Source organism: Equus caballus, chromosome 1 (genome assembly GCF_041296265.1).
Source record: "Equus caballus isolate H_3958 breed thoroughbred chromosome 1, TB-T2T, whole genome shotgun sequence".
In the NCBI taxonomy this organism is placed as follows: domain Eukaryota; kingdom Metazoa; phylum Chordata; class Mammalia; order Perissodactyla; family Equidae; genus Equus; species Equus caballus.
Window position 1 is genome coordinate 82,415,247 of NC_091684.1, and position 70,578 is coordinate 82,485,824.

General features: G+C 46.2%; 2 protein-coding genes and 1 long non-coding RNA gene across 17 annotated transcripts; 2 read left to right on the forward strand and 1 right to left on the reverse strand.

Moving 5' to 3' along the window:
* The first annotated feature begins 7,869 nt into the window (after positions 1-7,869).
* Positions 7,870-28,305, forward strand: HNRNPF (heterogeneous nuclear ribonucleoprotein F). 14 transcript variants are annotated; one of them, XM_070228665.1, is made up of 6 exons: positions 8,050-8,102; positions 8,417-8,484; positions 19,916-20,051; positions 20,205-20,283; positions 21,842-21,901; positions 26,392-28,305. In XM_070228665.1, the coding sequence occupies exon 6, from the start codon at positions 26,443-26,445 to the stop codon at positions 27,685-27,687; it is 1,245 nt and encodes a 414-aa protein (XP_070084766.1). In that variant the 5' UTR covers positions 8,050-8,102; positions 8,417-8,484; positions 19,916-20,051; positions 20,205-20,283; positions 21,842-21,901; positions 26,392-26,442; the 3' UTR covers positions 27,688-28,305. The 14 variants fall into 14 exon arrangements, with proteins under 14 accessions (XP_005602699.1, XP_070084778.1, XP_070084791.1 ...); XM_070228655.1 differs by lacking the exon at positions 20,205-20,283 and adding an exon at positions 24,116-24,193; XM_023646669.2 differs by lacking the exon at positions 8,050-8,102 and adding an exon at positions 24,116-24,193 and having other exon boundaries at positions 8,347-8,484.
* Positions 28,306-35,956: 7,651 nt separating this feature from the next.
* Positions 35,957-40,232, forward strand: LOC138916426 (uncharacterized). The gene is made up of 2 exons (XR_011423678.1): positions 35,957-36,056; positions 39,119-40,232. It is a non-coding gene; the product is annotated as an uncharacterized lncRNA (long non-coding RNA).
* FXYD4 (FXYD domain containing ion transport regulator 4) lies at positions 38,790-44,514 on the reverse strand. Of its 2 annotated transcripts, none has more exons than XM_003363644.5 (8): positions 42,911-44,514; positions 41,212-41,268; positions 40,574-40,609; positions 40,442-40,465; positions 39,643-39,717; positions 39,515-39,551; positions 39,175-39,212; positions 38,790-38,979 (listed from the first exon to the last, which is right to left on the reverse strand). In XM_003363644.5, the coding sequence occupies exons 2-8, from the start codon at positions 41,246-41,248 to the stop codon at positions 38,960-38,962; spliced, it is 267 nt and encodes an 88-aa protein (XP_003363692.1). In that variant the 5' UTR covers positions 41,249-41,268; positions 42,911-44,514; the 3' UTR covers positions 38,790-38,959. The 2 variants fall into 2 exon arrangements, with proteins under 2 accessions (XP_003363692.1, XP_070084858.1); XM_070228757.1 differs by lacking the exon at positions 42,911-44,514 and adding an exon at positions 41,372-41,415.
* Positions 44,515-70,578: the final 26,064 nt, after the last annotated feature.

Genomic DNA, 70,578 nt, shown 5'->3' on the forward strand with positions numbered 1-70,578 from the left:
GCATTTCCCTAACTATTAGTGACATTAAACATCTTTTCATGTGCCTGTTGGCCATCTGTATGTCTTCTTTGGAAAAATGTCTTTTCATATCCTCTGCCCATTTTTTGATCGGGTTGTTTGTCTTTTTGTTGTTGAGTTGTGTGAGTTCTTTACATATTTTGGAAATTAACCCCTTGTCAGATATATGATTTGAAAATATCGGGACCGGCCCCATGGCCGAGTGGTTAAGTTCGCGTGCTCTGCTGCAGGCGGTCCAGTGTTTTGTTGGTTCGAATCCTGGGCGCGGACATGGCACTGCTCATCAAACCATGCTGAGGTGGCGTCCCACATGCCACAACTAGAAGGACCCACAACAAAGAATATACAACTATGTACTGGGGGGCTTTGGGGAGAAAAAGGAAAAAAATAAAATCTTTAAAAAAAAAAGAAAATATTTTCTCCCAGATGGTGGGTTGTCTTTACCTTTGGTTCATGGTTTTCTTGGCCTTGCAGAAGCTTTTTAGTCTGATGTAGTCCCATTTGTTTATTTTTTCTTTTGCTTCCCTTACCTGAGCAGACATGGTATTCGAAAAGATGCTTCTGAGACAATGTCAAAGAGTGTACTGCCTATATTTTCTTCTAGGAGTTTTATGGTTTCAGGTCTTACATTCAAGTCTTTAACCCATTTTGAGTTAATTTTTGTGTATGGTGTAAGATAATGATCTACTTTCATTCTTTGGCACATGGCTGTCCAGTTTTCCCAACACCATTGATTGAAGAGTACTTTCCTTCTATATTCATTTTTATAGTTTATTATTTTTAAAATTTTATTATTAATTTTTTTTTTTTTTGGTGAGGAAGATTGGCCCTGAGCTAACATCTTTTGCCAGTCTTCCTCTTTTTGCTGAGGAAGATTGTCCCTGAGCTAACACCTGTACCCATCTTCCTCTATTTTGTATGTGGGATGCCACCACAGCATGGCTTGATGAGTGGTGTGTAGGTCTACACCCAGGATCTGAACCTGCGAACCCCAGGACGCGAAAGAGGAGCATGCATTCCTAACCACTAAACCACCAGGCCAGCCCTCCTTCTATACTCATTTTGACAGTTTTTTATCAGAAATGGAAGTTAGATATTGCTTTCTCTAAATCTATTTAGATGATCATGTGATTTTTATTCCTCATTTTGTTAATGTGGTGTTTCACATTGATTGATTTATGGATGTTGAACCCTCCCTGTGTCCCTCATATAAATCCCACTTGATCATGGTATATGATCCTTATAATGTATTGCCCTATTCAGTTTGCCAGTATTTTGTTGGGTATTTTTGCATCTATGTTCTCCAGCAATATTTGGCCTGTAATTTTCCTTCTTTGTGTTGTCCTTGTTTGGCTTTGGGATCATGGTAATGTTGGCCTCATAGAATGAGTTAGGAAGCATTCTGTCTTCAAATTTTTGGAATAGTTTGTGAAGGATAGGTATTCAATCTTCTTTGAATGTTAGAATTCTCCAGAGAAGCCATATGGTCCTGGACTTTTGTTTTTGGGGAGGTTTTTTTATTACTCTTTCAATCTCTTTACCTGTGATTGGTCCATTCAGATTCTATATTTCTTCTTGATACCATTTTGGGAGGTTATATGAGTCTAAGAATTTATCCATTTCTTCTAGGTTATCCAATTTGTGGGCATATGGTTTTTCATGGTATTCTCTTATAATCCTCTGCATTTCTGTGGTATCCATTGTAATTTCTCCTCTTTCATTTCTAATTTTATTTATTTGAGCCTTCTGCCTTCTTTCCTTTGTGAGTCTGGCTAAGGGTTTGTCAGTTTTGTTTATCTTGTCAAAGAACCAGCTCTTAGCTTCAGTGATCTTTCCTACTGTTTTTTTGGTCTCTACTTCATTTATTTCTGCTCTAATTTTTATTATTTCCCTCCTTCTGCTGACTTTGGGCTGTGTTTGTTTTTCTTTTTCTAGTTCTGTTAGGTGTAGATTAAGATTACTTCTTTGAGATTTTTCTTCTCTGTTGAGGTAGCTCTGTATTGCTATAAATTTCTTTCTTAGCACCACTTTTGCTATATCCTATAAGAGTTGATATGTAGTGTTTTCATTTTCATTTGTCTCCAGGTATTTTTTGATTTCTCCTTTGATTTCTTCATTGATCCAATTGTTGTTCAGTAGCATGTTGTTTAGTTGCCACATATTTGTGACTTTCCCAGCCTTTTTATTATAGCTGACTTCTAGTTTCATAACATTGTGGTCAGAAAAGATGCTTGATATGATTTCAATCTTCTTAAACTTATTGAGGCTTGCTTTGTTTCCCAGCTTATGGCCTATCTTTGAGAATATCCCATGTGCACTTGAGACGAATGTGTATTCTGCTGTTTTTGGATGGAATGTTCTATATATATCTATTAAGTCCATCTGGTCAAGTATTTCATTTGATGCCATTGTTTCCTTATTAACTTTCTGTCTGGATAGCTATCCATTGAAGTAATGTTGAGGTCCTCTACTATTATTGCGTTGCTGTCAATTTCTCCCTTTAGGTCTATTAACAGTTGCTTTATATACTTTGGTGCTCCTGTGTTAGGTGCATATATATTCATAAGTGTTATGTCTTCTTGGTGATATGTCCCTTTTATCACTATATACTGCCCATCTATCTCTTATTGTCTTTTTTATCTTGAAGTCTGCTTTGTCGGATATAAGTATGGCAACACCTGCTTTCTTTTGCTTGCCATTTGCCTGGAGTATCATCTTGCATCCCCTCACTCTGAGCCTGTTTGTCTTTAGAGCTGAGATGTATCTAGTGGAGGCAGCATGTTGTTGGATCCTGTTTTTCAATCCATCCAGCCACTCTGTGTCTTTTGATTGGAGAATTCAATCCATTTACATTTAAAGTGATTATTGACATATGAGGGCTTAATACTGCCATTTTATCTCTTGTTTTCTGGTTGTTCTATATTTCCATTGTTTCTTTTCCCTTGTATTTCTGACTGCTGTTTCAGTTTGGTGTTTTTTTGTAATGGTTTTCTCAGTTTTCTCTTTATTTATGATTTGTAGCTCTGCTCTGATTTTTTGTTTAGTGGTTACCATGAGGTTTGCATAAAAGATCTCATAGATGAGATAGTCCATTTGCTGATAGCCTCTTATCTCCATTAGCCTAAGCAGGTTCCATCCTTTACTCTTCCCCTTCTGAGTTATTGTCACAAATTGTTCTTTTCTGTGTTGTGAGTTTGTGACTAAGTTGAAGTGTTTATAGTTGTTTTTGACGGTTTCTTTTGTCTTTTATAATTGTTTACTAACCTATTCTGATATAGAGCTGCAATTTTCAGATTCGATCTGTGTATTCATCTTCTTGCTCAAGGTTTTGTAAACCTTTGCTTTTTAGTCTCAAATGAGAGGGCTTCTTTCAACATTTCTTATGAGGCAGGCCTAGCAGTGGTGAACGCCCTCCATTTTTATTTATCTGGGAAAGCTTTTATTTCTCCATTGTATCTGAAGGATAGTTTTGCTGGAGAGTGTATTCTTGGCTGAAAGTTTTTGTCTTTCAGTATTTTGAATATATCATGAGGAGTTTCTTCTTTCTTTTTTCTCCTTTTTTTCTGTCTCTCTCATTGCTCCAAACACACCAAACCACTTAACTCAACTGATCTTCCTTAACTTATGAACCCTGCCCTTTTTTTCTGTTGTAGCTCAGAAACTTTCAAAGTCAACATTATTCAGAACTCCTATTAAGAAGATAAAGATCTCAAATTTGTTTCATTTTCCCAGGATAATACTTGGGGCTTATTCTTATTATTGGGGTTTATTTTTTCAGGAATAATGTGGTCAAAATGCAAAGGTTAGTGGGACACATTGCTGCTTAATAAATCCCAAGTAACAAAAAAGAGAACTTCTGACAAAAGGATAGGTAATGAAAATGCTTGGCATATAGTCAGGGAGGACTGCACCTGCATGGCCTGGACCCACACTTCTGTCCTATTACCTCTTTCCCACATGGAGTGAGGCTGATGAATCATTGGCCACCCCTGGCATCCTTGCTCATTTGCCCTTTGGGAGGACAAACACCGCCTTAAAGAACCAGAGGCAGGATAAGTTGCTCCCCCAAAGGGGCTGGTAATTGGGGGAAATGTGGGGCTGATGCAAGGACTCAGTGTTGGGCTCCCTCCCACCCATCCAACCATGGTGGTTTTGAAATAGAAGCTGCAGATGGAAGGAACCATATTACCTTGGGTGAGGTATGGTGAGGTCAGATGCAGATCAAGAGAGAGAAACTGGAAATAGTTTTATGGTTTTTTTATACTTACACAGCTCTGAGAGGAGGACTCAACATGCCACCCAGGGCCACTCAAGTGAAGCACCAGGTTGGTCACGAGGCAGAGTGAGGGGGAACTGTGGGCAAGCACCTTTACTGTGGTTTTCGCTGGGAGGAAAGTGTCAGGACAAACAGGTTTAGGATTGGCTAATTTGAATAATTTCAGTGGGCTCTAGATCAAGGGGCTGTCGCTGGTTATCTGATATCTGGCCCTGGGGCAATTGGGGGGTGTATAGTGGCCCAGATTGTGAAAGCCCAATAAGGGAGGTGTTTGGTAGTACAGACTTAATCAACTGTTCAAGGAGAGGAACTGACCAGCATCTAGACAGGGCTTCAAAACTGGATCAAGATAGCACACATCCACCCACACAATTATATTAAAAGAAGCAGAATATTTTTTTAAAAATTTATGTAAATGGACCACACATTTTGTTACTTCTCTGATCCCAAAATGTCAATGCTTCTCACTGACTCTACATTATCTTCAAAATTAAAATTTTGAAATATTTCATCATTGAAAAATTGTATTATAGTAATTGCTTTTTGAAGAGTTGAAAAGCACCTCAGAGCATTGGTTCAATCTGGGGGTTTTTTTGGTCCAAAAACAATGAAATAGTCAATATGTCAAAATGTCAATATCTCTTACGTTTGTACAATATCTGTAATTTTGTGTTCGTTTTAAATAGTCTATAGTTTTTTAAAATTGAAGTTACTACCAGAGAAAGGCAGAAAGAAGCTGAAAGCTGCCCTGCACCCAGCACATCTTTTCATTTCCTTTCCAGTTTTATTGAGATATAACTGATATATAACAGCACATTTTGATCCAAATGAAGTTTTCTCACTCTCCTAAGGCCCCATAGAAGTGAAGGCGTCTAACTGTAGACTTTTGGGTGGGAAGACTCATGATCAGGCTAAAAGCTGACAATTCAGAATGGAGATAGAGCTAGACCTTCAATCACTAATGTCCAAGCCAGGGTTTGTTGCTGGGCTAGCCTGCTGAGGAAATGGTCAAAATAAAGGCAGCCACACAACTCTGTTCAGAACCACCCAATGCCCCTGCAGTCTTTTGCCAGGCAAAGAAACCAATTCAAGCAAGTAACTGTCAAGCTCAGGGGGTGCCATAACCTCTCTTTCACTATTTAACACACAGTGATGTTTGAAAGAACTCTAAAGTACCTTAAAAGAACTGCAAATAACCCAGGGATCAAGCCTTCTGTAGTGGTAACTTTCTTCTTGAATAAGCATTGTGCTGCTTCAAAGGTGCATTTTTCTATATTAGTCAAGAAAATTAACCAGACAAGTCTGTGACTGCTGAACTTGCCTGTGCCCCACCTGGGTTATCTTTTTTTTTTTTTCAAAGATTGGCACCTGAGCTAACAACCGTTGCTAATCTTTTTTTTTTTTTTTTTTACCACTCAGCCACGGGGCCGGCCGAGATCTTATCCCTCATCTCTGCCTACTAGAGTACCTGGCCTTAAGGAGAAAATTTACATTTGGACAGTACCTATATTGTGGCTGCACAGTTGAATTTGCTTTCTCACTTCAGCCTTTCCTTCTTTCAAATGGGAAAGGGAGACAGAGGAGGGGCTTGTAAGTCAGCCTGAAAGCCCTGTCTTGACAGCAGAGCAGTTAAGAGGGCAGATCCTGAAACGAGAGTACCTCAGCCCAAAGCCCAGACCTGCCATCTACAAGCCAAGTAAGCTTAGGAAAGTTCCCTTAACAACTTTGTACCTCAGTATCTTTCCACTCAGTCGTGGTGATAATAATAACGTCTACTGTCGGGTTGCTATGATGTTTAAATGAGATTAAGTATCTAGAATAGTGCAATACATGTTAGGTATGATTACAGTCATTGCTAGTTGACAGATACTGTGATTTTGAGTAAGAGCCTTCTCTGGTGATCCTGGCATTGGGGAAGTGGGTCAAAGCTTAACAGGTTAAGTGTTCTTTCAAGGGGTATCAACTGGGAAATTTTAACAGACTTTAGACAATACAAACCTCTGTACCATTTGTTATGGACAAGTAGTTTCCAGAGAGAAGTTTATTTTTAAAACTTAAAATACTTATTTAAAGGTATTAAATTTGATAATCTATTTACATAAACAACAGGAAATAAACAGGTCAATCTGTAAAGGATACATCTTGCGGTGATCTTCATTTGTGGTGAATTCCATTGTTTTTAGACCACAGACTTTAAAGGCTCATCTCTGTGCAGGTACTCTCAAGAATCAAAAAACATGTCTCTTTTCAGATTTCAGAGCTTAGCTGAGACTTCTGTGTACAGAGGTGAAAAGAAAGGGTGGAGGCCCCCAAGGCCCCACAGCTGAGATGGTTCAAGTAAACCAGGTGTGGGCAAGCATTCTCTGGTTGGTGAGATGAGCCAGACACTTATGGAAAAGACCTGGGATCTGTGGCACCAGTCTGATTCCAGGCCTCACTATGGAAGGGAGTCTACATATGACTGTGCTGGCACTCACCTCTGAAAAAGATAAAATAGTGGACACGTGGGATGACTCCCTCAGACAAGGGGAGGCTCATAATCAGGCCAAGGCCCTAGTGTTTCATTCAAAGACCTCAAAGGTTACTGCATCACTGATGAATGATGAACTGTCAAACTCGATGAGGGGATCAAAAAGCTGGCTTGCCTGAGTCCTCTTAATGGACTGCATGAACATATCTCCTTGGACCTGGCTTTACAGTCCCAAATTACGAAGCATTATTATTTTATGGTATAATTTTAATATTTGCCTCAGATTGGCACTTGCATTTACTCTCTGGAAACAGATTTTTCTACAGCATGAGCTTTTGATAAAGTCATTGTGGGGTTCCTTAAGAATACCTATCTGATTTTTGTCAGATCCGTTTTCTGTAATTTTGCCTCTGATTAATTTTCTTGTACATTTCCACCTCCTTTGACAGCTTCTGCTTTCACTCTTTCAATTTTTTCTTTCCTGGTATCAGCTTCTTTTGACAAACTATGCTCCTCTCTCTATCGTCCACTCATCTGACACTATGTCAAGGACTCCTTTCATTTAACTGGTAATTTTTAAGTAATCTTCTCCTTAATCTGAGTCCCATCTTTGTAAAGAGTGTCTCCAAAAATAAAATGTTAATAATTATTAGCCCTAGGACACGTCAAGAAAAATCTGCTCCACTGCCTCAGGCCATTTCCATCCAGCCTGTCTGCTCAGGTGCGCTGTGACTGACAACCCTGCGTTCTCCTGGGCTCTTCTAGATCACCTTAAGAGACTTGGGGCTTCCCAGCCCAAGTGATTATCACGTAAGCAACCTCAGTCAACCAGCTAAACTCTAAACCCTGCCCTCGGAGCTGCCTTTTTAGTCTCTGGTTTCTCGGTTCCCTCTTTCTTCCTCGGCAGGAAACGACTCATTTTCTTCTCAAACGCTGGTCTTCAACCCAGGCGTCCTTTGGGCTAGCTGTTTGACGGCCACTCCCAGTCAGTATTTTCATAAGCTGAGGGGGACTCAACACACCCTCCCCTTCCCTAAGGAGGGATCGCCCCTGTCCCGCCGCGCCCCTCCCGGCACCACCCAACTCCGCATACCCGGCCGCCCCTGCGCCCGCCGGCCAACCCCCTGCTCCGTTCCCGGCGCGTCACAATAGCGCCCTCGTGGCCCCGCCCCGCACCCAGCCAGCCAATCCCCGGCTCCGCTCCCGGTGCGTCACAATGGCGCCTTCGAGGCTCCGCCCCCCGACTGCCGCCGCGGAGGCCCCGCCCTGCCGTGGTCTTTGCGTCCTTCCGGCTCCGTCGTGGAAGTAGGACTGTCCCTCGTCTTCCAGAAGAAGAAGGTGGGGTTCGGTAGGGAAACCGGCCTGCGCTCACGTGGGCAGGCGGAAGCAGGGCGGGGGCGCGGGGACCTGGGGCTGCTGCTCCCGAGTGCTGGGGCGGAGGGCCGAGCAGGTCCCGGGCACGCAAGGGCTTCCGGAAGCGCCGCGTGCACACGACGAGCAGGAGTTGTGGACTCGGGCCTGCCGCGCGCCTGACTCCGCCCCTCGGAAGCCCCGCCCAGGGCGCGCCGCCAGGGGTTTCCATGGTGATGGTAAACAAGCCTCAACTGCCTCAGCTACAACTGCCAAGTCCCCCGCGTTCCACCCTCCTCTAGGTGCTCAGGGGGACGACCGAGGCGCCGGGTGTGAGGAAGAGCGGGAGCGCAGAGACTCGGAGCCCGAGGTGAGGGGCTGGACGGACGGCGAGTCCGAAGCCGAGGGCCGCACACCCGGAACCGACCGGCGACTAGGTCCCGTAGGGGTGGCGACAGTGGGGCTGAGATTTGGGGTCCAGGGAGGCGGGGTCTGAGGTCAGGGGCCGCAAACCACCGAGGGACTGACCGTGGCCTCTGCTCACTGGAGGTGGAGACGGCGGTGCTGAGATTTGGGATCTGGGGAGGCGGGGTCTGAGGTCAAAGGCTTTACACTCGGGCATTCGACGGGGGGCTGACATTTGGGGTCTGGGGAGGAAGGGCAGGAGGGCCTCGGGCGGACTCCAGGGAGAGCAGGGCCCGAGAGCCTCTGCCAGGAGCAGGGTGAGGGCCCTCGGCGGCCGTCGGAGGGGGAGTTCATTTAGAAACGAGAGCAGTTCCCTCACGTGGCCGGGCGCGCCTGGGAGTCGCCCGAGACTGGCTGGGCCTGGCTCCTCCCCCCTCCCACGTTCCCGCTCGCCGCGCCTCCACTCTGTGCTCGTGGCCTTTTCTTCCTCTCCGAGCCGCGTGTGTGCCCTGCGCGCCTGTCCGCCTTCGTCTCCTGCCATCGAGGTACCGTGTTCGCATTTTGGGTGAAACTCTGGTTCTCGTTGTCTTTGCTTGGTGCCTCCACTTGTGCTGAGCGAGCTTAATCGGCCGTTTGGTTTTCCCTCGTGCTTTCCTTCTTTGTATCTTTGAGTGTCTTGCTGATTCTTGACTGCGCCTAAGAAACTTCCGGACGCTGCCGGCTCTCGCGCGGCGGTCGCGCGGCGCTCTCTGCCTCCCGTGCGCCCCCGCGCTTCCCTGAGGTGGCGCCGGGCGGCCTGCGTGACCCGACCGGCCGTGAGCCCCTCCCGTTAAGGGCCTCAGAGGACCCCACAGGTTCCCGCAGACACCCTCCAGGCCCGGGAAAGTCCCCCCCCTCCCCCGCCACCTGCAGCCCCCCGACCGGCATCCCGTCGGTCCCAGCCCGCCGCCCGCGGGTCGCCCGTGGCCTCAGTTCTCTTCCTCTGGAGGCCCTAGGACGAACGGTCAGGCCGCCTGCTCTGGTTCACAATTGTCTGCGGGCGCCGGGGGCTCGGCCTGTCCTGCGGGCCGGGGGCGCGGCCGGAGAGGAGCCCGTGGCAGCTGCGCGCCGAGGGGCCACCGTGCGACCGCGGCAGCTTCCCGGAAGGGCCGCGGGGGAGGGCGCCCGGGGTTCGCTTAGTTGTCCGCAGCCTGGTGGAGCAGGAGGGTTTTGAAGGCTGCAAATAGTCTTCTATTTCAAATATCGTCGAAAGTACCGATTTTAATATAATTCTGTTACTTTTAGTCACGGTCTTAAAAGTTAACTATTTACTTCTGAGTTTCTAGTAAGGATGAAAATACCTCGGGTTCTCAGGGTAGACAGGAAATATATTAGAATCTAACCTATCAGTGAAAAGTGATGTTTTCAGTATGTACTAATTTCTACGTAAAATTTTTTCATTTTACAATAAGCGATTAAGGGGCCTGCGCGGTGGTGCCCCGGTTAAGTTCGCACTTTCCGCTTTCACGGCGCGGGGTTTGCCAGTTCCGATCCCAGGTGCGGAGCTACGCACTCCTTGGCAAGGAATGCTGTTGCAGGCGTCCCACGTATAGAGTAGAGGAAGATGGGCACGGGTGCACGGGTGTTAGCTCAGGGCCAGTCTCCCTCAAAAAAAAAAAATAAAGGTATTAATTCCTACACTTACTGAGTTTTGGGAGAGAAGCAATTCCTTACTTTGCCTTGGGGAATCTCATGTTCCTGTATGCACTTGTGTAAATTGATTAGGTTTATTATTTCTATGTTATGATCTCCTTTTTTAGTTTTTTCTATTTTTGTAATGTTCTTGTAGTTTTTACTTTTTTTTAGGTGACAAGTGACTGGGTTTCGCTTGAGTATTGTTACAAAGCTCCCTTTGTAAACAAAATATTCAAGGGAAAATGTGAATTGATTTAAGGGAAAAGATTGATTAGGAGCGTTAGTCCTCGGAGATAGGCAAAACTGTGGAGATGAGTGTGGAGACATACGGTGCCCATCAGAGTAGGTGCCTGGAGTGGCTGCAGAAATGGAAGCGGGCTGCCTTCAACGGAGGTGACTTCCCGCCAACCTCCCCTCCCCGATCTGACCTCTGGCTTTTGGACTCTTTGTAGAACCACGTTAATTGATCCTTAGTGGGTCCAGGCGCATAGCTAGGGTTTACCACGTTTTCTAATCACATGCTCATGAGCAGTCTACAAGGGGGTATTGCTATTATTCCCATTGTACAAATGAGAAAATGGAGGCCGTGAGAAAAGAAGTCCCTTGCCCAGGGACAGCTGGGACTAGGACTCAGCTCTGACAGGGATACCCCTTTGCCAGGGTGCCCTCCTCCCCACCTAGTTGCTTTGAACCAGGGTTCTTGTGGAAGACAAAAAGCTGGGCAGAGGGATAACCAGGCTTAGCTAAGACCAGCTTGGCTTATTTTACAGCAAATCCCAGACATAAGATTTTTATCGGTAAATATTTCAGCTTGTATGTCTAAGGACTTTTAAAATATAACCACAATACCATTATCACACCTAAAGAAATAATAATTCCTTGATATCAAAATCCCCAGTGATCAAATGTGCCCGACTGTGTAATAAATATTTTTATACAGGTGGTTGTTTTGAATTGGGATCCAAACAACATCACACTTTATATTTGGTAGATATATATCTTTTAAATTGTTTTAATCCAGAGCAGCGTTGTCCAAGAGAAATATAATGCAAGCCACATAGCTAATTTTACATTTTCTATTAGTAAAAAGAAACACATGTAGTTCACTTTAATAATTAGTTTAACTTGATATATATCCAAAATATATAACATTAAATTATATTTTTCATGTTTTTTATTCAAACTAAGCTTTCAAAAATCCAGTGTGTACTTTATATTTACCGGCCACGTTTCAAGTGTGGCAATTGGCTACTTTATTAGTGACAATCTAGAGGTTCCCCATTCTTAAAAGATTTTTCTTTGTTGAACAAATTAGGTGTGTGTCATGCAGAATTTCATCCCCACACGCTCTGGGTTTTTCTCATGGCATTCCTGTGGTGGTGTTTGATTCTCTGTCCCCTGCGTTTCCTGTAAAATGGTAGTTACCTCTAAAGGCTGTTCTTATTCTGTTGAGGTTTTTTTTTTTTTTTTGAAAGAATGCTTCATTCAAGATGCCCTCTATTCCTGCCAGAGGCATATTTTGGTTAGTGTTCCTCCTTTGTAATGTTAGCAGCCATTGATGATCCTTCCCTCAATCCATTGTTTTGTTAATGGTTTTCAAATTAGTGATAATTTTAATTAAATATTCTTTCTCATTTATTAGCAAAAATACTCTACAGAGAGGAAGTTTTCTTTAAAGGCAGGTTAAGTTTTTGACTCCTTCGTTATGTTTATCAATATCCAGCGTAATGAATTGAATCCTAACCATGTGCCAGACAGTAGTTTTTCCAGTGTCATTCTGAAGGCCTGGATTTTAAATATATAGGATGTGTTTTAGTCCACTGTAGCTTTTATTCTCTTTGATGCTCAAATTCTCCAATTTTTGGCCTTCAAATTAGTTCCTGACTTTTTTGATACAAACTCAGTGGTCTTTGATGGCTTCTTTGGTTTAAGGTGTAGTACTTTCAGTGGATCCACCAAAGTTTATTCAGTTGGACCTCTAGTGATGGGCAGTTGGGTTGTTTCTAGTCTTTTCCTATTAGAAATAGTGCTGAAATGACTATCTTTTGCAGTTGTCTTTTCCCCTTTTTGACCAAAGGGATTGAACCGCTCAATATTTCCACTAACAGTATTTAGAGTGCCTGCTTATCTACAGCCTTGCCAAGGAAGTATCTTATCAAACTTAGGTATTTTTGCCAATGTGATAGGTATTTTAAATATTATTTCAAGTTTTGATTTATTGTGTATGGCTGAGGTTGAGCATCTTTTCACGTTTAAGGATATTTCTTTTTCTGTCAGCTCTCCATGCCTCTAGCCTATTTTGCTTTTTGGATCGTTGGACTTTTTGTCTCTTTAGAAGCTGTCTAAATATTAAGGATATTGACATTTTTGGGAAGTAAATTGCAAGTATCTTTCCCATTTTATCATTTGTATTTTTGCTTAGGTTATAGTGTTCAGCCATGCATAAGAGGTTTATTTTGTTGTTTTGTTTATAATCAAGTTTTTAGGTATTTTCCCATATTCTGGGTTTTGAGCCACAGTCAGGAGACTTTTCCCTATTCCCAGTTTTTAGAGGAATTCATCAATTTTCTATTCTATTATTTAGGATGTTTCTTAGCATGTCTCATAAAACATGGACAATTTTTAGTTAACTCATATTTTGCCTTCATTAATATGTCAGTGTGACAGATTGCAGTGATCAACTTTGAAATGATGGACTACAGTTGCATGCCTGCAATAAACCCAAGTTGGTCATGATGCATTTTGTTTTGCATATTGCTGGATTTGGTTAGCTGATGTTTATTTAGGGTTTTTGCATCTGAGTTCATGAGTGAAATTAGCCTGTAAAACTTGATAAACTAATTCTAAAACTCTTGAAAATTAAAATTCAATTCCAGGTTGATTGTAGATCAAAATGTAAAGATGCAGATGAAAACAACAGCTTTATAAGTTAAAAAGATATCCATATAGCCTTGGGCTAGGAAAAAGATCTCTTAGGATACAAAAAGTGATATAATTATTAAGGGAAAAAACCCAAAACAATTCCTATTAGGTTTTCCTGACAGTATGCATCTTCTTTTACAAAAATCCTCACCAAATACAAATATTACAAATTCCTATCACATTATTTCCTTATAAATCTATTTACGTTGTAAAGACCCGTCATTGATGTCTTCATTCTTCATCTTCCCCTAATTGGGGTCTCTGTTCTGCTTTATACAATACTTGGTTAGAATAGTACTGTCCAGGGGCTTGGCCCAGTGCTTAAGTTCACGCCCTCCACTTCACCGGCAAGGCTCAGGTTTTTGCCGGTTCAGATCCTGGGCGCGGACATGGCACTGCTCATCAGGCCATTGTGAGGTGGCATCCCACATGGCACAGCTAGAAGGACCTACAACTAGAATATACAACTATGTGCTGGGGGGCTTTGGGGAGAAGAAGAAAAGAAAAAGGAAGATGGGCAACAGATGTTAGTTCAGGTGCCAATCTTTAAAAAAAAAAAGTACTGTCTAATAGAATTATGATATGAATGGCATATAATTTTTTCATTTTTTTAATTGAGATATATAATTCACATACCATACAGTTCACCTTTTTAAAGGGTACAATTCAGAGGTTTTTAATATATTCACATGTTGCAAAAACCACCACTATCTAATTCCAGAACATTTTCTTATGTTGAAACCCCCTAAGCATTCCTGGGATAAATCTCACTTGGTCGTGGTGTATAATCCTTTCTATGTGTGCTGGATTTGGTTTGTTAGTATTTTGTTGAGGAATTTTGCATCTGTATTTATAAGGAATATTAGTATGTAGTTATCTTTTCTTGTGATGTCTGCCTGGTTTTGGTATCAGAGTATATTTGTTTGCTAGGGCTGCTGTAACAAAGTACTGCAGACTCGGTGGCTTAAACAACAGAAATTTATTGTTTCTCAGTTCTGGAGGCCAGATGTCGTAGATAAGGTGTCAGCAGGGTTGGTTCCCTCTTAGGGCCATGAGGAAAGGATATGTTCCAAACCTTTCGCCCTGGTTTGTAGATGGCCGTCTTCTCCCTGTGTCGTCATGTCGCCTTCCCTCTGCTTCTCTGTGTCCACATTTCCCCCTCTTATAAGGACACCAGTCATATTGGAATACAGCCCACCCTAAATTAAATGACCTTGTTTTCACTTAATTACTTCTGTAAAGACTTTATCTCCAAATCTGGTCACATTCTTGGATACTGGGGGTTAGGATTTCAACATACGATTTTTTGTGACACAGTTCAGACCATAACACAGGATAATACTGGCCTTGTAGAATGAGTTGGGAAATATTTTAATTTAGTGTATTTTAATATATTTTGATTAACTCCATACATCAAAAATATCACTTCAACATGTAATCAATATTTTAAAATTGAGATATTTTACATTCTTGTTTTAATCTTTAATTCCGCATGTGTTTTATACTTAACAGCACATATTAATTTGTACTTGCCACATTTCAAGCGCTTAGTAGCACTTCTGGCTAGTGGCTACCATATTTTTTATCTTTTGTACCTAACTTGTTCTTTTTCCAAAGCAGTTTTTCCTCTATGCTTTGAGAGTTTTTACCAATACATGCCTGGGTTGGGTCTTTTTAAAGTATCTGTTGGGAACTACACAACGGAGTTTATTTTAAGCCAGGAAAATTTCCTTCCATTCTTTATCTGTTCTCTTGCCTCTATTTGTGTCTTTTTCTCCTTCTGGGATTCCTGTTATTCACATGTTATATCTCCTGTCTCGTGTTATATCTTGTGTCCTCCAAATTTCATATCTTTTTCCTCTTAGTGTTTCTATTTTTTCTGTTTTGAGATATTTCTTCCACTTGGTTTTCCAGGCCCCTATCCTTTCTTTCAATTTATTACTAACTTTAAATTCAAAACTCAATTTTTGGCACCAGAAAGTTTTTTATTCTGTGGTTGAGTATCTGAAACTGCCTATTTTTTTCTGTTATAATATTTACAGTTTTGTCCAGCACTCCTTGTTCTCTGAAAACAGCCTGCTGTTCTAAGCTTTTGCCTGATGTGTGGTATCCTCTCTGGGTGCTGGAGCCCCTCTTAAGTACATTGTTATGTTCCTCTCTTCCTCTTGGCTCTGTTCTCCACTCATGCAGGGCAGTGTGCTGTTGTCCCCTGAGCAGCAAACATTGAGCACAAGCAACTGCAAGTCTCCACTCATGGCAGCTGCAATGGGACCTGACAAGGTATCAGCTCTCACAGACCACCAGGAGGTGGCTCCAGACCCCCTTCCCGTGGGGTCTGTGGTCTTGTACCAAAAAGGTCCCCTGGAGACCATGAGTGTAACCCACTGGCTCCCTGAGGCCTTCTGCCCAGCTCCAGGATCTGAGTGCTCATCCACCCAGGGGCTGCAGGAAACTTGCTAGGGGAGGTGGTTGGGAGACTATCTTCATAGCAGTTGTTTCCTTCATCAGAATTCTCCTTTCCTCCCCACCCCTCATTTCTTAGCTAGGTTAGAATTATTTCCTGCTATGGGGAGAGCACTACCAATTAATACAGATAATGAGATTTTCCCCTTAATTGAAAACAGATTTTTATTTTTAGCAATGGAAGTCTGATAGGGTTTCTTTTTATGAAAACCTCATCTGATACATTTTTTTTTCTGTTGTAACTTTAGATCTTGATTCTTGGGTCACCTGCAGAATGCAATCGGTAATATAGAGCAAGGGTTGCTTGTTCTGTGCTGGGTAAAAATTTGTTCCTTATATTAATTTCAATATGAGCATTATATAGATAGGATAGTAGTTTTGCTTTTTAGTTAACACAGCTCTTGAGAAGTGAACACTGAGGAAAACAATATTACTCTCGACTTAGGCCCTTTACTTACCGTAGGTAATAGTTAAAAGATAATGGAAAACAGCTTTCCTGTTGCTTATAGATTGTGTCACATCCCCTTTGATGGATAAAAATGTAGTAATAGCAAGAGACATTTAAAATGTTAAAATATATTTAATGATCCATCTACATCTCCTCTCTCCTTAATAGCTCTTAGGTAGCTTTGTGTATTGAATTTGGCATGCTGGCAAATTAGGTCAGAGTTCTCACACTTCAGCTGCATGAGGCTTTTCAAAATTTAGGTACAACTGTGTGGGAGGGTACATTTTTTGAAGAAGTTGGTCCAGACATGCATCGTATTCATATGAGTCCCTGACACCAGAAATGTTTAAGAGCCACTGGGTTGGTACTTTATGAAATTGCTAGTTTGGAAGAGACTTTTGAGGTTTCCAGTAGAACAGAAAACATCCGTAACAAATAGAGGTCTGGGCTCTGCTCACATACTGTCCCATGAGCAGAGAATTGCTTCTTCCCCAGACCTCTCTGTGCACCTTGAGTGGAAAACAGACATGAGCAGCAGAAACAATATCTAAAATTCTCTTGGGAATTTAATAAGAACTGAATATAAAGACTAAAAAGATTCATCACAAAAAAAATATTTATACAAAGCAACCAACACCAAAACATATCCTGGTAAAGGGCTGCATTTTAAAAATACAAAGAATTTGAACAAGCTTCCAGGGGGAATAAGTAAGGTAATGTACAAGGGAAAAAGAGGCTATGTAGTCTTCTAACTCTTAGTTTTAAACTTTAGCTATTTACCAGGGAAAAAAGGTTTCACAGTCCCACCCCGCCTCATGCTTCTGGTCTGTTTAAACATCACTTCCTGAGAACCCCAATGTAAGTTAATCCCTATTTTCTAGTGTTGGTCATTTCAAAATTTATCATTATACATTTATGTATTCATTTCTTTATTGATTTCCTGTGCCACTGTTCTGTGGACCTAGAACAGTGCCTGCCTCTGCTAAGTGCACACTATTTCTGGCTAATGAATGACTCTTCAAGTCTGATCAATTTTATTTATTGCACATCACTGAAATCCTTTCACATGCTTCAATTTCCCCCGCAGTGTTTCTGTTGCAGGGTACCATCAATTCTTCCTAAACTCGTCATTCCTTCTCATCTCATCTCCATACATCTGTTCCTACCATTCATTTTCCATATAGCACCTTGACTGTTCTGTTGAAAAGCAAAACTCAAATTACACTACATTCCATTTTGAAACAATTAAGTGACTTCCCATTGGCCTTACAATAAAGTCCAAAATACCTTCCCAGGCCTTTTATAGAGGATCTTCCTCTACATCCCTCTTTTGTTGATGTCAGCCCTGGCTGCAAAGTGTTTTCAGGTGCTTTCTATCTCAGGACAACACGCTCCTGTGTGTCTTCTGTACATGTTGTTCCTTCACCAGGCAAGAACCACATCATGACTGATCAATTATTAACACTCGCCCTGCCGGTGTCACCAACCAGATAAGGAAGGCATATGTAAAACTACTTACCTGCAACAAAGACATTCCAATAAATTGAGAAAATGCACACCAGTCATATAAACTACCAAGAATATAGAAGAGGACTCAAATTTTGTGGGATGGTTTTTTTCTGTCACCCAGCTTCAGTAATGACCAATGATGGACAGTTCTCTGCCTCCCCCACCTTCTTCCCTCATGGATAATTTTGAAGCAAATCCCAGCCATCACAGTTTCATCCACAAGAACTTCAAAATGTATCACTAAAAATTAAGTCCTTTATTTTTAAACATAACTACAATTCTCTCATACCTAAAATAAGTATAAATATAATACTTGAAGATTAAATTTCTAGTCAGTGTTAAAATTCTCCTAAATTGTCCCGTAAATATTTACCAATTTGTTTAAATCAAGACAAATATGTCTCATGCACTGTGAATCCTTGATAAATGTCTTAAATTTCTTTTATTCAATAAGTGGTCTTTTCCCTTAGAGCTATTTTATTGAAGGACTGGCTCATTTGTCTTTGCAGTGTTTCCCAGAGTCTGGCTTTGCAGACTGGATCACCATACTCTCACCTAGTACCTGCCTTTATTAAAAATCCTATAATTTGGTAGTTATTTCTAATTTCTAGTAAGTAGAGTCTTAAGACTTTTTTTTCTTTTAAAAATAATTTTATTACTAAAAGTGTTAAACATACACAAAAACAGAGACGAAAGTATAATGAAACTCCTTCAGGTACCCATCACCCAGCTTCAATTAGTAAATCATGGCCCATGTTGTTTCATCTGTACTCCTGCTCCCTCCACTCATATTATTTAGAAACAGATTCTAGACATCAGATGTATCTCTAAATAATGTCTCTTAAATAAAACCACAGCAGCATAATTGCAACTTTTATAATTCCTTAATATAAAATAATTCAGTCACTGCTCACATTATTGCAATTGCCTTTTAATTGTTTTCCAGTCTGTTCATTTGAATTAGGATTCAAAGGTTCATAAAACGTAATTTGCTTGATAGGTATAAAGTTTAAGAATTGCATGTTTTAAAATTAATCTTTTAAAAATTATGCAAAGTATTTACATGAGTCTATAGTCAAATACACAAAATAAGGTACTGTATATACAAGGAGGTTCTACCTTTTGTCCGTTAGTTTCGGTTCTAAATTCTTGCCTCCAGAGATGATTTTTTTTTTTTTTTTTTTTACGGTTTGTCCTTCCACCTAAGCCGTACCCGTCCACCCCCCCCCCCACCCCCCCGCTGGAACTCTGGACTTTTCCCCACCCTGGCATCTTTCCTGAGAACTCACTCAGAACGGTCTTCCTCGTTGCTTTTCTTTCCTCCTCCTCCCACTTCCTGCCTTGGCCGGTCGCGCGGGCGCGGGCCGCACCTGCAGGACGCATTTCCATTGGTGACATCTTGGCGGGCCTGTCGGTGGCACTTCCTCCTTTACACCCCGTGACCCACGTCCGGCTTGCCGCCCTCCCAGTCACGCGGCCTCTGCCTCTGGGACGCAGCCCCGCGCGCCGGCCTTCCGGACCCGTCGTGGTGAGCCGCCGCGAGCGGACGACCCCCGCCCGCCCATCCGCCACCCCCACTGCTCGCGGGTCCCGCGACCTCCTCCCTCCGAACCACCCCCCACGCTTCGGGAACTCTTCCCCCCTCCCCGCCTTGCTGCCCCGCGAACTCTTTCTCTCCCCCCGCCCCCCGCCCCCAAGCTCCCCAGGATGTTCCCCCGACCCGACCCGGGAGTTCCACCGCCAGCCCGGAGACCGCCCGCCCCCCGCGGGCCCAGGGAACTTTTCCCCGGCCGCCCCAGGAGCCCCCTGACTGAGGAGCTCCGCCCCCGCCCCCCGCGGCTCCGGGAAGCCCGGCCCGCGAACTCTTCCCCCGCCTCACCCCCCTCCCGGCCCGAGAACTCTTTTCCCGGTCCCCCAGGAACACCCCCGCTTCCCCCCTCCCCCCCCCCCGGGAGCTCCCCTCCCACCGTCGGGCCCTGGGAAGCCTTCACCCTGTGACCTCTTCCTCCTCCCCCCTCCCCCGGGCCCGGGAAGCCTCTTTCCTCCCCCCCGCGTAGCTCGCCCTGCCCCCGCCCCGGAAGCTCCCGCTGACCCCGCCCAGGACCTGGGCTGGGGCGCTCTGGGGACCCGCCTTCCTGCAGGGCTGGGCCGGCCCGAGGCTATCGGATCGCCAGGCGCCTGGTGGAGGCCGGACGAACTCCTTCACCTTGTCCCGGTACCCCCGGCCCGGGAGCTCGGCGTCCGGGACCGGTGCTGTGCTTCCCGCCGAAACCGCTCAGGCGCGCCCCTGGCGGCCTGTGGCGGCGGCTGCGAGCTTGAGACCGCAGTTTCAACCTTCGTATGAAGCGTTTGCCCACAGCCAGTTGAGTTTCAATTTCAGGTTAATAACAAGAGGATGCACCTGGACTTTCCCCGGAGCCCTCTGCGTGTTTAAGCGTCCGGTGGAATTGGGGGTCCTTTGGCTGTAAACTGCGCTTGCTTGCTGAAAATAGGACTCAGCCCTGCTCCCTTCAGCGGTAAGTCCAAAAAGTGAGCCGCGTAGTCCTGAGGACTAGGATTTAAGAGTAGAACTTTCTGAGTAGTTAAGATACCCAGGACGACCTGGTTCGTGCGTACTGCCAGCTGTAGGTTAAAGTTCGTTTACAAATAAGGGCGAAATTGCTCCTCAGGTGTCCCTGAAACGCAAACGTAAAGGAGGGTGAAGCCGGGGCTCCGCCGCGTTCCCGTCCCTAACCGGGAAGATGGGAGGTGAGCTTTAAACCGCCCTGCGTACTCCGTAGATAAACCAATTAGTCACGGCGCTGGCAGGCGCACCCTGTTTATCTTGATTGGATCGACCTGAATCTGAACTAAATTCTGTCTCACTCGTAGAGTGGTGAAGAGCACATTCTGGAGAGCCTCGCAGGAGTCCAGGGAGCCTGTTAGAAATACAGAATCTCGGCCCCAGCCCACATCTGTGGTTTTAGAATCTGCATTAGAATCCCTTAGGTGGTCCGTGTTCACACTTAGCTCACAGTCCAGTCGCCTGCGGGAGTCGTGCAGAATCCTTGGCTGCACCCCGTATAGCACAATTAAAGCAGAATCTCCAGGTGCGGGGCCCAAGAGCAATATATTTTAACACTCCCCCAGCGATTGCATGGTGCTGCTGGGGTGAGACCATTGCTCTCCATCAGCGCTTCAACGTGCGTTGCGGCCCCAGCTGTTGGTCTGCGGACCACACTAGAAGGAGCCAGGAACTGGGAAAAACCAAGGCAGAAAGGGATCAGATCACTAAGATGACTGGGTTTTACCCTTCACATTCTACTCTTTTCTAGAGGCAGAGGGGAAGAACCATTGAAGCCTCTTGAAAACTTTCTTCCAGAGAATTTGAAACCATTTTTTCTTAAACTTTAATACTTATGCGGGATTTTTTCCTCCAAATAATATCTCATGTAATAATCACAGGATGCTAGTAAGACAGGGCAGATACTGTCTTTAAGACAGCGGGCTCAGAGAAATTAACTTCGCTTTCCCAATTCTCTGTTTCCAAAACTAAAATGTAGCTTAGTTCCTCAGACTGATCCCTGTGCTTCAGCACGTATCCTAGTCCTTTGAGGACAGCTTTATCACGTGGCTGTGGGTGATGGTGATGATGTTTTTCCTATTGAAAAGCATATTTCAACATTTTCTCCCCTCATTCTTCCTCGGTTAATTAAAGTATCAGTGTCAGATCAAATACGGGTCACAAGAAATGAAGTTACCAATTAAAACTGGGAGAGAATGTCTTGAGTATCTCCACCCTGCCCCTCAGGGATTCTTGTAAATTGTAAATCCTGTTGAACAATTTCTAGCAAACAGCCTTTTGTTGAAGCCCATCCCAGTGACGATTGGGCTGTGTCTCCAGTCCTGTACGGGTCTGCATAGCTGCCCCTTGCCTTTCGCCCCTGCCAGGGTTGGCCCTTTTCCCCCCACCCCAACTGAGCCCAGCCTGCCCTAGATATTTAAATTTCCTTACTGCTCCTAGAGTTTTCTGTATAGAAACTCAGGAATTGGGTAAGTCTCATCTCAGCAAGTGGGATGCTTCCCTGCTGTTATCCCCTATATTATCCTATGAAAAGGTAAATCTTTTAAATTAAATGTTGTAGGGGCGGGCCGGGTGTGTACTTCAATTATGGCACCCGGTGGCTATAAAGGGCCTCACACAGCCTGGCCATGCTTTTCCCAGAGGAAGGGAGCTCCCATTCCATCCCAGCCCCGGGGACCACAGCCTCCCATCACTCTGGTGTGTGCTGGGGCACCAGGCAAGACTGCCATCTCTCTTTTTTAGGACAGTTCCTTGCCTGCCAGGAGCATCTCCGACTGTGGGCATCCCCCGTTGTTCTTTAAGGTGAGCTATTTTAAGAAATGTAATTTCTAAGTTTATAAATTCTAAGTTTAAATTTCTAAATTATATTCAAGCAGAAGATTTTCTTAGGAATGTGAAGTACAGTTTGTCACTAGCTTTAAGTCTAATGTTGAGCAGAACTCCACAGTGTTCTTCTTTTCTAAGTTTTAGTTAATGTCCTAAGTACTGTAAGTCTGCAAAGGATCCAAATGTAGAGGAGTCTGAGGACAAAAATGAAGATCTTATAGTATATTGTGTTAGCACCAAAGATTAGGTTTGAGTTCCATTGAAAGTTTAGAAGAATAAGAAATTGAAAGTCATAGGACTTCTCATGAGAAATGGAAGAGAAAGATAATTCTGGAGTAAAAAGCATGTTTAAACGTAGACATGTATTTTGGAAAAGAATGCTCCTTTACCTTGCTTTCCCAGAAGAAATCACTTTGTTTTTGAAACATTTTCTGAAACAAAACATTTGTAATCTGTTCTGTATTATTAGATGTTTTAAGTAATTAGATGAAATGTCAGTTCTTATATGCTTTCTACATGTCTTTTTCAGCCTAACTAGGCTGCCATATTCTAGAGGGAGGTGTTGACCCTGCATGGCCGTCAGTTAATCTCTTGCTAATCTTGGCCCTGCTGTGCTTGGGCGGGCCACAGTGACCAACAGAACAGTCTGTCTGTCACAGACTCTCAGTGCAGTTTTGAAGACACCTTTTAAACAAATCACAGCAAGAATGCTATGGGAGCATAGAACCATAAGACTTAATTTGTAGAAGGGGAAGATCTTTTGGAAAGTGGTATATTTGAGCTGAGACCTTAAGGATTAGTAGGATTTAGCTAGACAGAGATTGAGTGGAGTGTATTTGGAGAGAGAATTACCACGTATTAAATCCAAGGGATCAGAGAGCCTGGCAGCACATTCCAGGCACAGGGGAATAAAGGGATAGAGGAGATTAAAACGGGTGGGGGGAATGATGTGAGCTAGATAATTGTTGCAGGCCAACAGAAAGTTGCAAGACCTGAGCACCCCCTTAGCCCTGTGGTTTGTGTTCCAATGCCAGTGGGAAGCCACTGAGGACTTGGAACAGGAGAGTGACAAAGTCAGTTTAAAAGAATGCTTGAGAAGTTTAAGATCACATAGAGTTATCTTGGAATGTGCTGTTGGTACTAGAATTAGAAAGAAATGTGAGGAAGTCAAAAGGGACATGAGGGCGATTCAGAAAGAAAATTTTAAAATTTGATAATTAACATCACAAAGGAAGGAATTATTGAGCTCAGACTCTGCCATGCAGTGTGCTAGGACTGAGTTTAGAGCTATGAGAAACCTTTATTATTTGTTCAAATCAAGAGTTAGTAGGATTTAGGGGTGTGGGTTAGGGTAGAGAATGGTAACACCCCGGAGAGATGATGAATTCATTGGCTTTGAGGGCTTGGGTGCAGTTCAAGGATTACTTCGGTTTCCTTCTGGAGCCTCTGGATGACAGGTAAGGCCATTTATGCTGCAACCAGGGTGCTATAGAAGAAGAGTTTCCGGAGAAAAATGCTGGTTCATTGTACATAGGAGCTGTAGAGTAGAGTGTGTATACCAGTCTCGGCCTTAAGGAGCTTAAGGCTGGGAACTTCTGTGTCCTGAGCCCAGAGCTGGTCATGGAGATCCAGGGGTCAGGTGAGGCTGCCTAGAAAAGAAGGACTGGGTCCAAGCCCAATGAGTCCCTCCAGTTGAATGTTGAGGAAGGATTCACACAGGAAGAGGCTGAGAGATAGTGTCTAAGGAATTAATAAGAAAACCAGGAGACAGTTGCATCATAGGAGCCAAAAGGAGAGAGGATTTCTGGAGGGAATGGTTGAATCCTGCCCTGGGAACAAGTAAGGTGAAGATAAAATACTTGTTCTCTTTCTTTCCGTGGAAGTTCCTTGGTAGAGATCATGTCCTTTTAATGTTGGGGGGTGGAGGTGACGGTAGAGGCCTATTAAGGAGATTTTATTGAAAGGGAAAGCAAATCAGCAAGTAGCTGGAGGCAAAGTTGGCATCAGGAAAGGTATATATTACGGGATTGGTAAGAAAGGAGCATACTTAATTGCTAAGGATATAGTCTTCAGCGAGAGAGATTGAAAATAAAGAATCTCTTGAAGGTGGGTGGAGTTGGGACCAGAGCAGAGCTGTAGGTAATGATGTCAGCTGTAAGGAGAAGCAACTCCTTGTTTCTAAATTCCTAGACTTGGTGGCAGTTCCCTTTACATGGTCCCTAATCCTCTGAAGTAGAAGATGATCAGCTGAAGTGAAGAAAGATTAAAGTATGTGAGGTTATCACAGACATTTAAGGGCTTTGGGAGAGTGGGGAGTTGTGGTGGAACTATAGGCAGTATGGAGGGCCCACTTTAAGGTTGGGGACCCTGATTTTCTACAGTAGTCATTCCCAACTTTGGGCAGTTTTATCCCCTAGGGAACATTTGGGAATGTCTGGAGACATTTTTGGTTGTCACAACAGGGGAGGGGAGTGCTAATAGCATCTAGTAGGTAGAGAGGCCTGGGATGCTCCCTGACATCCTACAATGCAGAGGTCTGTCTGCCACAACAAAGAACTGTCTGGTCCAAGGTATGATCCATTGTGCTCAGCTCTGTGCCCCTGAGCCACTCAGTACAGCCATGGAACGTTCAGATCCTTGGAATCTTCCAGGGCTCTCTTTTACTGGGCACAGTAAAGGAGGAACTGCATATGAATTCCATTTATTGTTGGGGGAAGGGCTGAAATTATCACTAAGAATTATCCTTTCATACATTGGCAATTTAAGATGACTAGGCCCTGCATACAATGGCTGTATCAAATATTTAAATTATAAAAATTGTGATGGGTCAAATGGCAACTCGCCAATAATTTTGTTTTCCCTGATATTAGTGCAGTTGAGCATTTCATACATTTATTACCAATTTGCTTTTCCTTTTCTTAAATTACCTACTGGTGCTTTCTACATTTTAAATTGTGGGATTTTTATAAAAATTATTTTAGGAGCTCTTTATATATTTGTCCATATTTTGCTATAGTAGTGTAAATGCCCTATTTTATCTGGAATATTTTGGTGATTCATTTGAGGTAAGGTTGTATTTTCTCTTTCTACGTGATGATCAGTGTGCCCACATTTCTTAAAAAGGCATCTCTCTTACCACTGATTTTAATAGCTGCATCTATTACACTTTTAAAATGACACTTTCATGAAACATTTAACTTCCATATACTTACATGTGCCCATTTTGAGCATCGATCACTAAAAATATTTTTGGCCCTATCAATATTTTTACTGTCTCTATGTTATGTGTATATTGCTATCAGATGGCTCAAGTCATTCTCCTCTTCTTAAACTGCCCTTCCACATGGATTTCACCTTTACTCTCTTTCAGTTTGGGCTCTGGGTGCCAGATGCCACATGCACTTCATAACACTGTGTCAGGAAGGGCACCTCTTGTACATGGAGGTGAGGTGTTCATGCTCTTTCTTCAAGTCCCTCAATGAAATGCACAATACATACGTTACGTTGATCAACATAAGGTGGTTTATGTTGATCCTTTTGTTTATATGAGAACCTGAGAAGCGTATAATTTGATTTCTATGTTTATTGCAGTGCACATAACTAATATTCTGCTGATGGACTTGTTTCTTTGTCTGGATATGTCTTCAGTTTGGCCTCACACTTAACATATTTTCTTTGATTTGACAATTTATGAACAAAATGCTCCTTCCTTAGATTCCTTGTTGCCGTTGCTGTCTTGTATCCTTGCAGCATTGCCAATGAGAACGCTGATTCTGGTTCGCCCTAGTGTCAAATAAAATGTTATTCTGTAGTGTGGTTTAAAATAGTCTTTATCACTTATTTTTACTTACATTTTTAGAGTATCTTGCCATAAACAAGTAAATTGGTTAAATGTAAGGGTTGCACTTTAAGGAGAATCTCACAGAGGAGCACTTGTAAATGAACTACCAAACTTCTTCCTGAGAAATATCTGGAATAAATATGAATATAAATATAACAGGAAAATGCCCTTGCTCTTGGCTAATATTTAGATTCCTCTGTATTCAAGGCACCAAGTTACACCTATGCTCCTGCCTTTTACTTCAGTGGTTTAGCAGTTCACTAATACATCTCATCTGCTTTCCTCTAGTTCTGAGAAATCCTCTTATAATTTCTGAATGTTGCCTCAATTCATTCTCTTTCTTCTCTTCTAGAACTTAGAATTGACCATTAGAATTTATAGATTTTGGCTTGCTATTTTCTCAAGACCTCTCATTTGTTCTGTTTCTATCCATCTGTGAGTAATATATACATTTTTGGAGAGATCTGGGATTGAATCTCAGCTCAACTGTATTTGGTATATTTCTTCACATCTTTAATTTCACTCATCGTTCTTCATCTGTAAAATGGGGAAAACAATATTTGCTGCATATTCTTGTACATATTAAATGAAAAATTATGTAAAGTAGTTTTTGCTTTCTTTTCAGCTACAGAAAGCAACACCCAAGCTTGTTTAACATCTGTCCTGTCAAGTGTCCATGATGCTGGGCCCTGAGGGAGGTGAAGGCTTTGTGGTCAAGCTCCGTGGCCTGCCCTGGTCCTGCTCTATTGAGGATGTGCAGAATTTCCTCTCCGACTGCACAATTCATGATGGGGCTGCAGGTGTTCATTTCATCTACACTAGAGAAGGCAGGCAGAGTGGTGAGGCTTTTATTGAACTTGAATCAGAAGATGATGTAAAAATGGCCCTTAAAAAAGACAGGGAAAGCATGGGACACCGGTACATTGAGGTGTTCAAGTCTCACAGAACCGAGATGGATTGGGTGTTGAAGCACAGCGGCCCAAACAGTGCCGACACCGCAAATGATGGCTTCGTGCGGCTTCGAGGACTCCCATTTGGATGCACCAAGGAAGAAATTGTTCAGTTCTTCTCAGGGTTGGAAATCGTGCCAAACGGGATCACATTGCCTGTGGACCCTGAGGGCAAGATTACAGGGGAAGCCTTTGTGCAGTTTGCCTCGCAGGAGTTAGCTGAGAAGGCTCTAGGGAAGCACAAGGAGAGAATAGGGCACAGGTATATTGAAGTGTTCAAGAGCAGTCAGGAAGAAGTTAGGTCATATTCAGATCCCCCTCTGAAGTTCATGTCTGTGCAACGGCCAGGGCCTTATGACCGCCCAGGTACAGCCAGGAGGTATATTGGCATTGTCAAGCAAGCAGGCCTGGAGAGGATGAGGTCTGGTGCTTACAGTGCAGGCTATGGGGGCTATGAGGAGTACAGTGGCCTCAGTGATGGTTATGGCTTCACCACTGACCTGTTTGGAAGAGACCTCAGTTACTGTCTCTCGGGCATGTATGACCACAGATATGGAGATGGTGAGTTCACTGTCCAGAGCACCACTGGACACTGTGTCCACATGAGGGGGCTGCCGTACAAAGCCACAGAGAACGACATTTACAACTTCTTCTCTCCACTCAACCCCGTGAGAGTCCATATTGAGATTGGCCCTGATGGAAGAGTGACAGGCGAAGCTGATGTTGAGTTTGCCACTCACGAAGAAGCCGTGGCAGCTATGTCCAAAGACAGGGCCAACATGCAACACAGATACATAGAACTTTTCTTGAATTCCACAACAGGGGCCAGCAATGGGGCATATAGCAGCCAGATGATGCAAGGCATGGGGGTGTCAGCCCAGTCCACTTACAGTGGCCTCGAGAGCCAGTCAGTGAGTGGCTGTTATGGGGCTGGCTACAGCGGCCAGAACAGCATGGGTGGATATGACTAGTTTTGTAGGAGCATTTGAGTTGTTTCAATCAAATTTTCACAGGCAGCCAACAAGCAGTGAAAAGCAGTTAACTCTAGAGGGAGCTGTGGGACCCATTTTGCACCATGAGTTTGTGAAATCTGGATTAAAAGAATTACCTCTTCAGTGTTTTCTCATGCAAACTTTCTTCTAGCATGTGATATTGAGTAAACTAAAACTATTTTCAGCTTTTCTCAATTAACATTTTGGTAGTGTACTTCAGAGTGATGTTATCTGAGTTAAAGTAGTTTTAAGTACATTAAATGTGGATCTTTTACACCACATCACCGTGAACACATTGGGGAGACGTGCTTTTTTGGAAAACTCAAGGTGCTAGATCCCTAATTCGAAGAGGAACATTTCTCATGTTTGTTCATTCTAGTTTATTTTCATTTAAAATCTTTTAGGTTAAGTTTAAGCTTTTTAAAAGTTAGTTTTGAAAATTGAGACACATTACTAATACTGTAGGAATTGGTGAGGCCTTGACTTAAAACTTTCTTTGTACTGTGATTTCTTTTTGGGTGTATTTTGCTAAGTGAAACTTGTTAAAATTTTTGTTAACTAAATTTTTTTCTTAAAATAAAGACTTTTTCACAATGACTGGCACAGACTATCTACTCACCAGAAAGCAGCAAAATGACTGGGTGATTGAAGAGAATTCATTTTAATACTACTGTATTTCAGTGTGAATTTCAAAATAATTTAGCATGTGAAATCCATGATTTCCCTTATGTTCTTCCAATGAGGCTAAATTAAAAGTCAGGTTAAAAAAATGTTAAATATGTGAGTGGTGGAAATAGTGGTAGAAACACATCCCGGAAAGAGAAAATAGAAGCACACAGTCCCAGCCTCCTGTGACTTGTGCTCTGTTCTTCAGCCATTTGTAATGTCCTACTTTATTCTGGAGTTGCATCCATTGTCGTAGCTAGGAATCCTTAGTTTTTGGTGCCAAATAGATTGTGAGTCATTAGCCATAATTTGTGTTTCAGGTTTTCTTTATAGAGAATGTGCTGATTTGAACATTCTTTTTTTTCATACTTAGGAATATTTCTATAGGGTACACTCCTGGGTTAGCAATTACAAGTTATTGCAGGATACACGTTCTCAAGCTTGAGGCCTGTTTCCAAGTTGTTATTAGAAAATTGTCATCCACTTAGCAGTGGAAAGCAGTGTACAAATTACAGGCAGCTGTGCACACAGCATGTTACCATCACTTTATGACATACACTAAATAAAACCGTCAATACTTTAAAATGTGAATGTAGTTTATTAAACAAGCTTGCTTTAATAGCTCTTATTGGTAATGCTCCCTAATTTATTTTCCCCACTTGTCTTTAATAACCATAAAGCTGTAGCCCATATAACCTAATTTCACCAGTTTAAGCATCTTCGTTTCAAGGGACCCACCTCCTCGGTCACAGAGAAAATGCTCTTGGTTAAGCCCCTGAGGGTTTTAAAAATAAGTCTATTTGTAGACTAGAGCCTTACTTTGGCCCTATTTGGCTTCTCAGGCCCACCTTAACTCCCATCCTTCCCACCAGTTTTCCAGAGACTCTGAGGGCCTGAGATAGGGCAGCATCACCAGCCAGGAATGCCAGATGTGCCAGGACACAGGCAGAACTAGGGATATCCACTGAGAAGACAGCATGAGAATTATAAGGAGGCAGAGACCATGCACACCTGTTCTAGGCCATGTTTACAGGGTCTCTGCCTATCCCTTGGGCCCACCTTGCTCCAAGTTTCAGGCAGCAGTCCACAAAAGGCTGAGTTGTAAGGAAGACCCTGAAAAACCCAGGTGAAGCACGTGGGAACTTATGAAACCTGTAATGGGAGGGACTAGGATGCCATAAAAGACCTAGATTTGATAGGGCAGTGAAGTTGCAAGGAGTATATTCATCGCCTCTAAATCTTATACTAAGTTTAGGGTCCAAATATGGAAGGAGTAGGATCCAAGAGCCTGGGATGGGAAGTTTGGGGGAATGTGCAAGGTGACCTTAAATTCCAAGGTGATGCTGAAATCTTTGGGCCAGCAGCAGTGGCCCTTTCCCTCTTAACTAGAAGAAATGATCCGGAGGCCTCACCTCAGGTAGGTGCTTATAAGATGAATTCTGTCCCGTCAAAGTCTGCTCCAAGTCACTTTCCAGAATGGGTTGGGTAAGCCAAATCCACCTTGCTGCCTGTTTTTGTATGGTATATGGGCTAAGAATGGTTTTTACAGATGCATCAATTTGATGGCAAGGAGCCCTGATTAAGAAAAGTCTGATCTCCCCAAGAATTCATTAGTAGATCTGTAGTACAAAATACTGTACTTAATTATTTTGAGTTCCGTCAATAAGAGATTATGTGGGGGCCAGCTCAGTGGTGTAGTTTGTGCCTTTGGCAGCACAGGACTCATAGGTTTGGATCCTTGGTGTGGACCTACACACCACTCATGGAGCCATGCTGTGGTGGCTTCCCACATACGAAATAGAGGAACATTGGGAACATGTTAGCTCAGAACCCATCTTCATCACCCCCCACCCACCCAGAAAAAAATTTTGTGAAACTTTAAAATTTGCCTTGGCCTGTGAAACCTACATGTCTAGCCCCTTAAAAGTTTGACTTTTCTGTTCCAGAAAACTAGTATCAGGACCAAGCATGAGATGACAAGAGAGTCCCCACTGTAGGAGGAAACTGACATTTTGCCAAAAAAGCTGAAGGTCCTGGTTGGTATGTATGAACCAGAGTCAGCACATGAGAGGACCTTGAGGATGCTGAAACAGAGGGTTGAGTATAAAACAGTTGGTGTGGGGTATCTCTCTTGACTCAGGATTTAAATTATGAGCAAAATGCTTGCAGTCTATCATAGTAATATGCTGGAGTTAATCCTTGAAGTCTGGAAACGGTGACCTACAGGAGGGAGAGATGCTTGATATTGAGAAAGGGGTTGGAGGACTCGGAGATGGGCCTGCTAGGAAAGATTTAGTATATAAGGCCAGAAAAAACTGGAAAAGTTTCCCTGGAAGGGCCCAAGAACGCTTGCTAAATTGATAAGGAATGAGCTAGTAGGGTGCACCAGAATTTTGAGAAGCTTAATGGAAGCTCTCATCTCAGTCAGAGTTGGCAATAGGAGAAAATAGGGATAAAAGGATTCCAGAAGAACAGAGGCCAGGTAGTGGCAATCATCAGATGTGAGGTAAGCATGATTGCCATAATAGGCTGCAAAGTCCAAAAGTCAGTAAGGGGCCTTGACCTAGCCAGGTCTGTGGTGAAGGCTAATGGAACTCTGTGTCCAGGGGCCACACATGGCACAGCTATGACGTCCATTAGCCTTCTGCTCTCAGGTCTTAACTCCTTTTTGGCTATATGGACAGAAAGCTGATTAAAAATCAGGATCTTGTTCTTTTTCCAGAACTGAGCCAGGTCTCACCCAGAGACCATCAATTGAAGAGGAGGAACGGCCTGGCAACATTGCAACAATTGTATATAATCTATAAATCTTCCCCTTTGAGGCCAGGAGAATGAAATGACCCGGGTCTCTTGAGTGCTGTTGGATATGAGGTCTGAGTCGACATTGATACCAGGGGAGGTGATACAAATGGATTCCCAGACCCAGTTTGTCTGACTGTGGGTCAAACAGGTTTGCAGACCCCTCCGGTTATCTCCCCATGTGAATTAGTAGGAAGGGGTACCTTAGGCAGTTGACAGAGCCCTCACACTGGGTCCCTGGCTTGTGAAGTAAGAGCCATAAAGGTAGGAAAGCCAAGAGGAACCTCTCAAATTGCATTCCCCATCCAAGACAGTGAATAAGGAGAGGTGGTGAGATGTGTGCGCAAAGTCTGAGGTTAGGGCCAGGCTTGAAGACTCAAAAAGGCAAGTATATGTCCTTTTCATTTGTCTGGTCCCAGCAAACAGCAGATGGATTCTGGCAGATGATAGCAGACAACCAGGAACTTAAGCAAGTAGTTTCCCCAATCACAACTCAGTGCTTAATGTAGTATCAAATACGTCCTCTTCGATCAGCATCAAGCAGGAGATCAAAAACCATTTTACCATCTCATAACACGAGCATCAGAATACATTCCCTGTTTTTTTTCAGGGCTGTGTAACTCTTCCGTTCTCTTTTACAGTAGGGTCTAGAAAGATAATGATCATCTTGCCATGATCCACTATATTGATGACGTGCTCATTGGACTTGGGTGGGGTGGGGGGGAAGCAGCAAGTACTCTGGATGCCCTAGGAAGACACACGTGTGCTAGAGGGAGGAAGAATTCAGGGCTTTGCCATGTAAGGGAACTTTTTAGTGTCTAATAGTCATGGGCAGGGATCCTAAAACTAGGGTCCATGGGCCAAATGTGGCCTGTTGCCTGTTTTTGTAAATAATGTTTTATTGGTACACAGCCATGCCCATTCATTTATATTTTGTCTATGGCTACTCTTGTGCTACTTTGGCCAAGAGATAGGTAGTTTCATCAGAGACCACGTGTCCCACAGAGCCTAATGTATCCTATCCTGTTTACTATCTGAGCTTTCACAGGAAATGTTTGCTGACCTCTGACCTTGGGCAGAACTGGGACATTTTCTCCAAAGTAAAGGTCAAGATTTTCCATCATTAAGAAAGGGCATAAATTTTGGTAAAACATTTAGGATTTTGGAGAAAGCTTATTTTACACTTGAAAATACTACCCAATTATTAGGTGACCAGAAGGCTGCAGCAATTCTGCAAGCTGCTGTGCCATCTGCTGCAAAGGACATAGCACGTCCCGGCATGGAGGTGTCTGTGTTCATAAATGGTTTTGTGTGGTATCTCTGACAATTCTCCTTAAACAGTCATAGCTCAGACCGTGAGTGTTGGGAATCAAGGCCATGTCTTCTGCAGCAGAGAGCTATTTACTATTCAAAAAGCAGCTCCTGGGGAGGACTGGCCTGATGACTAGCGGTTAAGTCACGCACTCTGCTTTGGTGGCCCCAGGTTCACTGGTTCAGATCCCAGGCACAGACCTACACACCACTTATCAAGCCATCAAGCCATGCTGTGGCGGGTGTCCCACATATAAAGTAGAGGAAGATGGGCACAGAAGTTAGCTCAGGGCCAGTCTTCCTCAGCAAAAAGAGGAGGATTAGCAGCTGATGTTAGCCCAGGACTAATCTTCCTCAAAAAAGCTCCTGTGGGCTACTAAGCTCACTGTGCTAAGACCATCTTCATGCTCTGGGTGTTGGCAGATGCATCAAATTGTAAGACTCTTAAGGCATCTGTTTTGTTTTTAGTTTATGTGTAAAAATTCTTGCACATATTTCATTAGATTTGTTTCTAAGTATTATATTTTACATGCTGTCTTTTATTTCATTTGCTGAGAGTCTGTTGCTGGAACTAGAACTACTAGGATTAAAAAACTGGATTTTTGTGGCCTTGCTAAATTCACTTATCTATTTTAATTTAAATGTAGCTTGTTTGGATTTTTTTTACATACCAAAAAAATGCCATTTGCAAATAATGACAGTTTCATTAATTTCTTCCTAATCCTTATGTACACTGTTCTTTTCTTGCCTTGTTGTCTGCTCTTGGATAAGTTTATTTATTTATTTTTTTATTTATTTTGGTGAGGGAGATTTGCCCTGAGCTAACAGGTGTGCCAATCCTCCTCTATGTTTTGTATGTGGGATGCCACCACAGCATGGCTTGATGAGCAATGTATAGATCTGTGCCCAGGATCTGAACCCATGAACCCAGGCCACCAAAGTGGAGTGCACTGAACTTAACTACTACACCACCAGGCTGGCCCTGGTAAATTTTTTATCATTAGAAAGATGATGCTGAACAAAGTTGGGGTCAGAGGGCATCCTCATCTTATTCCCAATTTCAGAGAGAAAGCTTCCTTATTCCTCCATTAAAATACCGATTGTTTTTGGGTGCATACCCTTGATTAAATTAGGAGAATTACCATTTACTGCAGGTTTAGTATAAGTTTATTTTTTTAGTCATTATTAAATGTTGATTTTTATTTAATGCATTTTTCCTTCTTATATTGTCTTGATATTCCTTATTATCTATCTCCCAATTCACTCATTCCCTTCAGCTAAGTCTAATTTGTTGTCAAACATCACTTAAGTTCTTAACTTCAGGTAGAAATTTTGGTTCTAAAATTTCCACTTAATTTTTTTTACATAATGTAAAAAAGTTAATGTTCTCACAGTTCTGAAGGCGAGAAGTCAAAATCAGGGTGTTGGCCGTGGCTCCCCTAAGTCTCCGAGGAAGAATCCTTCCTTGCCTCTTCCCAGCTTCAGTGGCTGCCGGCAATCTTAGTGTTGCTTCGCTTGCAGCTGCATCACTCCCATCACTGCCTCTATCATCACAGGGCCTTCTCCTTGTGTCCACATTTTCCTCCTCTTAGAAGGACACCAGTTGCTGGAATAGGGCCCACCCTAAGCAAGTATGACCTCATCTTAAAATGATCAATGATATCTGCAAAGACCCTATTGCAAAATAAGGTCAGTCTCGGGTACTGGAGGTGAGGACTTGAACATACCTTTTTGGAGGACAATTTAACCCGCCACACATAGGTTCAGTTTTCTTCTGAAAATCTCCATATATCATCTCATTCCTTGAACATATTAATCACAGTTATTTTAAAGTCTTGGTCTGGTCATTCCAATATCTGCATCTTCTCTGTGTTTATGTTGTCTTTCTGGTCTAAGTTTGTCTTTTATGCCTGGATAGTTTTGATAGAGTACCAGATATTGTGTACATACATCGTAGCATGGGGTAACTACAAGACCCATGTGCTGTTATCATCTGTGAGGGGATTGGTGGAAGGAATGCAACCAGATTTCTAAAAACTACCCTGAGAACACGAGAGGCTCAAAATGGCCAATATATACTCAGTGGAAATCATAAAATGGCAATTTGAGAACAGCCAAATCTGTGAGCGAAAGTCAGAAAATTCTGCAGGCGCCAGTTTGAATTTACATTCTGGTGGGGGTGGGAGACCATAACAAATAAATCACTATAAATAGTATGTGAGTTAGGGCTGAGTACAAGGAGAAGCAGCAGCCAATAGTGATGAGAAGAACAAGTGTTGGTGGTGCAGTCGTAGAGTGGCCCCAGAGGCCACCTGAAAGGGCCTAGAGAAAGGGAACTGGGGAATTTGGACAATGTCGAGCAGAGGGAGGGATGTGAGTGCCCTGAGGTGAAGGCTGCAGCCTGCACTGTGTTCAGATAACAGCTAGGAGGCGGCAGGGTGAGTGCGGGAGAGCAAAAGGGTGAAGTTAGAGAGTTGACAGTTGTGGGACCTGGGGTCAGGCATAGGGCCTACAGGCTATGTTAAGGGGATCTTCTGTAAGATAAATAGGGCATCTTTGGTGCATTTTGAGCAGAGTTGATCTGACCTTGCCTTAAGAATATTCCTCTGATGGGTAGGTTGAGACTTGAGTAATAAATCCGTTTAAAGAGCCAGGCACAGGACCTAACCAGTGATCAACCAGGAGAGCCCCAGTCATGCTCCCTGGTGTTAGCGGTTAGCCCTCACTTCTTACCCTGGGTTTTATAGTATTTTACACAAAAACTGAGGGTAAGATGCTGCTATCTTCTGGGAAACAAATATTACAGTATTTTCAAGCCACTAGTCTTAGAATAAACCTTATAACTTTCTTAAGTTAATAGGCCCTTATTTTAAAAGCACTCTCTGAATACTACTCAGCAATACAAAGTAATGAACTATTGATTCATGTAACAATCTGGCTGGATCTCCAGAGAACTAGAAAATACTATATATATGTCATATATATATAAATATGTATAATAGAATTATAGAATATTATGTGAAACTTTTAACCTTGATTATTTCTGGGTGCTGGATTAGAAATTGGTTTACCAATTTAAGTGAGATATTTCTGTAATGTTCATGTTTTCTGTAATAAGATGAAAGATGTTTACAATGAGAAAAAAAATAAGATTGTTTAAATTAAAAAGGCAGGAGGGATATATAGTCCCCAAGCAAGCACAGTCACTGAGTTCTCTCTCAGATAGTGATAAATACCAGAAAGGGAGTGTAGCCCAGTCCTTCAGAAACAGGCTCAGGAGTGAGACGGCCTGTAAGAACCCCTAGATCCTCGGTCTGCTCTTGGCACAAAGGGGACAATACAAGTCCCCATTTCAATAGATTGCTGAGAAAATGGAGTTCACGTGTGAAGTGTTTATAACAGTGCCTGGTCACACACTAAGTGTTCAGTGAAGTGGAAATTACCCTTTGCTTCCTCTGGTTCTTTCCTGGGCAGCCCCTCATCTGAGAGAAGATGACAAGAGGAAGGAATTGTGACTGAAGCCATCCCCACTCCAGGGTAGATAGGCCCAGTGAAGGGGTCTCTGAGGCACAGTGAGTAATTCCACACAAGGAAGCCTGGGCAGACTGCTCTCATCCTACCGCTACCATTCCGCTCCTGCGTTCTTTCCTGGGAGGGAAAGAGGAGAGCTTATTTCCCTTGGGAATCAGTACCCCGACCCCAGGACCCAGCTGCCAACCTCACAGGCTAACACAGACTCCATCCCTCATGGTCGTCCACACCCGCCACCCCCCTTCACAGTCCCTGACTTCTGCCACCCATGATTAACCCAGGCCTTCCAGACGTCTCCATGGGCCCTCTGCCCCAGCCTTGGACAGGCAGAATCAGCCTAAACCACCAGGCACGAGCCAGTGATTGGACGGAGTCAGCCTCATTGACGCTGGGCAATGGGGGAGACGCACACGTTGTGGGTGTGTGGTGGTCGTGGGGCCCCTCACTCCAGAGTGGTTGTTCATAGGACTTGAGGGAACTGTGGAATTTGCTCAGGCTAAATTTGAATGAAGCTGTGTTTGGCATGCTGAAAGCAGAGCAGGGCTCTATATACCTGGTCTCCACCGCGAAGTGGGGCCGGGGACTAAAACGTTAAGATGGATGTGGAATGTTGTGTCCAGAAACCTCCCTTCCCGAGCTGGGCGCCCGAGATGGAAGCGAGGCTGAATCTCGGGTCAAAGTGACTTAGGTCCCCAGGCAAGGATCGGGTTTCCTTCTTAGTGATAGGATTTCAAACAGCTTGTGACGGGAGTGACCCGTTTCTCACTAAGAAAGCAGTTGTCAGTCACTCAGAAGGGGGCGTTCCGACAAGATCGCTTCCGTGTCGCACACTCCAGCCCCACGAATGGCCAGAGGCTTTGCTTTCTTAGACGGAGCTTATTTTTACATTCTCAAATGCAATCCACTCACGCCGGCATCTTCCCTTGTCCAAGGAGGAGAGGGACTTGCACCCCACTCCTCGCGGCGGAAAAGCGAGCTCAGAAGGCGCCTCTGGGCGGCTCTGACGCGGGGGCGCGTCCCCGAGGCTCCCCCTGCGCCCGGCGCCCTGCGCGCTCCCGCCTTCCTCCCTCCCGCCTCCCGCGCGGCTCCCGGGTTACCCGACTGGTTCCCAACGCGGAAGTGGGCAGTGTTTCTCCCTGTAGTGGCCGCTCCTGCCTCCTCTTTGGTCTCATAGCCTACGTTCTAGGCACTCTGACTTTCCGTTGGCCCTCAAAAAGCATCAAGGCCAGTGTCCCCGCGAGTTGTTTGCCCGAGCTGTTCCCTATGCCAGGAAAGATGTTTGCGTGGCTGGCGCCTCTCATCGTTCACTTTAGAGGATTCAGCTCAAATGCCACGTCCTGAGCTGACCACGTTACCCACTGCTGCCCAGGCACCCTAGCCGCTGCAGCACACGTTTTATTTTCTTCACAGCATGCATCCGGCTCGGAATGCTGGGCCTCAAAGGCCTTACAGGATTGGTCCTGGTGGGTGATGAGCTGGGCACAGTGAGCCACCCCCGTGGCTCCCTGCCACACTCGTCCCCCACCTTAGACAGTGGCTGCACTTTCAGCCAGGTGTCCTGGAGTCCCACTCTTGGAGTTCCTGCTGCAGCCTGTGGCCAGCCTTGGAGCCCTCCACTCCCCGGCTTACGTGTCCTGCTTCAAGGGCCCTAAGAAGATCAACGAACCTCATTTTTAGACCTCAGGGCCTAGGATGAGCTACGGAGGACCGAGAGGCAGGGTCCTCAGCTTCCTGACCCCAGCCCAGTCAGGGGACTGGAAGTCTGGGGGACCCGGAATCTAGGACACATCATACTTCCTCAGGATCTGGCACCACCCTGAGAAGTGGTTTGTAGCAATGCACCATTAGAGAGCTGGCTTGAAGTAACGCCATGACAGGTGGCTGCCCCATCAACCCAGACCCAGACTCAGATTGTGAGCCACTGCCTGGCAGGAACAGGGCAGACCTCTGCTGTGCCAGCCTGCTCCCATCCAGGGTCTCTGCGCAGAGCAGTGGCTGGGCTGAGTGTGCCTCAGCTCCTTCCCTGGGCTGTGGAGGTTGGCAAGAGGGGTGTGGCTGCAGGATGGACAGGCTGCCACGGTGGGACAGGCACTTCCCTAGCCCCACCCCAGGCACGCTGGGACCTTTCAAGTGAGGTGTTCCAGGAGTGGACTTTGGATATACTGAGGGCTCTAGATTTGCATGGATGGTTTTTGGTTATAAAATGCAATATGCAGGGCTTCTTGGGATGTAGCTCACAGGGGCTCTCATGGGGAAATTACCTAGGGTTGGGGCAGGGTCCATGGGTTAGTCTGGGGGTTATATAGGGTTTATGAGGGGGTGTCAGTGAAGGAATTGCTGCAGTTCCTGGGTTGGGTTGAGCGACGGAGAGCGCTCACTGAGTGAGGTAGGGTCTTAGTGGAGGGTGAGCCATTGGGGACCATTCTAGGTTACAAGATATCACGAGTACCTAGGTCATTGGGACTTCAGGGTCTCTAGGCAAGCTATAGAAATTGTAAGGTCCTTTGATAGAATATTTTCGTGTCTCACACAGTGCATGGATGAGGCAGGGGTCAGGAGACCAATTATCAGGAAGTTCTCAAAGTGGGGGGTATGCTAGGAGTGGGTCTCAGGACAGACACCAGACACGTGGCTACAGGAAGCATTAGCAATCTAGAAAGATCATCCCTCCTCCCAGCTGAGGGCCTGGGCTTTCCTGAGCAAGATGTCAGTGTCCCAGCACAGCCTGGTCATCCTCAAGCAGATCCACAGAGGGTCACAGCACCACAGGCAGGAAGAGTGAGACCGGTTTAATTTACAAATAAGCGTTGGACAGCCTCCTGATCAGAAGGGAGCCTAAAGGCTCACCTTTGGAGAGAAAGGCCATCATGGAGGGTCAGGCCCCCAAGTGGGGAGCCAGCAGCGTGGGAACTGGCGCCAGAGTGCTACAAAGTTGCTCCTGTGCTCAGCAGGTACTGGCAGAGCCTGCAGAGACAGTGGGGTCAGGTCCTCACAGACACGGTCATTACATAGATACCCCCCGCTCAGCATCAGTTGACCCCATGGCTGGGCTGGCTCAGGACAGTCCCACCTTACAAATGGCATAACATTTCTTAAATCTCAGATTATATGGCCACCCTGCCCAAGTGTCTGAAAGCCTCCCAAAGAAGCCCATCTCACCTGGAGTGATGAGTGGAGTGGCTTTCTCAGGTAAGGGGCTGAGAAAGGAACACATGAGATTAATATCCTTCAACCTCTGCCCTCCTCCACCAAGACTCCTAGTGCCCCCTCCCCGGGGGGCGTAACTCCTTGCTATTCTTCCATTGTCACTTTAAACAATACCAACGGTCAGAGCTTTCCCTGATTTGGAGCCTTTCAGGGTTGATTATCTGTGAATAACAAACCTCACTGTAGGCCCAGGGAGCAGCCAGGAGGCTGTCCTCTTTCCCTCTGTTGTAGTACTTTATCCCAAAATACTTCTGCTCAGCTGGAGGTGCACACAACAGGGGCCCTGACTCACCTTTGCTTCTGATTGTGCTTGCATTTACACTTGCCACCTGTGAGAGGAAGAGCTGGCCTGTGCAAAGAGCCCAAGGAACCTGGACCATCCCTCTTCCCACCCCACGCCCTGCCAATTCCACCACTCACTCAGGGCGAAGGCAAATCCAGCGACGCACAGGATCCCAGCAAAGATCATCCCGACCAGCTGCAGGCCTGCCCAGTCTAGGGGAGCACAGAGAGGGAGCTGGCGCCAGCCTGGCTCCACCTCACTCATTCAAAAGATATTTACAAGCACCGGCTTGTGCAGATGAACTTACATTCCAGGCAATGAGAAAGACAAGCCAGTAAATAAACACATCATATAATATCTGGTGGGAACAAGCCCCAGGAAGAAAAAACAAGCAGAAGAGCACAGAGAAAGAAGAGGGTGTGAAGGATCATCAAGGAAGCCCTTTCTGAAAAGTGGCATTTGAGCTGAGGCCTGGGGAAGATGAGGGGTATGTGGGGACATTGGAGGACAGTGCCAGGAGGAGGAAGAGGAAACCTTCGTAGGGGGCTGTGGGGCAGCAGGGAGCTGGTGTTGGGGAAGGGAAATAAGAGTCAGTGGAAGGAAGGAGATTAGGTGTGAGGTATCTGGGGGCCCAACAGCCCAGCACCTCTACCCGCTTCCCCAGAAGTCTTCCTAACTATCCTGTGGGCGCCTTCTCTCCCTGCTGGAATGAAGTTCTCCCAAAGACCATGTTGCATGCTGGCCTTTCATTCTTTCCATCAACCAAGCTGACTCCTTAATCCCCAGTCCCAGCCCCATCCTGCCCCTTCTTCCCCACCCCTTCAAGCCCTACTTTGTTTACACGGGGGCTCCACATCACCCCTCACCAACCTCTAGTAAAGAGGTCCAAGATAGGCAAGGGTAGGGGTTGGGGGCGTGAGGGATATCAGCTCTTACCATAGTAGAAGGGATCGTTTTTATCTGCAGGAAAGAAAACAAAAAAGAATAAGGGCCAGAACCAAGAGGCTGGATGTGAGGTCTTGGAGGGAAAATGTGGGGCAGTAGGGGCAGGGTAGTTTGAGGCCTCACCAGCAAACAGGTCACTGGCTTTCAAGACGGGCAGGCCTGGGTGGAAAAAGCAGAGGGATTGGGTGTTAATTCATGACACTGGTCTCAAAATGAGTCAGCAGGCAAGACCCCATCCCAGAGGGGCAAGGATGACTAGCCTTGTCATGAATGAGGGGGGCACCCTGGGGTCACTGGTTCCCTTCCTCATACCATCCCCAGGCCCAAAGAACCCTGAGATTTTGTCTCCCACCCCAAGGCCTGTGGTCCCCCACTCACAGCCCTTTCTGCTATTTCTCAGGCTTCCTGCTACTCTGTCTTGCACTGGAAATGGGATGGCATATTGGTATCTTTGTACCCTCTCCTGAGAAGCTTCCTACACAGACCCTGGCTAATGCTCTGCTTCCTGAAGAAATAGGGAATGCTTTTCTCTTCATGCCAACAGATGGTTACAGTTTTCCAAAGTTCAATTACTCAGGATAATTTTTGCAACATCCGCTTCCTACCTGTACTATTATTTCCTCAATCTTTCTTTTTAAATTCACAGTTTAAATGAAAACACATTTATTCAACATTAGGACCCCTTGGGGAGATGCTGCCCTGGTCTTCACTGCCTTGGTGGGCAGGTGAATGGCAGCAGGGTCACCTCTGGGATGACTCACCTGCCAGCGTCAAAAGGCCCCAGATCACTCTCTCCATGTCACAGCTTCAGGGCAGGGCTGCAGGGGAGGAGGTGCAGGCTGGGGTCAGGCAGCCCGACCTGCCCCAGGCTCACAGAGCCTAGTGGCGAGAGCAAGCCACCAATCCCAAGGGTGCACTTGCCTATGGGGCGGTCTTGGGAAAGTTACTAATTTTTGTTTCCGCATCTAGAGATGATAATAGAAATGCCTTGTGGAGTTATACCAGTTACGTGCGTAGAACAGTGGTTGCACATAGTTAAGTGAGGCTTGGTCAGACTCACCTGACCAGGTGAGCAGGGCTGCTGTTCTAACTCAGGCTTTGGTGCCTGCGTTCCTAACCCCTACACAAAGGGCCACAGTTGTCAGCCCCCAGGCTATCACTCCCAAAGGTCTGGGCCTGGGGCACTATCAGGCCGAATTCCAAGACAGGCTCCACAAAGTGTGCACCCAGGGCTGAGCAGCGCTGAGCATCAGAAGGCAGGGAGTGAGGGCGCTGCCTGCCACAGAAGGAGAGAGCCTCCCACCCCAGCCCCAGCCGAGGACCCTGCTCCAGGCAGCCCCAAATTCCACTCTCAGAGTACAGATTGCTATTGGCAGGAAACTGCCTGGTGGGACATTGTTCCCTTCTCCTTAAGATGGGAACTATCCATGTTCCAGTTTACTGGTCCCTGGGGTGGCTGTGTGGTTGAGCTTTCTGCATATTGTTAGCTGCAGGCAGGCATGGGGACTGTCAGTGTTTCATACTGATCCCATTGTTAATATCTACTAGACCCAACTGCCCCAAACTCTAATCCCTTCTCAAGCACTTAACAGCTGTGTGACTCAGTGGGTTATTTAACCTCTCTGTGCTTCAGCATCCTATAAAATGAGGATAATTATAATAATAGCAACCTCATAAAGTTATGATTGAATTAAATGATTTACTATATGTCAAACCTAAGAATAGTGCCTAACATATATTAAGCATTAAAATGTGTTATGGGGGCCGGCCGGTGGCACAGCGGTTAAGTGCGCACATTCACTTCTAGGCGGCCTGGGGTTTGCTGGTTCAGATCCCGGGTGCAGACATGGCACCACTTGGCAAAAGCCATGCTGTAGTAGGCGTCTCATGTATAAAGTAGAGGAAGATGGGCATGGATGTTAGCTCAGGGCCAGGCTTCCTCAGCAAAAAGAGGAGGATTGGCAGTAGTTAGCTCAGGGCTAATCTTCCTCAAAAAAAAAAGTGTTACAATAAATAAATACATAAATACATGGGTCTCATTGCCATAGAAAGGAGGGACTATTAACGTGCTGCTTCTGAAGGTGGGGGTTTGTCGTCTTTGAGCAGCCTCTGAAGTTGGCCCTCCGCTGGACTGGTCTGTCTCTCTCTACTCCTCCACCACCCTGGAACTCCTGGATCATGAGGGTCACAACTCCATTTTACATATTCTTTAGCCAAAGGCTGGCTTCTGTTTCCTCCAGCCCCCAACCCACCATCCATATGACAGTGGTTACAGGGCAGGCAGCCTCCAATCCTCAAAATCCCCAAACATGCACCCTGTTACTGAGAATACCCAGGCACCCACCTCCCCTTCTTCAGACTGGCACTCTGGGCCACCCTTCCGCCCCCATCCCCCCACCTAGGAGCCCTGAAGTCCTAGCAGACACTTGCTCACCTGAGAGCCAGTTCTCCTGAGCTTACCTGAGAGCCGGGTGCAGAGTGCAGGTCAGAGGAGGCTGCTGGGGCTGTGGTCAGCTTAGGTGGGTTCCGGCTTTTTAAACCCAGCAGCCCCGCCCAGAACAATACCATCAGGCTGGAGGGAACTGGTCAGACTCCTTGAGACTCCTGCAGCTCCCTCTCTCTCCCTGGTGTGCTCTTAAGGAGACAGCTCGCCCTGCCACACCCAGTGCAGAGTAGTGCTCCTGGTGACCTCAGGCCAGCTCAGAGGCTTAGGTGGTGGCAAGGAGAGGGATGGGCCAGGCCTCAGACCCTTCTCTCGAGGAGAAGGTGGACTTTCAGCTTCTTCAGCTCACCTAGATCCTAACAGAGGGGCCCTGAAGGGTGCTCAAGGGGGACGGGGTGTTTCTGGGTTCTTGTGCCAACAGTGGGGGTTCTAGCATTTCCGTGGCCGGGGTGGGGGGATCCTGGCAACAGGTGAGTCGAAGAGGAGTCAGGGACTGGCCTTGAGGCTCCATTTGCTCATTGGTCCCAGTGCTTTTCCTCAGACTGGGTGTTCATCGAAGGGGAGGGCTGGGGTCATTGGGCATCCCTCAGGATCACCCACTTAGCCCAGGGAGACTGACAGCAGGAATCACAAAGCACCCAGGCCCAGCCCGGGTCTTCCCCCTACTTCACACAGGTAGGGGGTGTGTCAGGAGGATGAGGAGCAGGTGGCCTCCCTCTGTGGACCCCCATGCCTATCTCATGCAGTGCTGGCCAAATTCTCTTCTTGCCCCTTCCCCTCCACATACCTTAGGCCTCTGCCCTTGGCCCCGGATGACCCCATCATCTCCATTCTGCTATCCCCTCTCCCCAGTCCCTCTCTTCACTGCTTCTCCCACTGGATGGCAACCAGCTGAAGGCAGGGATGATGCCTCCCTTATTCCCAATGCTCAGCCGTGGACACTAATAAATAGATTTTGATTGAATTATTGTTGGAGGAGGTAATCAAGAGGACACGACCGCTGATTGAACTTCAAGCTGTACCCAGGCAATTGGAGGCTGGCTCCTCGCCCCCTCCCCTGTCCTTACAATGTACTTTCTGCCTACCATTCTCACAGTGGGAACTGTTCCAAGGACATAGCCTTGAGAGAGTAAGGTGTTGTTGAGAACATCTGGACTGTGTACAGAGACCAAACCTAGTTAAGGCCTCTATATAAACTTTTAAGATTCTGGCAGGCAAATGCGGAAAACTACTCGTCTTGTGGCTGCCCAAGATATGCCTCATAAATAAGTTCCTTTGCTTATTAAATCTGCCACCTACCAATCTGGAGTGCTCTGCCTCTCTCTTCAGTCTCTCCTTGCCCTCTGTGTACAAGGGTCAGTTTGCAAACTAACCATTGTTGAGTCAGTGAGGACAAGAAGCCATCAGAGTCTCCCAGACAGACCAAGGAGTCAGGCGGCAGACCAAGACCGTGAAAGGCAGGGTGGGGAGATTCAGGTGAGTAGGAAGGGGAAGGGCATTCCTAGTGCCAACATGTTGCATCTCTGCATGAAAACCTTCTCCGGTGCTCCCTGCTTTCAAGATGCAGTTTCTGCACAGAGTTTAAGACCAGGGGCTCTGGGGCCAGAAGGAGCTGGATTTCAAGTCCAGCTCTGCTACTGGCTGATCTTAAATAGCTTTTTCATCATCCTGAGCTTCAGTTCCCTGTCCTGTAAAAGGGAATAAGGACAGGATTTACCCTTGAGGTTTGGAATGGAGGTGCTACTGGGCCACAGGGCTGCTTCATGGTCAGCCCTCAATATGTATTTGTGGAATGAATGCCTCCCAGACCCAATTTGAGGAAAGTTTGTTAACCTCAAGATTCAGGAGAAACATTACTAGCACATACTTTGGAGTCAAATCCAGGCTCTATTAGTTACTTGCTATGTGCACTTGAGCAATGGGACTTACCTTCTTCCTGCCTGTTTGCTCATCCATAAATGGGAACCATGACCGAGTCTAACTTTGAATGTTTGTGGTGATGATGACATCTGATTATGCTACTCAGTTCACTTGTGTTGTAGCTGGGAATGGCCCTGATATACACACAGTGAGATCTGCAGCATTCGAGAAAGGGGGTTACCATTAGAGAGACCCCCCCCATGGGGTAACTGCATTCCGGAGAGGAGAAAGGTCTTGCTCAAGGTCACACTGTGCCTGGATAGCAGAGTGGGGACTCAGCCCAAGTTTTCAGACTCCTCACCTGAGTTCTTCTGCCCTGTCAGGCTATAGTGGGGAATAAGCAGCAAGTAAGCAGGCACTTGTAGCAAGGGGACCTTTTAGGTCCCAAGTGCCATCTTTGCTTTGGAAAGTCTCCAGGAAGTATGGAAAGGACCTCAGATCCACCTCTCTAGAAGGCGCTAGTGCTTTTGCCCCGCCTTGCAGCTTCTGCCCTCTTCAGAGATCCACCATTCCCATCCCTATCAGCCTTAGGTAATATCACCTTTAACAGGTAGAAAGAACTTCATCTGAGCCAGGTGGTATTGATATTGGTCCAAGGTAGGGGATAGGTTGAGCCTGGGGCAGAACCAGGGACAGGGAGCCCAGCTTCCTGTGTGTAACTTCTGCAAGCACAACGGTAAGTCACCACCTCATCTCCTCTTTTTGCCAAAGTTGGCTGTATGTGTATGGGCACCATGCTTGAGTACTGTGTCTGTCCTCTCTGAGAGGCCCCAAAGGCTGGCCACACACTCAGTGGCTAGCAGCAATGCCTTCTACACTGGAAGTGATGCAGTGTCAGTTCCCAGGTTAATGAATTTATCTTCTTAGGTATTAAACTGAATACTTATAAATGGTCATGGGTGTAGAAAACTTTAGGACCTTTGTATATTAAGAAGTATTTAATAAACTGTCCTTTTATTCCTTATGAGTTTTTAGGAGGAACAATTGCTCTCTCAAGGTGTGATTCCTGAGGAGCTGGACTGGCAGTGAAGGCCGTTTGCAGGAAGTCACTTTCAAGGAGGGCTGGCCACTTACCCTGCTTCTTGGACATAATTTCTCAACAGAACCCCTAAAGCCACCTATTTGGGTCTGATTTCTTACCTACCAAATGAGAGAGCTGGGTAAGAGGCACTGAGACCTACAGGGAAATCAAACCCCAGGTGATGAAAGCCTGGGAGGAGTGGGTGACAACAGAGCCAGGCTGTTGGGTGGGTGCAGATGGGAGCCTGGAGGTATCAAAAGAAGAGAGAGAGAAAACTGCAAGATCCAGCTCTGAACTCTTTCTTCCCTTTCTGGACTCAGTACTGCAAAGGGTACAAAGGACCTTGTGTGGAAGGAGGGAAGTCTGTTGCCAAGAGTGGCTGCCTGAAAACCAGCACCCACACCCAAGACTCCCTCTTCTGCTCACATCAGTCACTGCCACAGCTCCTTGCACTCTCAAACTGTGCTTTCCCCTTTCTCCAAGCATTACCTATTGCTCTGTGATGAACATAGATGCATCCTCAAAACCATTAATTTCCCTGAGGAAAGGTGATAATACAGGAGTTATCTAAGACTGACTGGAGGTAAACTAAGAGGGAGGTGGCTAGTATCTTGCCCGGCCTATAGCGGGAGCATACATGGTTTTTTCCTATCTTGTAAGATGGGCTGAATGTCACAGACATCAGTAGAAGGCTGAGATTGCCTATTTTGAGGGCTCTAGTAGAGGAAGGGAAATACTTCGTGAGAGAACCAGAGGAAGAGCAGAGAGAACATGTCTTTTGAGGCCTCTCCCAGGTTTCTAGGGTGTCTTATCCGATGAGAAACACTGAACCCCCACCTGAACCCACTTCCTGTGCTGCCCCCTCAGGAGTCCCCTGCTGTCGTCCTCTCTCTGCATATTCCTCAAGTCCCCCTACGTGTGCTCAGGGTCTTGAGGCCATAGAGCTGGGGCTCACTCCCCTTGAGGACCGGGGAAGGACGGCAGCCTGACCCTGCTCGCCTGCCTGTCTGTGAGAGCAGGAGGTGAGCTTGTGCACGACAGGGGCAAGGACGACCATCTGAAGGTTGGTAGCAGTCTGAGGACGAAGGGCTCACTTTCCCGGAACTCGGCCTCGGCTGACTTCCGCGCGTTGCGCGTTGGGGAGATGCAGGGAGAAGCCTTTCGCGCTGCGGGATCTAAGATCCTTCTGGACCAGGGGATACGGAAACGAGGTGGGGGACTCAAGAAGGGGAAGTGAGACTCTGGAGCAGCCACTCCCCTCGGGAGTCTGGAGTGAAGGCCTGCTCCCTTTTGCCAATTCCATCCGCCTCTAGGAAGCCCCTTACAAGAGGCCATTCATGACCTTACCTAACCTCCACACCTGATGCAAGGGGCCAAGAAACAGCCAATCGGAGCAGGACTGTGGTGGCTTCCAGCCAATCAGTGCCAAGAGACCGCCGTAGAGGCGGGACCGTGGGTGAACCGCCGTCGAAGCGAGGCCTAGGCAGTGTGGGCAGGGCTTTCCCGTCGCGAAGCAGTCCCGCCCCTCTTCGCGCGGATTGGCTGTGCCGGTTCACCCGAGTGCCGGTCAAGCAGCCGCTCCTCGCGCTCCTCTGCGGCTTCCTGTAACAATCGGGTCTCCGGTTAACTTGTTGCCGGAGTCTTTGTCCATCCGTTCGTCCGATCGGGCCGCCGTGATGATCAGGGTCTTCTGGAGGTCGTGGTCCTCAGTAACTGGGACCTGAGAGGCTGTGAGGGATAGCTGAGGTGAAGGGACAGCACAGCGGTGAGCTCAGAGCAGGCCAAAGCGGAGGGGGCGAGCGAGCCGGCGGAGGGGCGGCCCCAGAACGGGCAGGTGGAGGCGGGCCGCGTAGGGTGAGGCCAGAAAGCCGGCAGGGGACCTTGGACCCTGGGAGGGCTTCCAGCAGGGGAGAGACATTGTTAGAGGTGCATCTGAGAACGTCCTTCGAAGGGTCAGACCCTGTGCAAGAGGAGAGAAGCCAAAAGGGTTTACAGAACTGAGATGCCGGGTGACGTCCCTTCTCACCCACCCTTCTTCATTCCGCTCTATTACAGCCCAGTAATGCTTTCCGCCCACCCCACAGCTCCCTTAGCACCCTTGACCCGCTACTGCTCACCTCCCTCATCATCCAGACTTTTCAGCCCTCAACTCGACCCTATCCTTGAAGTCTCTCTTGGGCACATCTCCCTTAATTTCCTACAGGCACTTCACAGTAAACAACTTCTAAGATAAACCTTCCCGTTGTCTCACCCCATCCCCTCACCTGTCTCTGTTGCAGAGTTCCCCATCTTAGGCCACTCCTTTATCCACCTGGTCACACAGGCCCCCACTAAGCACATCATATTGAGGTTATCTGTTGATGTGTGTCTCACCCTCAGGCTATGACCCCCTCAAGGGCACTAGCACTCCTCTCTCTGGGTGACAGCAGCTTCATCCACAGTGGCAGCAGCCTTAGTGCTGGACATCTGGAGGCCTGTCTTCCAGCATACTCCACGTGTTCACTCATGTCATCCTCATAACAACCTCTCCAGGGAGGACTCTGATCGCCCAATTTCAGGAAAATGAGGGGAAAAGAGATTAAGGGGCACCTGGCCACACAGCCGGAAGGGGCTGCCTGGCCCCAGAGCCGACTCTTCACCACCTGTGCATGTGATTTATTTTTAATGTGATTTTAAAACAGATTTATTGAGATATGATTCATGTACCATACAATTCTCCCATTTAAAGTGTACAATTCAATAGTTTTTAGTATGTTCACAGTTTGTACACATTTTAAAAATATGTATTTCTCTTTGGTGTGCATGCTTGTGTGTGTAATTTTTGTGTAAATGATAATATTTATTTTGTGTCAATAAAAGTGTATATTTTATTTTCACTAGGGTGCCAATTGTTGAAATGTACTATGTGTACCATGCTTTTTTAATTTAATAAGTTAAATCTGATTTTACAACTTTCAAAGTATTTTCATTTTAATATAATTACTTGATCTTTATTTACTAATTCAACACATATTTTGAATCTCACTACGATTCCAGCACTTTTCCAGGAACTGGGGGTTCTGAACCCGGCAATGCAAAGCTCCTGCCTTGAATGCTTAACATCACGATGGGGACAATGAGTAGGAACAAGAAATAAATGATGTAATATTTCAAGTATTGACTGACTGACACATGAAGTGGCCTAGATGTAGAGAGTCATGGGGTAGTGAGATAGCTTTCTTAGATTGGGGGGGTCAGAGTTGGTCCATGACAGAAACATAAGTTTAAAACATTTGTATGCCACAGTCATAAATTCCCCCCTGCCATTTCTTCCCCAGTTAAACTGAGCTGATGAAGTCAAATACATACCCAGATTTTAGATTAGAGCATAATTTATAAAAAGGATTTCTTTTCTAGAACCAGTGGCTCTCATTCCACGAAATGTCTCTCCATCAAACTTGTTTATCTACATCTTTATACATGTTAGCTATAATAAGATTGTCTGATAAGGAGAATTACTTATTTGGCAGTAATAGAAAAAAAGAATGTTTTTCCTGGCACTGATGTTAAAGTTGAAAGACTGAAAATAGTGGCTCAAGAGACCAAAGGCGCTATGATTGGAAAGGGTCTACTTTTAAACCACTCTTAAGTTCTGCGTTGGTTAGCATAGAATGTGACTACGGATGTCAGTAGTTTCTAGAAACTTGTCTGTTAAAGACTGCATTGAACTTGTGGCCACCTGAAATCTGGATTCAAATGCATCAAAGCTGGACAAAATCTTTGTTGTCACCAGCAGTAGCTAATTGAAAAACCCTGCAACATTTTGCAGTCATTTGTTATGCAGTTTTACCAGTAAACAAAGGGAGCTAGTGTTATGTTCTATTCCATTCAGACTACAAAACAGAATAACAAGTACTTCCAAGCAGTGCTTACCAAACTAAAAAGAACTATTGAAGTTTAGTAAACAATGGGGGAAAATCATATTAAGAATATTGAGTAGCAGTTTTAACTTTTTTCCTGTAAAATTAAAATATCTTGTAGTTTGATGAAGTCTAGAAAGCTATACTTTGCCTTCAAGTTCTTAATACACTAGTAAAATATTAATCTATTAACTTATCGTGATCAACCTTGGGATTTTCCACAGCAAGGGTCTGAAGCCATCCCCTCGACCACAAAGCACTTGGAGAGCCAGTTTTGCCGCTAGAGATGGGTGGAGTTTGTTGTATTTCACTTTTTCATCATGGTGACTATGACCTTCTAGGCTCCTAAGGTTGGGCCGACTGGGGTGCTCGGGTCTCCTTTCCCTTTCTAATTGGTACACCGGCCTTCGAAAACAACCCGCAGTGCTCCTGAAAGCTGAAGTTGTGCAAACATGGCGCCCAGCAGCGATGCCCCACGTGTGTCCCTCAGAGCAGACGCCTCTGCCCCAGAAGACCGGCACGGGCACATCCCGGAAGTGGGAGCTGAAGCCGGCCCATGCCGGAAGTTCTAAAAAAAGAACAGGAAATTATGAACATACCAAGTTTGTTTGAAAGTTCATATTTATTTAGAATGACAAAGCAAAACAATTGAAAAAGTAAATTTTAAAATTAATTGCCTATCAAAATATTAATGTTACTGGTAACAACTGCATAATCATAGCCACTGCTTCATATGATAGTGATTTAGAATATTTTAAATTAGAATATGTAAAAGTAGAGTAATTTCTATGAGAAAGGACAGAAGACAACAATCTTCTAGCGTGACTGACTCAGTCTTTTAAAAACATTTTACTCATAGTTTAGAAAACTTGCTTTCAGCTTCACAATTTACTATTGCTAAACTCTTGTAAAAGTTTTGCGTGTTGCCAAGTTTGGGCAAACCTCTATAGATTGTTTTTCATATAGCAGCAGCAAGATTTCAGGGTGTTTCGCCTTTTCCTGTGCAGTGCCCAGTCTGAAATATTCTTTGAATTGACGACATTCATTAACCACACTGCTGCCACTAAACCTCCAGAGGCCTTGAAAGGGGCCTCAGGAGCGTGTGGGAGCGGGGGCGGGCGTGATGCGGGCCTCGAGCGTGGGGAGGCGGTATGTGTGGAGCCCGGATAGAGACTGTGTGTATGTTGGGGGGGGGTGGGTCTGGCTGTGTGTGGGGGGGGAGTCCAGTGGTGGGGAGGGGACCTGGGTGTGGGGGAACAGATGTAGGAGAGGTTCCGAAGCGTGTGGAGTGGCCAGACCTTGGGAGGATCAGAGGTGGGGCTAGGCCGTGGGGGAAGGTGCTTGGGCTAGTGTTGGGGAGGGGCCTTGGAACGGGGTCGGAACACTGAGGCATAGGCTCTGGCCTGGGCGTGGGAGGGGCGTCAGGCGACTGGGAGGGGCCTCAGGGTTGTAGGGGGAAGGGGAGGCCTGTGGAGAGAGCTCAGATCTGGGGCAGGCAGATGTTGGGGAGGCTCCCTTGAGCGTGGCGAGTAACTAGAATTGGGGGGCCGGAACTTTGAGGCGTTTTGGCCGTAGGAGGTAGCAAGAGCGGGGCGGGGCGGGGCGTGTCTGGCCTGGGAGGGGTGGGGGCCGGGATCTGAGCGCCTGAGAGGGATCTGGCCGTGGAGGGACGTCTGACGCTGGGGGGAGGCCCAGGCTTGGGTGAGGCTGGGGCTTGGTACCCCAAGCTTAAGCTTCATTAGCTTTAGTAGTGCAGAAATGTTCCCACCAGGAACCATTTATCTGAGTTCAACACTGTATATGTAGTAAGACTATAAATGAAAATACTGAAATAGATAATTTAAAAAGTAAGTGCACACTTCAGACTAGGGTTACCTCTGAAAGGTGGAGTGTATGCAGGAAGGCTTCACCTGTCTCAATAACAATGGGTCTGTCAAACTGGCCCGGTGCCACCTGCTCACTTTATTGTGCTTTATGTTGTGCAAGAAAATAACCAGAGCACCGTTAGCATAATTAAGACTCTTCTCGAAAGCCTGGCAGGAGGAGGTTCTGAAGGAGCAAAGGATTGCTAATTTGAGGAAGGCCTTGCAGGTGTTTTATGGGAGTGGTACAGCTGGTTTCTGAAATGAGAATAGAGGGGTTATTCTGAGGGTGGGCAGCCTGGACTTTATGAGGAATGGGGGGAGTGTTCTGAGGATCAGCAGCCATAGGCTGGGCAGGCCATATTTATGGAGAGGGCTGAAGAGAAAGAGGTAGGGGCTAAGTGGTGCAGAGAGGTGAGGAGGCACACCTGAGGGGGCAGGACATTTGAAAGCGACAGTGCCTGTGTCTCACACCTCAAGTCCTTCAGGGTCTCTTACAACATTTAATTAGATACTCACAACCTATGAGTTTAGAGTCGTTGTGCCCATTTACAGATGAGAAACTGAAGTTTGGAGAGATTATTTGAATTCCCCAGGGCCAATCTGACTCCAAAGTCCCTGGTCTTAACTGTTTTCAGTAGCACACTTCATAACATTAACTCATTGAACCCCCACAACGCCACTATGAAGTTGACCCTATCAATATTCTATTTTATATTCGGGGGAGTGGAGGCATGGAGAGCCAGATGGTAAGTGGTGAGACCAGAATTTTAATCCAGGAGGTCAGGTGGCATAATCTAGGCCTCTCGGCCATAGACAGTGGCAGTGTGTGTTGAAGGTACCTGAATGTGGCCTGAAGGTGAGATAGTGTGGGGGAGGCTAAGAGGAGAATGCTGGAGAATGGCGCATTGAACACAGAGGTCACGTTTCCTACCTTCCCAAGTCCATCTACTGTTAACTCACCCCCGCCTCCAGGAGCCTGCTACGTGCTAGCAAGGAGGCAGTGATGGTTCTGCTAATGAAGCAGAGAGCTGAGCAGACTGCACAAGGAGGATGAGGCCCCGGGGCTGTCCATGATAGGTTAGAACAGGTTGTTCATGAGCCAGGCAGAGGTCTTCAGTGAAACCCAGGAAAGATGACTGGGCCCTCCAAATTTACAGCTCATTATCAGCCTCGGTGGAACAGAGACAGTTGGGAAGAAACCCAGTCAGTTTTGTTTTCTCCCAGACAAGTCCTGTAGAAGTTTTCATGTACATGAAAATATACATTGTGTAAATGAAGGAGAACAGGTGCATGCACTCACCAGGAGAAACAGAAGGGTTAAAGAGAATGGCAGCCAGGTTTGGGAAGCTGTAAAGCTGGACCTACTGCAGCAGAGGCAGCCCCTGGCCTGTCCTGGGGAAAGCCCTGAAATAAGCTGATTTGTGCCAATGAATCCCAGAAAGGACTAGGAGTTAGAGCGCCCAGGACCTTCGGAAGGTGGGTGTTCATGAGGGGATGGAGGACTGCCCGGAAGTCCACGGGAACAGCAGGGGTTAGGGCTCTTCCTGTTGGAGGATCCTCCCAATCAGCCCTTAGCCTTCTGTGTGTCTCAGCGTCTCTGAATCCCTCCGTGTCGCTTTCTGGGTTTTTCTCTCTCTCTGTCTCTGAGTTGTTTGCATCTTTATTTCTGTATCTTTGCTATATCCAGATGTCTCTCAGTGTCTCCCTGCATTTGCTTATCTCTCTGAAATTTCCGTGTATCTCCCTCCAGGCCCAGCAACTCCCTCTTTGGGCCATGGTCCCACCAGGCACAAAACCAGTGGTTAGCTCATCATTTTACCCACTCGGGGCCCTTTCCCGGGCCTGGCCTCTGAGTCAGGCAAATAAGGGTGCAGGATCCCAAGGCAGTTTTCATTTGTGGGAGACAGAGTGGAGCCCACCCAAGGTCTCCACAAGGTGGCAGTCAAGGACTACTTCAGCACATTCCTTCCCCACCTGCCGCTCTGCCAGCTGAGACACTCCCAGGGTAGCGGGAAGAGATTTTGAGTGTCAGCAAATTTGTTCAAACTTGAAGTTTTCTTTAAAAATCAGGACTAGCCCATTACTTCTCATTACGTTTAAAAGGTTTGTAGAGTTAGTAGTGTGCCAGCTGTTTCTTGTTGGGCCTTGGTTTCCTCCACTCTTACTTGGGGATAATAGAATAATCTACGTCTGGGAGGTAGTTTGCAGTGAGATCACCTGGCGCATAATTGTGCTCAATGCCTTTTGAATACTATTACCATCCATCACATCCTCGTATTTCTCACCCATTCTCACCACTGGCTGGTACTACCCCCGTGGGCCAGTGTTGCCACTGGTGCCATCGGCACACGACTGGACAGGGCCATCCTTGGCTTGACCTGGCTGGAGCTTTTGGTGGAAAAACTTGTCCTCATAGTGTTCGGGTGCCTTAACAACTATACTTAATTAGCTATCTGAATTGTATATACATATGTAATCACTGTATGCATCTTATCTATCAAGAAATGTGAAAACAAATTTTATGTAGTGTCCATTTAAACATTTATCTAACCACTTGATGTCTGCAACTGCCTACCTTTACCAATTTACAGAGATAAATGTGTATATTTGCATATCTGTACCATTTCTCCACTTAGAATTTTAGCACTATTCTATACCCTCTCTTCATTTTTTCAATATTTATGTAACCGCTATATCTAACTGTTCTACATATTTATGTGTAATTTTTATTAAACAATTCTACATTTCTATCTCTAGGAAGATAGATGTCTAATACATTTCTTCCATAGATGGCACATCAGATTCCCTCTGTGCCTTATAGAATGTTTTGTACACCACTTGCTTCATGTCACTGGCATGTGTGTACCTTGCCTCTGTTCTTCATGAGGACGTTTTCCACACAGGCTGCTGGTTTTGGTCATTATGAGCAGCAGTCTTCTGACAGGGACCTGGTGGCCACTATGAACCGGAGTTTGTGGTCAGAGGGTCCCAGCCTGGGGCAAGTGACTGTGAGCCTTGGCTTTCTCATCTGTAAATGGGCCCAAGAGTTAGAATTATGATCATTATTTGACACCCCGGAGTTAGTATCTATAAATAGACATTTATCCCCCAACCCCCACAAATTCATCCGTTGAAACCTAATCCCCCATGTGATGATATTTGGAGGTGGGGCCTTTGGGAGGTGATTAGGTCATGAGGGTGGAGACCTTGTGTTCGGGATTAGTGCCCTTATGAAAGAGACCCCAGAGAGTTCCCTCATGCCTTCTGCCATGTGAGGACACAGTGAAAAGATAGCCATCTATGAACCAGGAAGCGGGCTCTCACCAGATATCGAATGTTCCAGCACTTTGATCTTGGACTTCCAGCCTCCAGAACTGTGAGAAATAAATTTCTGTTGTTTATAAGCCACCCAGTCTATGATATTTTGTTACAGCACCCTGAAAAGACTTAGATGGTGTTCATTTTGGTAGACCCTAGGCTAAGAATCTTTCTGTTAATGAGCTTGTGACTTTAAGAATGATGACTTTAAAACGCTTTTTGTTGAAGTATGATATACACATGGAAAAGTGAACCTAAGTGTCCGGCTGGAAGGATCTTTACAAAGTGAGCACGCCTGGGTATCCAGCACCCCATTCAACAGCCAACATCACCAATGCCCCTCATGCCTCCTCCCACTCCACCCAAGCGACCACTCTCTGAACTTCTAGCCCATAGGTGCATTTTGCTAGCTTTTGAACTTCGTATAAGTGGAATCACAAAGGATGTAATGTTTTAGGCATTTGTGATCTTTCCTATGCAATCAAGGCCTTTTTGTTTTTATTGCTGTATAGTATGGCATTGGAGTATGTATTTCAATCTATTTGTCAGTTTTGCTGCTTATGAACATTTAGGGAGTTTCTGGATTTGAGCTATTAAGAATCATGCTGTCAGGTGAACGTCTGTCCCCCTTTCTCTTGGTCCCTAGGAAACGCCAGTCAGAGGCACCACAGAATTTGCATAGATTCTGCCAAACAGGTTCCAAGTGGTTGTTCCAATTCACATTCCCTCTTGAGAGTCCTGGCTGCTCCCCGCTGCCCCCAGGCCTGGCATTTTCCAACATTTTTGTGTTAACTATTTTTGGTAGCTGTGAGAGGAATTGCTTGTGCTTTTAGTCTGCGTTTCCCTGATGACTGATGAAGTGGAGCTTCATTGTAGCAATTCTTCAGATACATTCTGAATGCAGGTCCTGCGGGTGCCTTCTCATTCCGTTAACGGTATCTTTTGATGAAGAGAAATTCTTAAGTTTAAGATATCCAGTTTATCAATTTTTTCTTTTATGGCCAGTGCTTTTTACTTGCCTTTTAAGAAATCTTTGCCTGTTTTAAGGTCATGAAGGTGTTCTCCTATGTTTTTCTTTTAAAGTTTTATTTTTTCACCTTCACATTTAGATGTGTTGTCCATCTGGAGTTGATTTTGTATGGTGTCAGGTAGGGGTCAAGATACATTTTTTTCCATGTGGAAGTCCAGTTGGCCCAGTACTGTTCACTGAAAGGTGTATCTATGCATATTTTCCCCTTTAACAGATTTAGGATGTTCTCTTCTCTTTCTGTTACACTAAATGTTTTATGTATCATAAATGGATATTTAAATCTTGTAAAATGCTTTTTTTCTGCATCTCTGTTATTGTAGTGAATTGCATTTATTGATTTTCAGATGAAACCACTTTTGCACACCTGTAACAAACCCCACTGTTTTTTTTGATGCGGTATCCTTTTTATATAGTGCTGATTCATCTCCCCCTTTCTTGGCTTGTTTTTGTCGTTATTTGCTTGTTTATTTGTTTTGTAACTTCACTAGTCTATTTTTGTGCAGTTATTTCCCCTGTCACGTGGAGCCTCTGATGACACTCCTTAGCGGGCACAGTCTTGGACACGTGTACATTCACCCTAGGATGACCATGTTTTTAGCAGGGCTCTTTTTGACTGTTTCTTCCCCTGATCTCTCTGTTAAGTTGCCTGCCTCACTTGGTATTACACCCATATGGTAGGCTCCACTAATCACTGGCCAATTGCTGTGTAATTTTTGACAGTCCCCCAGGACATAAATTGTCCAGCAGTCTGACCCAATTACATTCAGTCAAGGGTAGTTTTTGAGCAGGTGAGCTCTTCTTAGCTGTCTGGTTTCCTGGTTCTCTCTGGTGAACTAATGGCTCATGGTTTAGTTTGTTGCTCTTAATTAAAAGGAGCTATAGTTTTCGAGGCTGCCCTTAAGTTTGACCTTCCCCACACTCTGTTTCAAATAAAGTTAATTCCTTTGGGAAGAGCTTCAGAGCTCTCTTTTCTTGTTGGCTGCCCCTCCCCCCGGGCAATACCTGTGACCCACTATTCAGGGAGCTGGCTGGGTGTGGTAGCCTCTGGTCTTCTCTGGTCACTTTCCCTGATATAGAACCTCTGCCCTACCAGAGAGCTGGGACAAGAGTGATCAGGAACCAAATATTCTTGGTCTGCTGTACCTGGGGTACAGCCTCTACCCTTAGGTCAAGGAAGGGGGCCCCGACCTATGGGCCATACTCACCAGGAATTTAGCCTCTTCAGGTTGGAGATGAGACATGCTGATGGCCTACTGCTTCTGGTAAAATACAGTAACCCTTTGTATGAGAAAAACACTCCCATGTTTCTCTTTTATTCTCATACTACTACTGTACTCACAACACTTCTGACAGTAGATGTGTAGGTTTTCCACACGTCAAATAATTCTGAAGCCACTGAGTGTCCTACAATGCAGTGCAGTTCTGACCCTATCTACCTGGAGTTAGCTCCAGAGCTCACAGGCTAAGGGTTCTGTTTCACTAGACTGCCCCAGCTTCAGATGCCAATCGCAAGTCTCAGGTTGTCACCTGTCCTTCTAACCAACTGGCTATAAATTGGGGTTCCCATGACCCTCTCCTTGGGTTTTGTTAGAATTTGCTAGAATAACTCACAGAACTCAGGGAAACTCTTCCTTATGTTTACCAGTTTCTTATAAAGAGTATAATAAAGGACAGGAATCAACAGCCAGATACATAGGGTGAGGTCTGGGAAGGTCCTGAGTGCAGGAGCTTCTGTCCCTGTGGACTTGGGGTGTGTTGTCCCCCTCCTGTAGACATGCTCACCAACCCAGAAGCTCTCTGAATCCTGTACTTTTGGGATTTTTATGGAGGCTTCATCGTGTAGGTATGATCTATCATTACCTCAATCTCCAGCCCCTCTCCTTTCCCTGGAGGATGGGGGTGTGGGGTTCAAAGTTCTAAGCTTCTAATATGGCTTGGTTCTTCTGATGACCAGCCCCTATCTTGAAGCCATCGAGGAGCCCACCAAGAGTTGCCTCATTAAAACAAAAGACACTCCTATCACCCAGGAAATTCCAAGGGATTTAGGAGCTCTGTGTGGGGAATGAGGCTCAAAGACCAAATATTAGAACAAAAGATGCTCCTAGTGCTCTTATCGCCTAGGAAATCACAAGAATTTTAGAAGCTTTGTGCATGGAACTAGGGGTAGAGACCAATATATATAATTTCTATTATTCCACACCCTTCAATGGGGGCTGAGGGGAGAGAGAGCCTTGTCGGCTCTGCCTGTCCAGAGTAGAGGTTCTGTCAAGCCGAGCAGAGGAGAGGGGAGAAGGGAAGGAGCAGGATGTGGTGCAAATCCCCCAGACTCTTGCTGTTCTTGCTGAGTTTTAGTAGATTTTCTTGAATAAATAATTCTTCATTTGTTGATTGCCCTTAGAACAATTTCCAGAGACTTTAAATGGTGTAGTTTTTAAAAACAGTTTCCACCAGCTTTGCCTGTTTCCCTGGGGAGTGGGTCAGTGGAGCTCCTCAGCCCGCCATCCTGGATGTGGAACTCTGTGAATGGCATTTCTTATCAAATGCTATGGTCTCCACACACAGACCCTCAGGGAAAGGCCTTCCAGCATGGCTCTGCCCACAGCCCCTATGCCCCATGCCCACTGGTGGGGAGGGGCTGCCATCACATATCACATGTCTTTTTTTAGCACTTATGTATGTGTGTCTCCATTTTGTTCCACAGTTCTTACCAAGGTCCCTGTCCTCCCCTGCTCTCCTCAAGCAGAGCTAGAGTCTTAGATGACGCAGCCCATGGTGGCAGCAGCTGGGCAGGCCAGCATGTCATACGCGTGGCTCACTGGAGCTCCAAGGATTCCTCATGTACTCTGCTAACACCCTGCCTTCCGCATCTTACTTGTACTTCTCACTTTTCACTGCCTTGTACCTTTCTTTGGGAAGGTTCCTTCTCTCATGAGGAGGGAGACGCAGGCAGGTTAGAAAGGCCACGAATCACCTGGGAGCCAAAAGGCAGCACCTCGGAGAAGGAGGTCCACAGGGACAAACCCCAGGCAACCTGACAGCCAGACTGGCCTCCTGGGCCCAGCAGCCGAAGGAAGCTTTCTGCTCTGCGTGGTGCTGAGTTAGACTGTCTTTCTACACTGATGCAGAAGAAGCTTCTCCTAGCCCTTGCTCTCCTCCAGGGCAGCCAGTGGAGACGTTGCTGCATGCCAGAGATCAGACCATTAAAAGGAGCAGACGCACACCTGCCAGCTTAAGTAAATGTCACGGGGACCCACAAATTCCAGTGGGACACGGTCAGCATGGAGCAGTTCTCCACTGTGACCTCCCTGGGCTGCTTGGCCTCTCACTCCAACTCTCTCCAGGCTGATGACCATCTCTGTGCAGCTCCGTGGTCTTGCTTCTCCATGACATCAGTCTTCCAAGTGATTCTGGTGACACAGAGTCCCCTCTGGTCCTGGTTCCCCCAGCTCAGCACTCACAGGGGCTATCTCTGTCTTAGTTCTTTACCTTCTGAGAGAGTCATTGAGAGGCCCGGTCTCGTGAGATGTCCAATCAGCTATGGCCACAAGAGACTCACAAGCAAGGCTGTCCAGCCCCAGCTCTCCATCAGGGCTGTGGTGGGAGTGTGTCTCTCACACTCACATGGCCATGTGGGCACTGAGGGAATGACTCCCATCCCCATGGCAGCTACTTCTTCTAAGGACCAATGCTAGCTGTGCCCAAGAAGAGGGGCTGTGTTTTGAACCATACTTTGTAAGACACACACACAGACTCACAGAATCCACTTCCACATGTGAGGAAGGTGGCACAGTGCCCCCTGGGGACCCAGGCAGAAAACCCTACTTTTCCCTCCCCCAGCTCCGGCCCCCTCTGGAGGGCCCCCCTCCCTATGCTGCATTCTCAGGGAACTCCCTGTTCAGAGCCCACCTCCCAGCACTGCCCTGGGCTCTTCTCTTGCTCATTCATTCAACAGTGAACCGGCATCATTACGTTTATTAAGCACTGACTGTGTGCCTGACCCTCAATTGGTCCTGGGAGTGCGTAAGGAAACTTCTCTGAGGTTGTTTTCCCAGCTATAAAATGGAGATGTGCTCCAGGTTGCTTGAGGATCGCTGCATTGAATGATAATAAAATACTAGTCTTTGCAACAACTTGTGGTCGCAGGGCCCTCTGTAGTGGGCACTTTGGTAGGCGTCCCATGTCATCCATCAAGTCCACATGGCAGTGCTGTTGTCAGAAGTTCCAGTTCCCCTTGTACCGACAGGACTAGCAGACTCAAAGATGGGCAATTGTTACACATTTCTTTTTTTTTTTTTTTGAGGTCATAATAGTTTACAACATTGTGAAATTTCACTCGTACATTGTTATTTGTCAGTTACCACATAAATATGCCCCTTCACCCCTGGTGCCCATGTCCTACCCTCCTTCCCCCTGGTAACCACTAAACAGTTTTCTTCATCTGTGTGTTTGTTAATCTTCCACATATGAGTGAAATCATGCAGTATTTGTCCTTCTCTGTCTGGCTTATTTCGCTTAACGTAATACCCTCAAGTTCCATCCATGTTGTTGTGAATGGAATGGTTTTATCTTTTATGGCTGAGTAGTATTCCCTTGTATATATATACCATATCTTCTTTATCCAATCATCAGTCGATGGGCACTTGGCTTGCTTCCACTTCTTGGCTATAGTGTATAACTATCACACATTTTGAAGCCCCTTCCTCTTGTCCTCTTTTTGGCCTTGTCCCAGAGCAGACAACTGGGAGAGGTGAGTGGCCAAGCCTGGCTTCAGAGCTAGTCTGCCTTGCTGTCCGAGATGAGGCTTCAAGGAGGAGCAAGGAGGGGGAGGCTGGGGGAGTACAAGGACCACAAGGGTTTTGGTTGTGCTCATTTCCTTCCCCCTTGTCCTTCAGAAATTCCATTTCTTCTCCAGAGCCAAAGGTCAATTTCCCTTTCCCAGGAAGCCTCTGGCTTCCAGTATTTCATCTGGTCCACCTGCTCCCCTTGCCCTTTGTTCAGACCCTTCTCTAAACTTTGTCACTCCACCTTCTGCTGCAGGCAGTTGCTTCCTCTGTGTGCCTCACCCAAACCTGTGAGCTCTGGGGGAGGAGCAGGGCCTCATGTGGACCACTGCAATCCCAGATCACAGGTCTGAGCAGCCGGCATGTACAAATGTCTGCTCAGGCCTGACTGTGGGTGCGGCCAAGGATGAGAGGCCTGTGCACAGTAGGCACTTGGCTTGGACTCCTCCGTCAGCAAGTCCTGGGGAGACTCTCCAGAGAGAACACCAGCAGTACTCACTGTGCTATGACCACACCCATCTGCGATGGGATGGGTTGTAATCCAGTCACCAGGGACAACTTTGGCCAGGAATAAAGATTCTGAGGCTGCTTTTCTGTATCTGAGCTGATGACCCAGAAATGGGGCACAGTGTTTTTCCCAGGGGCTTGGTGGGCAAACCTCGTCTGCAGTGGCTCAGAGCCTTGGGCTGGGAGGCTGCTGCTGGCCGGAGCTTCTATTAGGGCTGAGGAGGCAAGGAAGAACCAATAACCTGTCTGTTGTTTGCTGTCAGAAGAGTCCATGGAATCAATGTTGTTACAAATGGCACAGCCCTCACCAAGATGCCCCTCTGGGGAGATCTGAGAATATACCAACATCTGTGAAATCTAGGACTGTCACATCATTTTCTATATATTTGAAAAAAATTGTAATTAAAAAAATGAATCACAGAGACAGAGTGCACAGGCGAGCAGGAGCCTGGGAGCCCCTCAGAGCGCAACTGGATCTTTGTGTGGTTTATGGTGGGGAATCCCAAGATCAGACCAAAAGGCTGACATCCAGAAGGGCACAGAGACTTGACTTCAGGCCCCCACCGTCCACACTGGGACTTTGGACGCTGTTCCCTCTACTTGGGGAGCTGGAGAGAGAAGGACCAACCCTGAGACCTGCACCATCCCTTCTCCTCCCGTTACTCTTTGAAAAACAATTCACATTAAGGTAGACCAACAGAACTGAGAGGAGAGTTAATGGGAACAGCTAAATAAGCATCTAAACTAGCCTGGTACAGTGCCTCTATGTCTCCACGTCACTGCTAGTGATGTGATGTCTGGGGGCGAGGAGAGCATGAAGGGAGAGGGTGCTACCCAGGTCCCGCCCTTGGGGTGCTTGAAGTTGCCTGAGCTCTAACCAGCCTCTGCGTAGATGTCCGCATTCTGTGAATAAATCACGGACAGCACTTTAGAGGTGCACGTGTCTGCACCGATCAGGAGAAATGGAACCCCATTTGGCTGTGGATTCTGAGCCTCAGGGCTCCCACCTGCAAGGCTAGCTGCATTGGTGAGGAACCAGGCAGTTCCTTCCTCCACAGGGCCCAGCTGAGCCACGCCCTGCTCCCAGCCTGGTTGTAGCAACACCTCTGCTGAAGAGCACTTGGCCCCAAGGGGCAGCACCTCTTTTCGAAGCCCCTTCTGCCTGCCCTCATCTTGGCTTCTCCCAGAGCAGGCAAGGAGACAGGGCGTTGGTGAGGCAGTGTGAGAGCTGGGCATAAGGAAGAGTCAGGAAGGCCAGCTTCCAGAGGCCCCCAGAGCTGGGTGGACATGGATGTGGAGCCTGGGACCAGCAGGCCTCCCAGCCCAGTGCCCAGCCCCTCCAGCCACCACCAAGCAACCTGGGCAAGTGCCTGAATGGCTCAGAACCTCAGTTTCCCCCTTGGTCAGTAACGTTAACGACAGTATCTACACTGAGCTGTTGTGAGGTTTATCGAGATGAAGATTTAGCCGAGTGTGGGGCAGTACAAGCATGCAGACTGTATTGGTTCTTGTTACGATAATATTACCATTACCAGCCGCTCTGATTTGGAATCTTAGTGACCCCTCTGTAGCACCGTCCTGAGGGTGAAGTGAGGTCACAAACGAGTGCCACCAATTGGACAGTGTTAACAGGTCCTGGGCTTGCCAAAACTCAGGACTGAGTGACACAGCATGCTTCCTAAACCTGGTCTGTGTGTCAGGATCACTGGAGGGTTTAAATGACACAAAGTATTACATTGTCCTAGCATTCTAAATCAGTTACTGTTTACCCAGAAATAAACTGAAACAACATGTACTAGTTTTCTCTTGCTGTGTGACGAATTACCGCAGACAAAACCTGTGTGTTACCTCACAGTCCCCGGAGTGAGGAGTCCAGGGGTGCTGGGCACGGTTCTCTGTGCAGGGTTTCAGGGGCCCAGTCAAGGTGTGGGCCAGCTGGGGTCTCACCTGGAGGCTGTGGGCAAGAGTCTGCTTCCAAGCCCAGCCCAGCTGGGGCAGAATCCAGTGCCTTGTGGTTGTAGGACTTGCAGTGGGGGAAGGGAGGGCTTGGAGGGGTGATGGCAGGACCAGTGGGGCACCAGAGCTGGCCTCTCTCCCACGGCCTAACCTCCTCTGTCCCACTCACATGCATTGGACTAATCTGGTCACTGGTCTCCATAGTGATGGTGTCAAAATTGACTATAGTGGAGCCATTTTAAAATGGAGTTGGGGCTGCCTTTCCAGAGAAACTGCTTTGCTGTCTTGAACCTTGGACTGGGCACAACCTTTGGACTGGGCCAAAATAGCAATTGTTTTACAAGCAATTGTTTGAGAAGTCAGCAGGGGAACAGACGTCCCAATCACAAAGGCTGAGCACTGTGGACTTGCTGACAATGGAATAATAGTCAATCAATGTCTAGCCAAGACCAGCTCTCTGTCTCCAACTCCAATTAAAATTCTTTGTAATACAACCTCCCCTTCTTTGTCTTTATTTTTTTACTATGTTTTTACAAGATTGGCACCTGAGCTAACACCTGTTGCCAATCTTCCTTTCTTCTTCTTCTTCTTCTCCCCAAAGACCCCCAGTACATAGTTGTATGTTCTAGTTGTGGGTCCTTCTGGTTGTGGCATGTGGGATGCCACCTCAGTGTGGCCTGAGGAGCAGTGCCGTGTCCACACCCAGGATCCAAACCTGCCAAACCTTGGGCCGCCGAAGGAGAGCGCGAACTTAACCACTTGGTCGTGGGGCCGGTCCCCCTCTTTTGCCTTTAAAAGGCTCTAACTTTTACTGCCTAGGGGGACACATTTTGAGTTTCTACCTGATTCTTTGTCTCCCAAATTGCAGTTCTAATTGGCCCAAATAAATATCTGCTGTTTAAATTGTAGTGCTTTTCCTCGGTCAACAATGGGAAACAAGCCCAGCCTTGTCTGGCTGCCCTCTCCAGCCCTTCAAGTGTAACCTACGGAAATGGAACCCGGAGGTGAGGAGCAGGCCCCAGAGAGGGCCCAAGGGCAGGACAGGGAAAGTCGAGATCTGGGGCCCAGGGCAGCAGGCACGGGGAGGACAAGATGGGGCCACGAGCTTAGATGGGATGAAGGGACACAGGGAGGGAGCCCCGAGGGTCCCTGGGCCCCAGAGCAGAGCTTGGCCAGGCACCTGGTCTTTCGTTGTTCTCACCCGCGTCTATCTCGGGGGCTTCCTCACACTCTGCGGGAGAAGCACCTAGTCCCTCAGGACTCCACTGCTGTGCGTGCAGAGCCCAGGCAGAGGGACACTCACACCACCCCATCTCTGTTTAAATCCGTGACCGTGAGCTTGCAATGGACCCTTGGCTCTGCCTCCCGTGCCCCCGCTGCATGTTTCTGGCCGATTCCCTCTCCCAAGGCAGCCTCCTTGCCCTGACTCTCAGTGAAAACTTGGCCTCCTGTTAGTTGAGTGGTTAGAAGCCATCAAGAGAGGACACCCCACACACTCTCGGTGACGCCCCTCTCCACTCTGTCCGGCCAGCCCTTCCTCTCCCCCAGGCGATCCCATCTCCTCTCCTCACTCTAGGACACACTCCTGTACCTCCTCTGTCTCCTCCACTGAAACATTCCCCTCAGTGTGAAAACACGCTGCTTTTTCTCCCATCTTAAAAATTCCTCTCTTGACCTCACTTCCACTTACAACTACCCGCTCCTTGCTCTGATCTCCTTAACAGCAAGATCATGCACACGGTGTCTCTATTCATTGTCTCATTTCTCTCCCCTCACTCTAACGAGGCTTTCCCTCCTTCTGCTCCAACTAATTGCGCCTCCACCTTGCTAAATCCTCTGCTCTTGCTTGACCTATCAGACATTTCACGGATAGGCACTTCTTTCTCTTTGAAATATCTGTTTCATGGCCTCCAGCACCTCTGTCCCATGGTTCTCCTACCGCACCGGCTGGTCCTTCTTGGTCTCGTTCCCTGGTTTCTGGTCACCATCCCAACCTTCTCACTTTGAAGTGGCCTGGGGATCAGTCTTTGGAACTCTTCTCTAAAGCATCCACTGCCTTTGGTGATCTCACCCTTTCTCACTGAAGGCTCCTGATTCCCAATGGCCCCTGGTCCGGGGCCTCTCTTCTCAACTCCAGACTCTTAGCCAATTGTTTACCCAACGTCTCTACTTGATGCCTAATAGGTGCCTTAAATTTAACATGCAACTGCTGATCTCCTTCAAACCTGCTCCCTTTTTTGTAAGTGGAAACTCCATTCATCTAACCCGTAGGAGATATATATCTATATCTGTACATCTATATCTATCTGTCTAAATATAGGTATTTTTATGTATTTTGTAAAAGAAATTGGCTTGTGCAGTTATGGAGGCTGACAAGCCCCAAGATCTGCAGTCATCAAGCTGGAGACCCAGGAGAGCTGAGGGTGTAGTTTCAGTCTAAAGGCCAGCAGGCTCGAGACCCAGGACGAGCAGATATTTCACTTGGAGTCCAAAGGCAGGAAAAGACTGATGTCACAGCTCAAGGTGGTCAGGCAGGAGGAAATTCCCTCCTACTTGTGAGAGAGCAAGCCTTTTTATTCTATTCAGTCCTTCAACTGATTGGATGGGGCCCACCCATATTAGGGAGGGGATTCTGCTTTACTCAGTCTATGATTCAAATGTGAATTTCATCAAGAAACACCCTCACTGACACACGCAGAATAATGTTTGACCAAGTGTCTAGGCACCCCATGGCCCAGTTAAGCTGACATAAAATCAACCATCACGCTCAGACCAAACACATAATCTGCAAGCAAATCCTGTCAAGTCAAGGCTGAAAATACATCCAGAATTAGACCGCTTCACACCACATCCCCTGCTACAACATTGGTTACAAACAGTGAGCATTTTCTGGATTCTGCAGTAGCCTCCCCAACGGGACTCCCCAAGTTTATACTTGCTCCCCTTCATTCAGTTGTCGGCCTAGCAGCTAAACAATTTTTCATATCGTGTTGCTCCTCATCTGCAAGCCTTCAGGTGGCTCCCATTTCCCTCTGAATACAATCCAGAGTCCTTGCAGTGTCTCTCAAGGCCCTACGTGATGTTGCATGGTTACTCCTGCACTTACCTCCTCTTCCTCTCAGCCACATTCACTCTGTTCCAGCTGTACTTCCTGTTCCAGGCACAGCACCAGGCAGCAAGAGCACCAGCACTTTCCCGCCTTTAGCATGTTTCCACTTGTTCCCTCCCTTGACAGCTCATTTCCATCACACCTTTTTCTCGAATACCACCTTCTTATGAGACCTTTCCTGACTATCCTATTTTAAAATGTGTCTCTCAACATTCCTTTATCTCTCTTCATGCCTACTTTTACCCGTAGCATTTTCACCATCCCGCACAGTGTGCATTTTATCACGATATGTGTTATTACAACGTATGCCTCAGGGCCCAGGTCCCCATGCGCCTCCCTCCTCCTGGGTACCTTAACGCAGAGGTGGCCGCCCCTCTCCTGAAGGCCAGCACTCCTCTACTGGCTCCTGCAGCAGTGCTGAAAACACTCAAGTTGTTCCCATCTTGGAAAAAAGGCCTCCCTTGGGTTCCAGTCTGACAGGGTCCTCTTCCCCTCGGCTTTCTTGGTGACTTTCCTCAGTACACATCGGGCCCTTTACAGCTCCTTTCTCTGTTCCACTGGCCTCTTGGGTGTGGGCTCTCTCCCGGCTCCTATAACAGGCTCTGTTAGACACTGCAGGAACCTCAAGTTGCCATTTGGATTGAACAATGTCCTTCTGGGAGAACCTATTCCCACCACACCACCCCCTTTCTGTCCTCCCACAGCTGAATGGTCAGAAGTCAGTCCCCAGCCCCAGCACTCCTGGGGCCATTTTGTCAAAACTTCACCTTGTCACTCTTCGGTCCTGACCTCTGAAACCTCACGATGGGCTGTGTTGCTGAGTGGTTAGGGATATGGGTTCTGGTTCAGATCCCGACCCAGCCACTTCTTGGCTGTGTTGTTATGGGCCTGTCACTTCCTCTGGGAGAAGCAGATTCCTTTCCTGACAGTTGGAGGTGATGACAGCACCTCCCACAGGACAGCCCTGAGCATGAGCTGAGGTGTGAAGTGGCTGGCAGCCAGCATTCAACACACAGAACACATGGCATTTTACTGGGAGGACTTTGTCTCCTTCCTCACATGTTCCCTGCTGGGCCTCAGATGGCCCACTTTGGGGTTAGTCCCAGCCTCTCTGACTGTCCCTTTCCTCAGAGAACACCCAATACACAGAGCTAGTTTTGTGCTTTTGTACTGGTCAAGAAGTGGAGGCACCGAGAGAGCTGTGCCGTGCCAAGAACCACACATCTGACAGCAGTGGATCCAACATTGAAAACTGCCCCCTTGGTTCAAGGGGCCCCTCTTTTCTCTGCTCTGCTCCAGACTCTGCCCCAGGTGCAGGGCCCTCTCTTCAGCCCTCACTCCAGCATCTTGTAAGGCCTTGACCTCTGTGTAGACATAGCCCCGGCTCCTCCCCAGTCTTTCCATCCTGGTTCCCTCTACGTGGCCTTGCCTCCAGCTCCCTGGCTTGTTCTCCAGACTCACACATTCCTGTCTACCTTGTGCATTCCTGTCTTCCCCTCCTGACACTCCTAGAGGTCATGAAAGCTGTCCTCTGGGCTCCTCCCACAGGCCCAGTCCCACCCATCCCCAGGAATTGCAGGCTTGACCCTCCTCCCAACCTCCCTCTTGCTGCTGCCCTTCTGGTATTTCTGGCTGAACTGGATGCCTAACTCGCCCCCACCTTCCAGCCAGCTCTGCTGAGGGCTGCCTCCAGCTGGCTCTCAGATCCCTCTCTTTCCGACCCACATTCCGTGCGGCCTGACCTTCATCCCAGACCTTATCCCTTTACATGTTGACAGTTGCAAAAACTTCCTTGGCCACTTCTCCCCTCCATTGCACCATGTTAGATGGAATTTTCTCATTTTACCCATTTTTCAAAAACAGAAACAAGACACTATGGTGTAAGTAGGTGTTCACAGCCTTCCCCTGTCTTCTGAGGAAGTTTTGGTGCTTTTGCTGCTCCTTACGGAAGGGACATGAGTCTAGGATGACCCACATCAGGATAGACCTGAGGGTACTTGAGGGGAAATGGAAGAATCCTGTTGGAGGGAAAGGGAGGAGGAGAAGAAGAGAAGACTGGAAGCTAAGCGGGGCAGAGGCAGAGGAGGGAGACAGTATCTGCTGCGAGGCACTGGTTCTGGACAGGAACCGCAGAAGGAGGACTTTGAGGAAGTTCTTCTTTGTTAGATGGGATCCTACACTTCACAGCCCCCTCGAGAAAACCCTAGCAAAGCTCTTGGTGACTGCTCAAAGCATTTGGAATTGGGTCTGTGTTACTTTTGGCTGTGTCACCATACTGAGATGACCCAGGGAGTGGGGAGTGGTTTTATTTGGATGTTATATAAACAGTGAGCTGTTGTGGTTTTATTCTTAGTGTTGGCCTTAGCAATGGAAGTACAGTGATGGAGAGGAGCTTGGTGGGGAAGAATTTTCTAGAGTTGAGGTCATCCCCCCCCTTCCTGGTACAGAGACTGAGACATCTTTACAAATGGAGATTCCCCTTACAAGTGTAAATGTCTCTTACAAAGGATAACTTCTACTTCTACTTGATTTTCAGAGCTTTTCCCATGTCTGCAGTTTTTTTTTTTAAAGTAACCAGCCCAAAATAATCCTTATGCCAGAGAGACACATTTTGGGGTGGCCAATTCTGATCCCACACAGTAACATCTTCCCTAACTACGGTGCAATGTAAAACCAGGACATTGACAGTGCTTATTCAGATTTCTCCAGTTTTACACGTACTCATGTATGTGTGTGTGTGTGAGTGTGAACAGTTCTGTGCAATTTTATTGCAGATGTAGTAGATTCATGTAACTAGTGTTACCAAACCAGGTTCGTTTTTGCCCGTCACCCAAAAAGCCAAACACCGAGAAGACAAGATTGCAGCAGAGAGAGGGTTTACTCACAAGGCAGCCATGTGAGGAAGCTAGAGCATGAGCCTCACATTTGCTTCCCTGAAAATAGAGACTCAGGGATATTTATGGGATAGAGTGCAAGGTGGTCTGAAATGTGGAGAGAGGTGATTGGAGGTGAGGAGAGGGGAGGGAATTGATGATCTGCGCAAGTGTAGTCAGACTTCATGCCTCTTCACAGGACCCATGTTCACAAAACGGTGATATTAGCATGACCTGTGGGGGGAGTTTTTAGCCTCTTGACATCAAAAGGTCGCCTATTGGACATCTGCATGTGCCCAGTTGATGAGCTGGTGGTCTCAACCGGCTTGAAGTGGACAAGGAGTTCTAATTCCTTAGAAATAGCTCCCACACCCATTACCATGGTGACCCAGCCTCCAGGAAGATGTTATCTATAGGAGCCAGTGGGAGTCAGAGAGCATATTGCCTAAACAGCACAGTTAACAATGGTGGGTTAAACAGCTAAAAGCTATAGTAAGTAATTGCAAAAAAGGAAAAAAACTTTAGTTCCTAGCTACTTAATCTTCAATGGCTAACTCTCTGCTGGTTTCACTAGCACCATAATCGAGACACAGAACAACTATGTCACATTGCCTGCCTCAGGCTGCCCTTTACTTACCTCCATCCCCCTCACCTCTTTTCTACCCCTAACCAGCAATCTAACCCCTATCAGCAATCACTCATCTGATTTCCCTCTCTATAATTTTGTTATTACAAAAGTGTTATATAAATGGAACCATAGAGTATGTGGCCTTTTGAGACTGGCTTTTTCTCACTCAGCATAAATCACTTGAGATCCATCCAAGTTGTTGAACATATCACAACTTTCATTGAAACTTCCATTCATTGCTGACTATTTCTTGTTATGGAGAGACCACCCTTTGTTTAACCACTTACCCACTGAAAGACATTTGAGTTTTCCCAGTTTTTGGCTATTGTGAATAATGCTGCTATGAAAATTTGTGATCAGATTTTCGTGTGAACATAAGTTTTCATCTCTCTGTGACAGATGTCCAAGAGTGTGATTGCTGGGTTATATGGTAAATTATATTTAGTTTTATAGTTTTATAGGAAACTACAAAATTATTTTCCAGAGTGGATATATCATTTTACATTCCCACCAGCAGTGTATGCATGATCTAGTTTCTCTGCATCCTTACCATCATTTGGTGTTCTCATTATTTTTTATTTTAGTCATTCCGATGGATGTGTAGTGATATCTGATTCTGGTTTTAATTTGCAGTTGCCTAATGGATAATGATGTTGAACATCCTTTCATGAGCTTATTTGCCAATGCATATTGATGAATGTATGTTCATGTCTTTTGCTCATTTACTAATTGGATTTTTAAAAAATTGGATCGTTTGTCTTCTCACTGAGTTATAAGG

Bases quoted from the DNA above. Each gene is read 5' to 3' on its own strand.
- FXYD4 (XM_003363644.5), bottom strand. From the start codon at position 41,248: ATGGAGAGAGTGATCTGGGGCCTTTTGACGCTGGCAG. The intron at 40,466-40,573 runs GTGAGGCCTCAA...TCTTTCCTGCAG, and splicing joins AGCCAGTGACCTGTTTGCTG to ATAAAAACGATCCCTTCTAC. The intron at 38,980-39,174 runs GTGAGATGGGCT...CTGTCTCTGCAG, and splicing joins CACTCCACTCATCACTCCAG to GCTCTGCCAGTACCTGCTGA.
- HNRNPF (XM_005602642.4), top strand. From the start codon at position 26,443: ATGATGCTGGGCCCTGAGGGAGGTGAAGGCTTTGTGGTCAAGCTCCGT.